Raw genomic sequence first — 72089 nt, 5'->3', positions numbered from 1 at the left:
GATCTCAAAACCTAATTTCTCATAAATGTTCATCAAAATAAAAATCATAATTTGAATCATAAATGATATATCATAATATCCAGTCAAATAATCATCATAAAACAAATCTTAAAAAGAATCCTCTAGTGCACATCCTAGTTTGGCCAACTGTACAAGTCACATAAAACCATCCCAAAATAAATATCACAAGATGCTAAAAAAACCATAAAGAAACACATAGTTTTCAGCCATATAGTTTAATTCCATGATTTTCTATGTTCAAATTGAGCCATTGAGATGTTTTTGCAATAAAGTAAGAATATACATATTTACATAAATTGTTAGGCTAATATACTTATTAAAATGAATAAGTATTTAAATGTCAAGTCTCTTTGCACATATAAAATTTCATGCAATATTATCATGTTAATAATCATAAATCATAAATGATTTAATTAGCAACATAAATATATTATTAGATGAAATATTAATATAATTTCATTTCTAAAAATATTAATTTAACTTCTATTTAAGCTCAATATTAATATTCATTTTTCTTTTAATTCATAATGCAACTAGAGATAACTCAAACTTGAAATTATAATTATAATTTAATTATTTATAATTTCTCTCATAATATTAAATATTCACAACTAGATGATTATATAGAACTTAATTCCACTATAACTCCTCTCAAAATATAATTAAATTGCAAGTATATATTTATTAACTTGTAACTTCATTTGCATTAATAAATGTATAATAATTTATATATCTCACTAAGAGTTTTGAAAATAAAAATATTAATATTAGAATCCACTTATAAGAAAATAAGTATTTTTATTTATTTAAATTTTGAAATTAATAATAAAAATGTAATTTGAAAAATTAAAATTAATAAATAGTAATAAAAAAAGTTATTTTTAAATATAAATCCAAAAATTAAATTACATTTTTATAAAATAAAAATAAATATGCAATTAATATTTTCACATTCTTTTGATATACTTAGTTTTCTATTTTTAGTATATTTTTTAGTTACAACATGCTTTTGTCTCAATTAATCTTTTGATTTTGCAACTAAATTATTTTAGATATAAGAAGAATATTTATCTTTTTTAGAAAATTCATTATAATCACACATTTCTAATGGAAAATTTAAAGTTAACACCCTAAATGTTCAATTTTTTGTTTTTTTCCAATTTTCTATAACTAAATTTTTCCTATATCATAAAGGTTTTTAAAAAATACAAACATAATGTTTTTTCTAGATTTTTTGTAGTTTTTCTTAGTCTTCATGATAAATAATTTTTCATTTTCAAAATCTACAACATAATTCTTTATCCAAAAACTGTTATAATAAATTAATAAGCATTATGCAAGCACCCATGAAGACACGAAGTAGACAACAGTTTGAATAAAATTTTACAATGGGTTTTCAAACCCTACCTCAAAACAACACCTAAAATCTAAGAAAATCTAACCGTTTGAAACTTTCAATCAATTATTTTTCTCCAATTCCAAATTTGTCTCTCCAAAACTTGTGTGTGTGAAAATGAACTACAAACCCTCTAATAAAGACTCATAATCCTAACTAGGGTTTTTATTCCCCAATTACAAAAAGCCACTAACTTTATTAAATATTACTTTAATTATTTAATCCTTTCATGCACACTTTAAAAACTTATTAATTAAAATATTTTTATTTTACTTCTCACTTTATTATTTAATGCAAACACTTCAATTATTTATTACTTAAAATAAATAAAGATAATCAAAGTGCATTATTTAAATGTAACTCTAATTAAATCAATATTAAATAAATAATTATAATAAATAATGTTTCATATTTAATATTTAAATTCTTTTTATTTAATTTTCTAATTTAGAAATTTAAATTAAATCTTTTAAATTAAACATATATACTAATTCCAAAGAATTAAATATCATCTTATTTTAATATTTTCCTTTTTTAAATCAAATAACATTTAATAATTCAAATATGAATGATTAATCCAAAAGTCATAAATAAGCTTTCTACCAAGCAAATCACAGAGTTAAAACCACATAACAGATTAAGGAAAATTGACCAAAGCAAAAGTGAAGCAACATACACAAAGAAATAATCGTAGGTTTAAAAAAGGTAGTTAGATACGAGTCCTCCTTGTAGGACAAGTATTTAGGCTATGGCTAGGATCAGATCTGATCATTATCTTCCCATTCTTATCATTAAGTTATTGTGATCTAAGGCACACTTATCCTAGAAATTCAAAGAAGTCAATGTTCAATACCTATAACCTACATAAAAGACTAGCATTTACATATGAATATATACCTAAGATAAATAGGAAATAGTAGTGAGTGGTACATCATGTAGATCCCAACTAGTAGGTGACTATGACTCTCTACCTTAACCACATTGGACATGTTAGACATAAAAGTAAGACAAACACACACACACACACACACACACACACACACACACACACACACACACACACACACACACACACACACACACACACACACACACACACACACACACACACACACACACACCATACACATGCAAGTATGGGGCAAGTAACATAGTAAATCATGAATACAAATCATGGAATGCTCAGCTATAATAATTCATCATTACAAATATAAAATAATCATCATTTCAAGATACATCATAAGACATCATCATGAAAATAGTTATATTTACTAACTAAGAATAATTAAAGAATCATTAACACATAAGTAATCATAATAATTAAATATAACTCATGAAATATAATCAACTGAGTAATCATCACTGATATATTTAATTAATCCAAGTCATGAACGAATATCATATAACTATAAATCAAATATCCCCTAAACTAACACATCCATGAAATCAGCCTAAAAGAGTTCAACAATCAAAATAGAAAAGAAAACTATGGGTGGGCACTACATATAGGTCCTATGGTTTTGCATTAAGATTTCTTTGGCATGAGGGTAAAAAAAGTATTTTTAATTTATTTTATGAAGGATCTTGCATTCTTGGAGGATTAAGCGGCTTTATGTAGATCATTTCCAATAATATCCTAGCATTTTTTAATGAAATTAAGGTTGAAATCATCGAGGATGGGTGCTTTATTTGGGTTCATCTAAAAGGCCATCATTCTAACTTCTTTGAGAGAAATAACTTTATTTAACATTTTTTTGTCTTCTTTGGTTAAGAGGTTGAGAATGGAAGACAACATCCTAGTTTGAGTTGCAAGATTAGATTGAGTTTTCTCATTGAATATTTTAGTGAAAAAGTCAACTATTTCATATGAGATCTTCTCTTGTTCTTCAAGAACCTTGTCATGTTACTATCTTTAATTTTAGAAATATAATTATTAACCCTTCTAATCTTAGTGCTATTGCAAAAATAACTAGTATTTCTATCACCCTCAAATAACCAAGTTTCCCAGATTTTTATTTCCAAAAAAAAATCTTATTTTGAAAGAACCTCTTCTAATATTGCAAGTAATTATTTTTCCTTGAAAAAAACTTTCATCATTCATGCCCTTTTTAATAATGATGTTTTTTAGATAAGCCAACTCATTTTTGATATTTTCTTTTTCTTCAAAAATATTGTTTAAGTTGTTTTTATTCCATGAGATGAGATTTACTTTTATATATTTCAATTTAGAAACAAATTTAAACATGTTAGATCCTTCCACTAAGAATTCTTCCCACCAGGTGCTAATTAACTTATAGAAATCCTTATGTTCCATCCACATGCTTTATCTGAATGGTTTTTCAGAAGTTTGTGATTTTGAGATGTTCAACTTAACTGGGAAATGATTAGATTCAATATGCTTAAGAATTTCTTCTTCCAAATCAATAATAAAGGAGGAAAGATCTTGTTTAAGAAAAAACCAATTGATTTTCTCAATAATATTACTGAAGTCTTTCCTTCTATTGGTATGTGCATGAATATACCATTTTTATGGGAACTTCAAACAGACAATTAGATATGACCCATGCACTTAAATCTTTTTGTATTTGAGAAGTAAAGTTCCTTCCTCATTTTTTCTCTAAAGAATCTAAAATTGCATTAAATTTTCCACCTAAAATTAAAGTATAATTAGGTTCCTTATTCATTAATGCACTAAGTTGGTTCCAAACCTTGATTTTGCCTTTAGTGCTAGTGGGCCCATATACATTCACTATAGTGAAGGCTAGGTTACTAAATAAGCTATTAACTTTGGCACAAATCCAAATCCTATCATTATTAATGTTTGATACCTCAACATTCCTAGGATTCCATTATAGAATTAAACCCCCTGAAGCCCCTAGATTCAAGCCAGGTGGAATTCCAAAAGATGACCCTATTTTTGAATTTGTTGTATTCTTCTTTATTTAATTTAGTTTCTTGAAGTAGGATTAAATTTGAATCAAACTTTTTCAAGCCCCTTTTCAAGATTCTTTGTTTGTTAGGGGTGTTTAGTCCCCTAATGTTCCATGTAGTTATCTTTATTAGGGGGTGGAAGCGAACTTCCCCCTTCCTACATGAAACAAATTTATAATTTTTGATTGATTGCAAACTTCCAAACTTTCTTTCTTAGTTCAAAAAGGGATTTCCTCCCTTGCTTCATTTTATATTTATTTGTTACTTTAGGATGATTAAGACCATCTATAGTAGTTGCTAAGCCTAATTCTTCTCCTTGTAATTTTTTTTTAGAATAAGATTAAGACTCAATTTCTTTGATTATATTTTCCATAAGGTTATCTTCAAATTATATATCAAATCCTCCTCCATTTCCATCAGGTTCTTAGTATTTTCTAGCATTGTGGTATCGATTTCATTTTGAGTATTATTAGGATACATTTCCTGAAGAAGACTAGCCCTATTTATGGGTCAAACCAAATTCCTCAGTCCATCCATTAACTTTATTTTGAGGAACAAATTCAGTATCCTTGTGACAAAAGTTAGTGAGAAACGGTTCCCTGTCCATTAATTGAAAATGAAAGTTATGACATGAGTTAATTTCTTTACTTACTTCGATATGAGTATCCATTAAATCCTTTATTAGATTATTTAAAATATACATATTTCTTTCTACATTCTTAATATAGTTATCAATATCCTCCATGTTCTCAAATTTGCATTGTTTATTTTTATAACTATTATCTAGAATTTGATTAACTTCCAAATCTAGAGAAGAAGGTTTTTGAACATTGGCTGAATGTGGGGTTTCTACTATTGGAGAAAATATGACTAGAGGATTTGAATTTCCTAGCTCATGATATGGTTCACTATTAATATTCCATCTAAGAAAATTCTCATAGAGGGGCGAAGAGTGTTCACTAGATCAATCTAAATCCAAATTTATTTGGGGATTCAAACCTAATTTGATTGAGGTGTCTTGAGAACTATTATCTACTTTATCTAAATTCAAGGGATTGTCCAATTAAAACCCCACTCGATCTACGAAATAAAAACCACTCATCATTTTTGCTTGTAGTAAGTGGTTTCATAAAAAAAAATTCCATTAATCTAGTACCAATGAACACAAACATAGATTTGATGTAACTATTGCAAGAAGAAGAATAAATTATAAATGGAGTTATTAGTAATTATTTTTAATGGTTTTAAGGATTCTTTTGTTGGAAATTCCACTAAAATATTTATTGAATTAGACGAGAGAAAATCTTCAGGTAATCCTCTAGAACCTCCTAACCTATTTTTGATTAAGGAAAATAGGCTTTAAAAAGGCCTTGAAACTCGAACATAAAAGAATACTTTATAGCAAATCACAAAAGGCTACAAACCAGGCCCAAAGGAAAAAAGAAAAACATCTCCCTAAAAAAAGAAACTAATAGAAATAAAGCTAGGGAGAACCAAGGCAACCCAAAAAAGGCTAGGGTGCTCAGACGATGTCTCTCAGCATTTCAGCTGCATTGATCTCTAGCTCTGACAGCTTTCCTGCTACCTCCTTCATCTTAGAAAGCTCCTACTCAGGGGCTAGGGTCCTTTTTCCTATTGTTGGATCTAGTTTTCTTCCTTGAACCTTCATCCAAAGTCATGTCCTTTAATTTGTGGGTGTCAGGGTCCTACTCCTTGCTGATGCTTTGATCGTCTGCATAGTGGATGAACTTCTTGATGTTATCATTATCCTTCTTAAGGATGCTAGAATTCTACTCAACTATACCTTGCATTTTCCTATCCATCACATGAGTTGTATTGTTAACTTTCTCCACCCTTCTATCCATGCCTTGTTCATCCTTGTTGACCCTATTCTTTAAGCTATAGGTCTCCCTTTCTAGAGTGCTCATTCTATGTTTGAGGTCAAGGATTTCATGGAAAAGCCACTTAGTGGTTTGAAAGGTTTCCACCATGGTGTTCTTCACATTGTTTAGGAAATCCATTTTTGGGTTCTCCTTAGTGATGTCACTGAGGATAACTAGAGCGAGATCAATCAACTCCTCTAGCTGGATTCTACCCTCTTCACTTTCCTTGACCTGAGGTCTAATTAGCTCCCATTTAATGCCCATATTGGCCAAAGCAAAGTCAAAGTTCCTCCACACCACCTTCCTATCCTTCCTCATGACTGAGCATCCATAGGTAGCAGTACAAAAGTCCTCATAGCCTTATTCAAGTCCTTCCCTATCAATGGGGTCCCCTTCCACCTTCTCACTCACCTCCCCCTAGTTGTCCTTGTTGTCATCCAGGGTTTTCCTTTTTTGATTCCCTAACACTGAGGCCCCCTTCTCTTTGCTTGTCAACACTTTGATAGTTATGGTCCTCTTACTCTTCTTTCATTCCTTACCTTCACCTTCCTTGATTCTCTCCTCATCCCTAACACTTTCTTCACCCATGCCCATCCCTTCAGCCTATTAACTATAACCCATGTTTGATGAAGTGTCAATGTCATGTGTAGGTGTGAGGTGCACAATATTCTCCTTACTATCAATTTTGAGGGCTTTTTCCCCCACTCCATGCTGTGATACTTAGAGTCCTTTGAATTTGTGTGCATCTCAAGGCTTTCCTCTATATTCAAAGTTGAATAAGTCTCCTCAGACTCATCAGAATCCCCTTTTATTTTCTTGCCCTCTTTCCTATGTTTGATTTGTTTACCAATAGTCCTAGCTTTGAAGTATTCATAGATTAACAACAATAGCCCCTCATGGAGTGTGGGATTTCTAGTTTTCTTTTCTTTGTACTCATTAATATTATCATTCATGGATGAGTAAAGATAGAAGGGAATATAGATTTTTGCCCCATACCTAAAATGATTGAGGAGCAAAAAATGGTAAGTGCATATTCGTTCAAACCCGGTATCCAAAGTAATGTATTTGATGATGGCATGGAGCACAAATCTCCACAATGGTTTGATAGAGCTCAGGAGATAATGGGTACCTTTCTTCACCAGTGCATTTTTCTCCTCTTGGTTCTTACTAAACTCCACCACCATTTTCCAAGAAACTTTCCATTCTCTATAAAATTTCTTCCCAATAATATCTAGGAGATGATTTCTTCCATAATAGAGAACTCAACCCCATCAATTTTAACTATGCCCTCATTCTAGTTTCTAACCATACTTTTTGTTACAGAGGGTTTCCATCCATGGAGGCATTCAATATAATTTTTTATCTCTCCTCTCCTCAGCATGTTCCACACCTTGGATCTTCTTCTCTACTTTTGGGCTTCGTCCTCTGGTTCCCTCCTATGTCTTTCCCCAACCATGGTGTTCTTCTCAGTGCAATCTCTGTAATCAATATCGAAACCCTTCAAAACTTGTAGACCTTCAACTCTCCTCATTTTCTTACACCTTCTATTTGCCTTGTGCATTTTCTTTCCACCATCTGTACTTGACATAGGTTGATGGATATTGTAGATATGGGTAGTATAAGAAATATCATACTTCCACCTCACAACTCTGCATATTCCCCAAAAATCATTGATTATTTTAATAAATCCACACATGTTATTACTAACCGTAGCTTGCAACTTACCAACTTTCATTATGGCATTTAATTATACCTAATCTACCCAGGATATGATCCCTTTGGATGACCTCATTAAACTTTGATGGGATACCATGTCCACCCGTCCACTTAGCCACCTCATTATACTTGACTACCCAATTTGCCAACCTGTCTGCCACATTGTTGGCCTCATAGTACTTATGTGCCAAATAGTTTTTTTCAAAAGTTTGCAAGTGTATCACCTATTATCTAGTATTGCAAATTGAAAACTAATCTATTAAAAGCATTCCTAATACTAAAAATGGAAAACACTTATGATAGGACTGATTGTTATCACCACAAAAGGAAGCAAACCAAAAATGGTAGGCTCCTAATGGTATAACACATGATACAAAGGATTTCTCCCTGATTAAGATATGTATGCTCCCAAGTATGCTCAAGCTTTAAGTGGATGGATGGTGTTCATGAAGGATGGACTCAAACAATGGAGTCATGGAGGTATTTCAACTTTTAAATGGTATTTTGGTAGTTTCTAAGCTCTCAAAATAGCACTATAACTTTGCATGAAAGGTGAATGATTTTTTCAAGGGAGAGGGTTCCATTTATAGGCCAAGCAGTAGAGAGATGGATGGTCAAGATGCAAAGATGATGAGATGTTGAGGGATAGTCAAGATGCACTCAAAAGGGAGCACATGGATTGTGCTTGTTTAGCACCAATAGGGAGGTGACACTTGTCACAAGGAGGATGAGTGTGAAAGGATAGGATAAGGGTTGGTCAAAGGAGTAATGAGGGAGGTTGAGTATGTAAGAGGGATGTAAGAGTCATTAAGAGAGGTGTAAGAGATACTTTGGGGATGTAAGAGGTGTGGTTGAGTTTTTTGACTTTGGCTTGTGTTAGCAAGTCTTAACCCTTGCTTAAAGTTGTGCACATTCTTAGGAGGGGGATTAGGATTAGCTTAGAAAGGGGTTAGGAGGGCAAGTAGCTTAGCTTTGATGGGATGGGTTAGTTAGGTGGCTAAGTGAGGTTAGTATGGGTGAATGGGTTAGATTAGGGGTTAGGATAGGGTTTAGGGATGCTTTTAGGATTTATATATTTTATTAAATGGTTTATTTAGTAAAATGAGGGCATGGAATTAAATTAAATAGATTTTAGGATTTATTTAATTTAATAGAGGAATAGGGATTTAATTGATAAATTGATTTTGGGTTATCATTTGATTTTATCAATTGGACTATAGTTAATTTAATTAATTAATTAACTAGGGGATGATGATTGATTAATTAAATAGTAAATACTTAATCAATAATGTCCTATGAGATCACTAAATACGATTACCTATTGATGTAATTAGATTTAGGTGTCTACATTTTGCCCCTCTTTGACATAGTGTTGGAACAACACTATTTCAAAGAAGTTCACATATAAACAATGTGAAGAAGACTTTTTGAAGCAACATGGTTGCCCCAATCTCAAGTAGAAGAGGAGAGAATGGACTGCATGATGCCCCCTCAAGAAGGTGGTAGGGAGAGAAGTTGAGGATTGACAGCTTCTTGAAAAGTACAAGAATCTAGGGTGAACAAGAGGATGGAGAGTGGCTAAGAGAGGGGGGGATGGAAGCTCATACTCTCACTATGGGAGAATGATCCAAAATAAAACTGTGTGCACAAGGATAACCAATGGTTAAGAACACTGGTGATAGGGGGAGGGATTGGCTACTTTAAAGTAAACCTAGGGAAGTGAGTTGGAAGATGGTACGGGTGGGGAGATTATGATTCTAGGATTATGATTGGTGATGACTAAGATTATGATTGATGTAGGAGCTAGGATTATGATTGATGTAGAAGCTATGACTATGATTGATGCAAGAGTTATGATTATGATTTATTTAGGAGATATTATACTATGGGATTGATAGGAAATATGATGATGATATGGATAGAACTGTGGGATCAGGATTGTAGGATGGATTGGATGTGATGCTTGTATAAGGTGAGATGCTTGGATAGGATGGGATGCTTGGATAAGATGGGATGCTTGGATAGGATGGGTTGCTTTGATAGGATGGGATGCTTTGATAGAATGGGATGCTTGGATAAGGATAGGATTTTTTGATAGGATGAGATACTTTGATAAGATTGGAGTGTGAAGTAATCCATGGAGCTTTATCATGGGGGGTGTTCCAAAGGGGAGCTCCACAATGTATGTGACCACCTAGTTTGATATAGGAATATTGGAGATATGCCAAGGTTACTAAGAACATCAAGGCCTTCATACCAATATTTCATAGGACTAACACAAAACAGACATGCAAGGATTGCTCGAGCATCATACATGAATTCCAGAGGAATTAGAGTGTAAATGATACTAGGTAACCCACAAGCAAATGATAGTTCCCAAGTGCACCATGGAACCACAACTGATCACATGTTTGTAATATGCAAGGTTCATATCTAACTAACTTACAAGTAGAAAAGAAGATGAAAAGGGCCTGATCAAAATTTTCTCTTGAATTGCCCCATTCATAGCACACCATGATATAAAAGATAATGGTGGCTATGAGGATGGAACAACCCAAATCACTTGGAAGAGATGCTTTAAGAATCAAGCTTGAAATCCTGAAAAGATGGAAGATCCACTGGGGTCAAGATCCCTATTAGTGAACTATTTAAGATTGAGATCATTTGCATATTTGGACATCAAAATATCTCTCCATTCACCTTTTTTTTGTTGAAAATTATTCCAATCTATCTCTCTTGAAGAGCTAAGTTAAACTATCTCAGCTTATGAGTCCACAACCCCCCTTGCTTCTTAGATTTGTAAATGGAATCCCATGCCACCAATGAGTATTTCTTTCTCTCATCAGTACCTAACCACATAAAGTTCCTTTGGATAGCTTCAAGGTGGTTAGCCACCTTGGAAGGAATAGAAAAAATTCTAAGAGCATAAGTAGGTGAATTTTGTAAACCATATTTAATCAGAGTCACCTTACTCGCCTGGCTCAAAGTAATACCTTTTCCAACTAGCAAGCTTCTTATTGAATCTTTCCACCAAATTATCCCAAAAGGTTTCAAGAGGTTTAAACCCCAAGGGAAGCCCTAAATAAGTGGAAGGGAGAGATCCAACCTTGCACCCTAGAATCCCTGCTATTTTTTTCTCTCTTCTTACTTAAGTGTTGAAGAAGAATGTTGAGCTCTTGTCCCAGTTAATGAGTTGTCCAGAGGCCTTGGAGTAAGTATTCATAATTTTTTTTAATAGATCTAGCATCTCTCACTAAGGACTTGATCCCCATAATAGTATAATCAACAAACTGTTGGTGAGTAAACAATATCAAAGGGCTAGAAGATAGTTTCAATGCCACTAGAGTCCCTCTGCCCCTACTAGACTTGATGAGTCTAACAAGGCCTTCCACCAAAATGATGAAGAGGAGGGGGGATAAAGGGTCTCCCTAGTGAAGACCCATGGAGGGTTTTAAAAAATTAGAGGGGGCCCCATTCACAAGAACTATGAAGGAGAGAGTGGAAACCACTTGGGATAATAGCTTCCTCACTTTAGCATTGAAGCCAAAAGAATCAAGAATACTATCCAAAAACCCCCAGTCCACCCTGTCATAAGCCTTGGAAAGATCTAGCTTGAGAATAATTTTTTCCTACTTCCCCACCTCCAAAGAATGGATAACTTCATGGACTTCCATGATGGAGTCTAGAATTTTCCTACTAGGAACAAAACCCAACTATTGGGGTGAGATGATCTCTGGAAGAAGATTGATAAGTCTATTAGCAATAACTTTTGCAAAGATCTTACAAAAAGAGTTGCAGAGACTAATAGGCTTGAAAGAACCAAAGGATTCTACTCCAATATGTTTAGGAATCAAAACCATAAAAGTAGCATTGACCTCTTTTAGAAGGTCTTTAGCACCAAAGAATTCCTGGACAACTTTAACAATATCAACTTGACTAATGTCCCCTTATAGCTAAAAGAAGAATGTGGGGAAGCCGTTAGGGCTAGGGACCTTCTCAGCCTAAAGATCAAAAATTTCCTTTCTAATTTCATCATACTTAGGTATAGCCAGTAAGGCCTAGTTCTAAGCCTTACCAATGATCTTGGGGATGGAGTTAACAACCTCATACTGGTCCTCACCATTCAAGTTGAGACCTTTCATAAGTATCGAAGAGAAATTCCTCATAGCCTCCTTTGCTATTTCATTATCTTCTTTTAAAGTATCATTACCCTTTTTTATCTCTCTATTTTTTTTTGCAACCTGATGTTTCAGAGTGGACAAGTGGAAAAATCTAGAATTTTTGTCCCCTTCCTTGAGCCATATTGATCTCGACATCTACCTCCAGAACATTTCCCCTTTCCCAACAATGTTGTGTAGTTTAGCCAAGATTTTCTTCTCAGAGTTAATAATGTTATCATCATAAGTCTAGATATTATTCTGCACCTCAGCCAAGTTCCCCATGACCCTCTCCTTATCCTAAAAAATTTTACCAATGTCTGATTTGTTCCATTTGTGAATCTCATATTTAATGAACCTAAGTTTCTTAGCAATATTATACATGGCAGTCCCATCTACCTCAATATCCTACCACTATTTGATTTTCTTATGCAACCCAAGTTGGGTCAACCACATTTTTTCAAATCTAAAGGAGAAGGCCTTCTTTCTATTAATTTTTTCTAGAGTAAGAGAAATAGGAGAGTGGTCTAAACCAAGTCTCACAAGAGCAAAGAGCTTACAGTGGAAGTTTTCTAGCCAATCCTAGCCAATTCTCCTATTGGACCAGGTGAACTTGCCTTCCCCAAAGTCCACATCTAGAAGAGCAGGATCCCTAATCAAATCAGCTAAGTGTTGTCTACTTTCAACATGAGTTGGAAGTCCTCCTAGCTTATCAGTAACTAAGAGAGGAGTGTTAAAATCCCCCATAATAATGCTTTAGTATCACCTAGATTACTAACCAAATTTAAAAAATTTATTCAAAAAATATTTTTGCTATTCTTGGTATTAGGAGCATAGAGATTCAACAAAAACCACCTCATCTGATCTTTAGAATTAAAAAAGTTCATGAGCAAATTGTTACCTTCATTAAATAAGATACTAGCCTCCAAAGAGTCCTTCCAAATGGTAAGCAAACCCCTTGAAGCCCCCTCTGAGTCTGTAGCCACATTTTTCATTCCTTTTGCAAAGGAGATCATCTCAGTCTTTTCCTTCTTCATTTTGGTTTCCTGGATTGAAAAAAACATCTAGTTTTTGGTCCCTTACCATATTTCTAACTATTTCCTTTTTGTGGGTTCCATTGAGCCCACGAATGTTCCAAGAAATAATCTGCATGCTTTAATTGAAGTGCATGATTCCTAGATGGATCTTTGCATCCCATCCATTAGATTCCTTCTTTTCTCTTCCTTTCTAATTTGGTTCTTGCATTTTCTTCCTAGGGTGTTGGATTTGTTTCCAAGATCAGCTTTCACCCTACTCCAAGTAGTAGCTAGAAAGACTAGGGAGGATCCTGACAGATATCCAAGGGGCCTCATTTACCTGCTTATAGCTATCAAAGAGAGCCTCTAACCTAGAAAGGTGCCTAGAGGTAGTAGTTGATATCCTCTCAAGGATTCTATTCACAGTTGCCAAGGAGACCCCTTTATTAGGGCTAGCATTTGATTTCTGAGAGAGGTTAATCCTACAACTCTCTAATAGGACCTACCTGAGAATCTAGAACAACAAAGATATCGATCTCCTTCCCATTGGTATCTGAAATAGAGCACTTCCCATCCATCTGAGGAGAGGGGATCCCACCCTTCTCCACCATGGGGTTAATTGATCCAGGAATAGCAGACAAGTCATTGATATTCATAGAGTGATCCAACTTCTCAAGTTCTTTGACCTCTACCAGACTATTCCTATCCTGTGTAAAATCGCTCTTATCTTTACCTTCATCTCCCCCTGGGTTCTTTACTTCTAAGGTTGTTTCCTTCCACACTTTTCTTGGTGCACCTACTTTGTTCTTACCTAGTTTTTTTTGGGCTTTACCATTCTTACCCTTCTCTTTGAAGATTGGGCAAGTCTTCGCTTTATGTCTTGCCTTTTTGCAATGGAAGTAGGAAAAATGAACATTTTCATAGTCAATCTATTAAACCCTTCTTCCCAACTAAGACTGAAATTCAATCACTTGGGGCATATCCTAACCCTAAGCCACCCCTACACATATTCTGGCATATGTGAGTCTTTTTTTGGCTACAGTAACATGATCAATTGAAAGGGGTTCTCCAAAGGATCTAGTTATTCCATCAAAAATTTCCTTATGCCAATATTTTAAGGGCAGCTCTGGCAACCTTATCCAAACTAGGGCCTGGGTGAGGAAGTCATTGTTTAGGTCAAGGTTGGAAGTCCACTTTTGAAGGACGAGAGTAGACTTACCCATCAACTAGTTTCTCACACATAGAATTTTGGAGTAGTCCTCTGAGCAAGAGAACTTGAAAGACATAAAACCTTTAGCCATGGATGTGATTTCAACCTGGCCTTTCAGCTCCCATTTGTTCCATGAAAAACTTCTAACTAGATCAATGTTTGCTCTGGGTCCAATAAATTTACCCACTAGGGTAGTCGCCATGCTCAAGATGTTGTGGTTGATAATTTTGGTGGGTACTTCCAAAGAAAAGATCTCTTGTTCCTTATTTGATTTATCAATGACTTTGGGAAAATTTGACTTACCTGAAGGTTTTACTCCAAAGAGATTCATCCACCAACTCCATGCTCCTAGGGCCCCTCCTCCTGAAGACCTAGGAAAAGGATCGAGATTATTCTTTTTGCCTAGATGTGGCTACAATTCATGTGGGTCCCCATCCTCTATAGTATTGGAATCTTTTCCATCCTTCTCCTACTCTGACCCTGCAATCTGATCGCCATTTCCCATCTTCTCCATGTTCCTGCACAGCTTCCTATTCAAATTTCCACCTTGCTCCACTCCACTCACCATCTTTTTCCAGAAACCTCTAGTGGTTAAAACCTCCTAACTTGTTACCAATATTTTCTAAAATTGATATATTCATTAATTTCATTAGAAAATGTTAAAATTATATCCACGAAAAAAATTGATTGAATGGGAAAATTTGTTGTTAATACTATATTAGTTCTCCATTGAAATTGAAAAACCTTAGTAGATATATAAAGTTGGGCCATAAAGAAGTTTCTCTTTAATTTTTTGATTTAAACATTCTATGAAAATGAATCCCTTTTCTAATTTAGTAATACATACCTCTCCATTTGAATTTTGCTAAAAAGCCAAAATGCATATTTGAAGTTAGAAATTGTACCAAATGCCCATAATGCAATAAGCCCTAAATTATGGCATTCCTCTTGTGAGGCCTCGCCCTGACCTATCCTAGCACCAAGGATACATTATTATTTTGATACTCATGCTTTGTTATGTCAGAACATTATTGGATACACTGAACATTGTTATGTTATTTTACGATGTGTGATGCTTACTTCAGTTATTTGATTTTGTCATTTAATGCTTATAAATATGTATAATGATGAAGAAAATGTATGCAACACTAACACATTTGGTTATGCAAATCGAAAGGTTAGAAATATGAGTAGAATTGGATAAACAACTATTTATTAAGAAATGGATGCTTTAATTTATATAATTCCTCTAATATGTAATTCACATTATGCATGTGGTTTTTGGACCTACTGATGTGTGCAATGAGTGTGTAGGAAAATTAGCCGAGACAACTCAATGGAAAAATGGAGCTAAATTACTTGTTAATTTTATGCTAACCTTGTATTGTAATTCTTTAAAAGGTTCTAATTTGATCTTACTACTCCCCTAACTTTTAATTGTTCCTAATAAGTCTTTAAAGGCTTAGAAACATTAAATTTAAGTACCCCTATGGGTAAGGGTATGGGTGGGGGTACTTTCCAACCCTTTAGCCTCCTAGGTTGACTCTTAGGTTCACTCAAAAACCCTATTTTAGGTTGATTTCGAAAATGGGTTGTTCTTTACTTGGGTTAGTGAAACCAAACCCCCATCTGGAGTTACTTGAAGCCTAGTGGAGTTAAGGACCATACTTAGAGGCATTTTGGGAGGAGTTTTTGTTTTGTCACCCAATCCTCTAGTTTTGGAGGAAGTCTTGAAGATTGAAGGAAGAAAGGGAAGCTCTTCACAAACCGCCATTTCCATAACTCTTTTATGAAGGTAGGATTTCTTCACTCCATGAATGGTTCTTTATGTGTGTTCATGTTCTGAATCTTGCTTGAATCATGTTGGAGACATTGTGTAGTTATGCATTTCTTGCTTGTGTATTGGGGGTGGATTTGGGAGGGATTTTATCTTGGTTTCTTTTGATGTTATTCATATGCCTTCTTGATGTTTTGTTTTTTTTTGAGAGGTTTTCATGGGGGTGTTTTTGGCAACACTCACCCTTGGATAGGGAAGAAGTGGCCATGTTGGGGAAACGGCCTTGGTTGGACCTCAATAGTGTAGAGTCTCCTCTCATGTTGAGAGGAGGGAGAAAGAGTATGGTGTATGGGCCCCTACTTGTCATCCCATACCTTTTGTTATTGAGAATTCTTGAATGTGGAAAAGAATGAAAATCCTTGTGGATATAGCCTCAAAAGGGCCTTATGAAAAAATGGAAGTTCTTGAAGTTTTAGCCCCAAAAGGGCTATGTGATGGTATGGTGATTGACTTCTCCTATTGAGAAAATCCACCTTTCCCCTATATTGGTTCATTGTTGGACCTATTGTGCAATCGGGTGGGAATGTATGTTTAATTTGCTTATCTCCTTGTGTTGTTTAACTCCATGTTGGTTCTTGTCTCTTTCATGTTTTCCCTTGATGCAATGAAGACATTTGATAAAATATTTCTTGTGAAAGCCTTGAAGAAAACTCATTGAATTGTAATATTATGTAAGTTGTAATTGAATTTGATGTAGTGGCAAAGACATCAAGTTTTCTTACTGGTTCTTTCCCGATGGAGCCTTGAACTAGGATGAATAATAGAGGAAAGAAAAGATTATGAAATTCTCCTTGCAATGCTCTCATGTGGTTCCAAACTTTGGCATATGTATGCGAGAAATTAGAATGATAGTTAATGTCTTGAATTGGGAAATTTTGAGTTTCAATTATGAGAATGAAAGGCAATGGAAGTGTTGAAGTTTCAATTCAATGTTTTGAAAATTAACATGTAATATCAATCCTACATTGTGATCACCAAGCTAGCACTTTCATTGTTAAGTTACATTAGTGATGCAATTAAATTTGATAAGAATTATTCATCACCTTTTTGAAATTTTAAATATAGGTTCATAATTCCTTGATAAGATTCATTAAGAACAAGAGCAATTGATTAAGAGGCTTTGAAATTCTTTGAATTTAAATAAAGAAGAAAGAACATACCTTGCTATGATGACTATATATAAAACATACAACCTTGCCTTTAGATTATTGAATTAACATGAACTATAGTAGAAGGAGAATTATAATCCCTTGCATCATTTTTGGCATTAGTGTGCTTGTTCATAGGAACTCTATTACCTCTAGAAATGTTCAGACTCATCTTGCACAATAGTGAACTTAGTAAGAAAGCATGCAAGCACTTGGCAAAAAAAAAAATTGGTTTTCAAATTGTGCATCTCCAAGTCTAAAAACCCTCTCTGGAAAATGTATGGAGAAGCCTTAAAATTCCCCATGTCACAAAGAATATTCCATGAAATATTCTTCTTTGACTTGCAAATTAAAAATAATTGTTAATTCTTGTAATAATATAAATTTAATAAGAATTGAATATAAAGCATCAAAATATATATATGATAATGTTTTTAAATTCAACTTCCCAACAATAAAACTTTTTGGCATTTAATTCCATAAGACTTATGATACAAGTCAAATCATATAGGAATCTCAAAATCATTTTTTATAAAACTTCCACCCACCTGTCAGCAAGTACAGGGGTCGATCCATCATGAGGGAGGGCAGGAGAATGTTTTAAACTCTCTTTTTTTTCTTATTAACCACCATCATGTCTTCTCCCCACTTTATGCTGACCTTGCTTCTTTTAAGGGGGGGCAAGTAATGTTTTAATTAAGAGGAGGGATGTACATACTCTCTCATCCCCCCATGACCTCCTCCAAACGCAAGTCTCCCCTTGCGTGACATCTTCCCCATGCGGGACAGGGGATAGGCCTGCTACGCATAGGCTTTGGACAGCGCGAGGGGTAGGCCTAGGGTGGGGTAGGTGTAGCTTGGGTTAGCGTGGGGTAGGCCTAGGGTGGGGTAGGTTCAGTAGGGTAGTGTAGGTTATATTTCCCTTTTTTTTATATGTATGTTTGATTAGTAAGTTTAATTAGTAAATTAGTTAGGTTAGTATATGATTTGGTTGAGTTAATAGATAATTCTATTAATAGTTTTAAATGAGTTTAGCATTAAATTGTTAATTAGGCTAGTAGTCAATTGCTATGTGTATCATTAGAAGGGAGTTAGTGTAAGATAGGATGACACTAAATTAGGTAGCTTAAATTTAGTTATTATCTTTTGTTTTGATTGTAATTTATCTTATATTAATAGGTAGTTTTATACATATGTGAGATTTTTAGAAAGTGGTATAATGCTTTTATGTATTTGATTAGAGTAGTAATATTGTTTTAAACATAAACACTTGAGTTTGGCTAGTTAAAGTTTAAATCTAATGTTTTAAATGATGTTAATTTAGAATGGTAACTAGTTGTTAGATGATTTTAATAGTTCAAATTTAAATGTCAGATTTGAAATTTGCATTATCTATAAATTAGTTTAACTCAGTAGCAAATCTAATTAGTGTATTCAAGATTCAAGTGTATTTGTGTTAGCATCATTGTGTTTTAATAAAGATCAGTTAGGTGGACTCTAGTATTGGCATTTTTAACGTGGACTTAAATTTATTATAGTTCAAATAAATTTTAGCCTTACTTATGGATTTAGTTGAAATAATTCCAGCCTCCAATTTCAATCGTGAACAATAGATTAATATAAATTATATCGATATGAGAACGAAGGAAATAAATTTGAAAATTAAAACATAGAAAGTATAATCGATAATATTGTTTATCTCTATGGTATGTACATTAAAGGTTAGTTGGATTTTGGATTAAAAACTTTAAACATAATTAGAATGAAGTTGAAAGAAGTTAATTAATGGCATTAAGCCTAGAGCAATTGATTAAAGTTGTAATGACGTTCAAGTTATTAATTTAGTAGTAAGGGCCTAGTTAATTAGATCATCCTTAAGGTTGTAGCAATTGATTATGATTAGTTCCATTATAGTTAAACCTTTAAAACTTTTACGACCATGTTATCTTATTTAATCTTAGTTAATCCTATGAACATTTTTTGACCCTATCATCCTAATTAGTTCAAAAAAAAAAAATTGTGTGGGTTTTTGCCCTTACTTTTTGGGCATGACACCTCTCACATTCTATCAGTTGTAGGGTAACGGATGTGGCTATCCTCCCACAAAAAAGTAAATTTATAGTTGACCAATTTTCAAAAGATCAAAAACATCATGGATTTTTTTGAAAATTCTAGCATTTGATCTTTTGATCCACATAGTTTGTAGTCGATAATAACAAAAAAAATGGAAAAGATCACTATTTTTTGTGAATCTGGAAAAAAAAAAAATTGACTTTGTTTTATCTTTGGTACATTTTTGTGGGAGATTACCCTGTACCATTGATTATTAAGTACTTTATTTCATCTTTTTTCAATTCTAGATTGGAAACCCTTTCACTCTTCATAGATCTGAACTATAGGCCTTCCTTACTCCTACTAGGTTTTGTTTTGGAACCAAGCCTTTGGAGTTTTTTGTTTTATGAAAATAGTTTTTTGACCAATCAAATGTCCTATTTTGGTTAGATTCTTGATGTCTTCCATTTTCTATTTTGGCAAGTTTATAAGATAGGTTATGTTCTATGCCCTCTAATCTCTGATTATCATTTACTGTTATTCCATTCTATTGATTCATCAGTATGTGATTTTCCTTGGCTCTTCCCATAGGTTTTACCAATACCTACTTTGCATATTTTGTTTCCTAGTACTAATTCTTCCCCTTTTGTAGATTGATGCCCTACTCCTACTCCTTCAAGAACTTTGTTTAGGTCATATCCTGCATTAACAATGACTTTTCTAGTAGTTTCATGAATTGAAAAATATGTGAAAATATTGAAACTATATAATAAGTTTGATACATTGAAAAATACTTTTTTTCTATTGGCTAACAAAAATATTATAATATTTTTAAATGCACTTAAAGATCTAATAATAATAAGGATTTAATTTGATTTATTTTTAAAAAACAATTTAATGATTTTTTAAATTATCTTAATAATAATATATATTAATATTTATTGTATAAATCTTTCTAAATGTAAGTATACAACTTATCATAATTTTTACAAAATCAAAAGTCTCTTCTTTTTATCTATTTCTTAATATTAGTTTAATACTAGAATATTTTTATAACACTTTATTATTATTTTCTTTTAGAAAATTATTAAAAAATTGTAACAATAAGTTACTTCTTATTAGCCACACAACTTATAGAACATAGGAGACACTTATTTGATATGGCTTGTTAGTCATCATGTTTGTCGTTGCACCAAAATATCAATGTGTTAGCACTTGATACAATCATATTAATTATATAATAATTAAGCCACATTGTAAATCTTAAAAGAAAATATTGACAATTGGTCAAATAAGAATCATTTTTATTTTTATTTTTAAAATAATAGAAACATTTAACAATATATATTTACTCCAATATACCAAATTGAATTACTCATGCACAAAGTAAATTACAATCCTTCTTATGTCTATTGCATCTTTCATTTTTGTGGTGTATTTTGTTGACATATATAGGTAGAATTTCATGAGTAGGTGGATGTTATGTCCAAAAGTTAGATTAAGTGACATCAACATGACTAGTTATAAGTTATTCACATGCATTTATCTTTGGTGACTAGTCAAATCACAGTGCAACTTTCCTTCTAAAAGTGTAAATATGGCAACACTCGGACAATATAGTGAAATCTAAAGCTTTTACGAGAATATATATAAAGACTGACCCTTGCAACATTATGCCAACTCATCCATAATCAAAAAATACAAAAAGAAGAAGATACACATCACCAATCAAGTTGAAAAGTCAAGACATTTCATTTAGATAACTAAAAAAGATCACATTGTTCATTACAATTTCTAATTTATAATGTTGTTTGAAAATAATATAATGCTCAAAAGTTAAATCTTAAGTCTTCATTACATCCATTCAATGAATTGTCAACATAACTAAATATGGTACAAAGGTACATTCCCAAAATTCATATACATCATAAAGAAAGAAAGAGTGATCAGCCAAAAGGCGTTAGCAACATCCAAGTGTTTGTTATCCTACTTCTGAGTGTTCTGCTTTCTTAGCCAATGAACGATGTCTCTCTACTATCTGAAATGGGGGTGTGGACTATGCACGTTTTCCATGCCAACCATAGAGTAATCACTCCCCTGGGTTTCTTCCTGACATGAAGAACTCCCCGACCTTGGCATGAGAAGGTTAGCTTCTTAGAACTAGAGAGATAGGATGGATCCAGTGAAGCTATGAAACTTACTATAAACATCCATGTGCTAAGTAGCCTAATCATAGATATATGGAAAGGAAATTAAATAACATTTTACACATCAATACATATTTAGAAGTAAAGAGAACATATTTACCCATATGTACAAATCAGCATACCTACTCTATTCCTCAAATAAAGTATGCATATCTACCCATATGCAATGTCAGAGATAATAGTATTTCTACTGAAGTAAATAAAAGATGGCTTGGCCAAATATTAAATTCACCAACATGATGCATGGAGAGTCAAAATGTAATGAATCCTACCATGCAACACTTGATAGGTTGAGAGAAGCAAAACATTATGCTACCATCCCCACCCTCCCAATGCCAAATACACCCATCCCATAAGGAAATAAAACACACTTTAAGAAGTTCACTAGCAAAGAAAAGAACATGCAAGTTTCATCCATATGTTGTAACAACAGCAAAGACTTTTTTCTTTAAAAATAGCAATAAATTACATTAAGATTACAAAGATATACTTAATAAATCTACTACATCATTTTAGCTTTAACAAAGCCCCATCATTTCCTAGTGTTTTCAATTTACTATGTTTACCCTCCAAAGCTAAAAAAAATTAGGTTGAGTTCATCAATCATTTAGATGATTGAAGTTTCCTTATGTTTTGTAGGTGAACTAATTGTTGGCCTAATAATTTAATACACAAGTTGTTTCAATCCAGAAAACTAAAAAAAAACTCATTATTCATATCTATTAAAGCATGAAAAAATAGTCCTATTGCTGAAAAGATAAATAAAATAGCATAGAACTGATCCTAGAGCATCTTATTGAGATCAAAACAAGGCCCAATCATAGATAAACATCCTGGATAAGGTAAAATGTCACTTTACAAGACATAGATAAGTAATAGACACCAAGATGAATTCTATGCTATGTTCGATGTGATTTTCTATAGCATTAAGTTTATACAGTCCATCATTGCTATCACTTAGACATAATCTTTATTTTGACCTAGCTATTGTTGCATATTTGCTAGTGTTGGCCTAATATTTCTCTGTTTAAGCTCAGACAACTTTAAAAAACACAAATCAAGTATAAAGGTTTTATAAAAAGAGTTGAAACAGGCAATTGTGTTATTCACTTGGAAAAGAATTTGATGCTCATGGCTAGAAGTAGTATAACAAGTAAATCAACCAAATATTCTTAACTAAACCTGCACACTCAACACTTTCTTCTACCACCTAATGGATAGACAAGTTAAGTACACTAAATTTGATATAATACTAATCCATTGTCTGAAAACGAGAATTTTCATTTGTTGCACCACACATGAAATCCCTCTATTGGTCAATGCAATACCTAGGCTGCTCAAGATAGCTAATAATAAGTTTGATTCAAAAATCTAAAATAAAAATAAAAGGACATTCAATGAAGGTTCTGACCATAATGTTGTACAAGGATACCCTTGAAATAATCTCACCCTAATGTCAAAATGTGTGCTTACTAATTGTATTTAACTCAAAACATTTCCATTTTCTCCTATACTTGATTATTTTAATAGTAATCTTACTTCTATGACTAGGTATGGATGCATACTACTAAAATTTTCCTTTGTCAAAAAAATATTTCAACCTCAACTCATGTAAGACAAAACAAATGATAAATCATTGTTTGCATACTAACAACAAAACTAAGTAACAAGAGATGGAACCTAAGAATATGATGACATTTGTAAGAAATGATAATGTTGAGCAAGGAACGAGAAACAATCCAAGTAAGTTAAGTGTGAAACAATGTTACCATAAGATAAGCAACTCCAAGAGCACACACCAAGATGGTTCAACAATGGAGACAAGGATTTATAAGGGGAAAGAAAAGAAAACCCCTTGTGAGTTATTATGAATGAAGGCAAATGCCTAGAGAAGAGAGAGAGAGAGTGTTGGAGCAAAAGTAGCTCAATACAATAACATCAAGAGCTTAGAGTGGTGTTGTAGTTGTGAAGAAAGAAGAAGGAGCATCTCTTATATAGAGATGAGAGAGGAGTTGCATTTTTAACTCCCATTTCTATGAATGCCACATTCATAATAGGTGTGTGCAAAGTGTCACAATCCTCTTAAGGAGGATAAACTAAATAAAGAAATAAACAAGAGTTGTCCTTACATGTGGAATAAAGGACAAACAATGACATGTCCTCCACATGTGTACAAGTGGACAAACTACATGTAGGGACCCTTGGAATATCCCAATTAAAATATATCCAAGGAAAGATTAACCTTTCTAACACCCCCCCTTAATCTTTACTTGGGGAGTTTACTTCAACGGGTTGTAAACCCAAATTTTTACAATGGAACTGAAATCTCTCTTTAGAAAGTGGTTTGGTTAAAATATCAGCCACTTGATCTTCTCCTTTACAATAAAGAAGAATAATTTGATTGTCTTCAACTTGTTCTCGAATGAAGTGATGTTGAAGTGAAATATGTTTGGTGCGGGCATGATACACTGGATTCTTTGCCAAGGCAATAGCACTTTGATTGTCACAATGTATAGGTGTAGGTAATTGTTGAGGTAGACCCAAATCATCAAGAAGTCTTTGAATCCACAAAGCTTCCTTAGCTGCATTGGTACAACCTTTGTATTCAGCTTCAGTTGAGCATAGGGAAATAGAGTGTTCCTTTTTGCTTTTCCAAGAAATTGGACCTGAACCAACAAAGAAAAAATAACCACAAGTGGATTTCCCATCATTGGGATCTCCACCTAGATCGGAATCAGTATAGCCATGTAAAATAAATTCAGAGTTTGGATCATAAAATAAGCCTATATTAATAGTTCCTTTAATATACCTTAAGATGCGTTTAGGAACTTTAAAATGAGTTTGTTGAGGTTTAGACATAAAGCGAGAAACTAATCCAACACTATAAGCAATATCAGGTCTAGTAAGAGTTAAATAATTTAAACTTCCTACTAACTGTCTATACAAAGTTTCATCAACAAAAGGAGTATTCATATCATTCATTAATTTAGTTCCTAATTCACATGGAATTGAAACATGGTTAGAGTCATTCATCTTAAATTTTTCTAAAAGATCATAAGCATACTTGCTTTGAGAAACAAAGATACCATTAGGAGTTTGAAAAATTTGCATACCTAAGAAGTAATGTAAGATACCTAAGTCGGTCATTTGAAATTTTTGTTTAAGTTGGAATTTAATATCAGAAATCAAAATGTCTAAACTAGAAGTGAGAATTAAATCATCTACATAAACAATAACAATGATAATATCATCGTTAGTATGTTTAATATACAAATTAGGATCATTTTTGCTTCTAGTAAAAGCTTGAGAAATGAAGAAAGAATTAATTTGAGAATACCATTCTCTAGGTGATTGTTTAAGACCATAAATAGATTTTTTCAATTTGCAAACTAGATTTTGACTACCTTTCTTAACAAATCCAGGAGGTTGAGCCATATAGATTTCTTCATGTAACTCACCATTTAAGAAGGCACTTTTAACATCTATTTGATGAATGGGCCAATTCATTTTAGATGCTAAAGCAAGAACTAATTTGATAGTAGGCATTTTAGCAACAGGTGCAAAGGTTTCATTATAGTCTAAGCCTTCAATTTGGGAAAAACCTCTAGCAACTAGTCTAGCTTTAAACTTACTAATTTCATTATTAGTATTCAATTTTGTTTTATATAACCATTTACATGAAACTAGATTTTTGCCAGGAGGTAATGTGACTAAGTCCCAAGTGTGATTAGCAAGTAACGAATCATATTCCTCTTGCATGGCTTTCTACCAATGAGGTTGAGAGTTAGCTTGATCAAAAGACTTAGGATCGTTAGAATTCATAATAGTAGTCATCAAAGCATAATTACAATAATTAATCCTTCTATGTTTAATTCCACCAGATTTAGAAATATAATCATCAGCTTCATTGATGAGGTTTTGAGCCCATTTAGGTTTACGTTTAGTTGTAATGGAATTATCACTAGAGGAAGAATCATGAGTAATAAAAGTATCATTAGTATCTATTTGAGTATCATGAGATGTAGGAGCAGAAATAACCGGTGGTACTTGATTAAGAAAAAGAGTAGGGTTAAGAGAAGGAGGTTGGTCCTCCACTAGCACAATTTTAGTGCCACTGAATTCTTCATCCCTTGTAGTAGAGCAATCATGAACGCCATTTTCTGCAATACAAACATCTCTAGCAACTTGAACTTTGTTAGTAGTGGAATCATAAACACGATAACCCTTAGTGTTTTCATCATAGCCAACAAACATATAAGGAGATGACTTAGCATCTAATTTATGCCTTTTCTGTTTAGGCGTATGAACATAAGCAATAGAACCAAATATCCAGAAATGATGTAAATTCGGTTTCCTACCAGACCAAGCCTCTTCTGGAGTGATAGCCTTGAGAGCTTTGGTAGGAGTCCGATTAAGAATATAAGTTGCACAAAACATGGCTTCAGCCCAAAATTTATAATTCAAATTTTTAGCATGCAACATGCTTCTAGCCATTTCAACAATGGTCCGATGCTTTCTTTCCGCTACACCATTTTGTTGTGGTGTATAAGGAATAGTAAGCTCGTGCTTAATTCCACACGATTTCAAATAAGAATGAAAAGTATTATTCACATATTCCTTCCCATTATCAGTTCTAAGAATTTTAAGTTTATACCCAGATTGCCTTTCAACATATAACTGAAATTCAATAAATATATCAAGAACTTGATCCTTGCTATGCAAAAAATAGATCCAAGTTCGTCTAGAAAAATCATCAACAAAGGTAAGTGCATACCGAGAACCTTGGATGGAGGTATTCTCCATGGGGCCCAAAAGATCACTATGGACAAGATGCAACTTATGAGTTGCTCGCCATGATTTTCCACTTGGAAAGGGCTCCCTATGCATCTTACCACTCATACAACCTATACAGGCAATCTTGGAGGGAATAATGTGAGGCAAGCCATCAACCATATTATGCTTTTGCATGAAAGTAATATAATCAGAATTTAAATGACCAACTCTTTCATGCCATAGATTGAAATCAATAGAAGTATGTAAAGAATATCGTGAACTAGCAAATTCATGGAAATTGTCATTATCCATTTTAGCATGAGCAATCACTTTGAGAGTTTGAGGATCTATAATATAACATGTATCTTTGTAGAATTCAACTTTATAGTTCTGACATAGCTGTGAAATAGAAAGTAGATTAGTTTTCAAGTCAGGTACATATAAAACATCATGCAATTTACCATTAGGAATAGTAACATCACCTAGTCCTTCAACTTTACAAGTCTGATTATTAGCTAACTGAATAGGAATGTTAGCAATATCAGGTTGTAAAGAATCAAAAATTTCTTTATGAGAAGTGACATGTTGTGATGCACCACTATCAACAATCCATTCTAAAGGTCTACAAAGATTAAAGCTACAAGTAAAAGCATGATGAGGATTAGAACTAGTCAAATGACCTTTTTTATGGTTTGAGGTTTGATGATTGCTACTAGGATTCGTAGGTTTTTTATCATTTTGTTTTTTAAAACAGTTATTGACAAGGTGACCATCTTTGCCACAATAAGAACAATGAGGTTTGGAATTGGAATGGTTCCTTTGATTATTAGTATTATGAGTATTATTAGGATGATTGGTATTATTATTATATTTGGGATGAAATTTATTGTTGGTGTTATGTGAATTAGAATTAAATTGTTTATAATTATTATTATTGGAACGAAAATTATTAGTTGAATTTCTAGACACAAATGCATGTTCAGTTGTTTTGAGAGTACCAAACTGAATTAGCTTAGCTTCTTCCTGTCTTAATAAAGTTTGAAAAATAACATAAGTTAACTGAGAAGTTAAAGTAGGAATAGCAAGCTGTGCATGAATATTAGTTATAAACTGTTGAAATTGTCTAGGAAGACATTTTTTAAGAATAAGATGGATTAAACGAATGTCCTCTAATTGAACACCTAAAGCCATAATTTGACTTTTAAGAGAATCAAATTTTAAGAGGAATTCATCCATACCTTTAAAATCTGCATACCTGAGATCTTCGAGTTGATCTTGCAAGTGTATTTTTGCGGTATTCATCGCCACTGTCATACTTGGTTTTCAAGATGGACCATGCATCATGAGCTTTAGAACAGTGAGCAATTAAGACATATAAATCTGGAATAATAGAAATACCAATTAACCCTAAAGCTTCTTCATTTTTAGCTTTCCAAGTATCTTTCTCGTCTTGAGTAGCCACTGAACCGGGCTCAAGAGAAGGGTCAGTGGCTATTTCGAAGAGATGTTTAAAACGAAAAATAAATGAGATATGAGTTTTCCAAGAATGATAATTAGAATAATTAAGTTTGATTTCTGGAATTAATGTTGACATGATTAAAAAAATTCTTCGCTTTTTTTTGAAAAAAAAAATGCCCTTAATTTGAAAATCAGATGAATTGAAAAAAATGTTGTTGAATGAGAGAAAAAAAATTTAAATTTTATTAATTGAAAAAAAATTGGTTTTTTTTTTTTTTTTTTTGTAAGATTAAGAATATTTTCTTTTAATTTTAACTATTTGTGTCAGAGAGAATTAAAAATTGATTTATTAAACAAATAAAAACATTAATATAAAACAAGTTTTATTAGTTTGAGTTAAAACAAAATTTTAAAAACATAAAAGGTGGAAAATGAGCAAAGAGGGGGAAAAATTTTTAAAAAAAATTTAAAGGGGAGCGGAGCTCGTCGGTGGCTGCCACATGGCCAAAGGAGTGGCCGAGGTTGGTGGTTAAAAAATTTTTTAAAAAACGTGGCGGTGGAGGATGCGGGTACTGCAGGCGGTGGTTGCCGCGTGGCCGGGATGCGGGCTGCGAAAAGGTTTGCGGGCGGAGTTATAGGAGCGGCGGAAGCGGTGGTTAGGGTTTATTGCGCGCAGAGTTGCTTTAGAGTTGTAGAGGTGCAGAGGGCGGCGGTTCGTAGCGGCGCAACCGGTTCGCAGTCGTGCAATCAGTTCACAGCGATGGTAGGGTGTCGCACGGTGGTTGCGCGCGGCGGCACAAGATCTGTACTGGCGGCGGTGTTTGCGCGCGGCGGCGTGAGGTCTGTGAGAGAAAATTGGCGCGCGGCGGCGCAGGGGTGGCGCGGCTGCCCAACCAAATTCAAAAATTATATTTATATAGATATTTTTTTTAATATATATATAAAAAAGAAGCTTTGCACTATTTTTATAAAAACACAATCTAGTGAAATATTTATTTTTTTAAAGAAAAATTTTTTTTATTATTTTTTTTATAAATGAAGTAAGAAAAAGTAAAGAGTTAGAAAGCTTTACTATTGTGTTTTTATAAAAAGCTTTACTAATGTAATATTTTTTGTTTTGGCGGCATGCCGTCCAAAACAAACCAAAAAAAATTGAAATTTACTAAGAAAACCCTTTGGCGGCAAGCCTTCCAAAGAGGGTTAGTAAAAAATATGAAGCTTTACAAGAAAACCCTTTGGCGGCAAGCCTTCCAAAGAGGGTTAGTAAAAAATATGAAGCTTTACAAGAAAACCCTTTGGCGGCAAGCCTTCCAAAGAGGGTTAGCAAAAAAAATATGAAGCTTGCATGCACAAGATTAGTTAAAAAGAGCTAAAATCACAACACAAACTTCTTCTCTCAATAACGTCTCCAAATAAGGTGTGCTCCAATGAATGGCAACCTTCACCACAAAACTTAAAAACAAGGATTAGATAACCAAGCTCTAATACCATGTAAGAAATGATAATGTTGAGCAAGGAATGAGAAACAATCCAAGTAAGTTAAGTGTGAAACAATGTTACCATAAGATAAGCAACTCCAAGAGCATACACCAAGATGGTTCAACAATGGAGACAAGGATTTATAAGGGGAAAGAAAAGAAAACCCCTTGTGAGTTATTATGAATGAAGGCAAATAAGGTGTGCTCCAATGAATGGCAACCTTCACCACAACACAAATGAATCACAACACAAACTTCTTCTCTCAATAACGTCTCCAAATAAGGTGTGCTCCAATGAATGGCAACCTTCACCACAAAACTTAAAAACAAGGATTAGATAACCAAGCTCTAATACCATGTAAGAAATGATAATGTTGAGCAAGGAATGAGAAACAATCCAAGTAAGTTAAGTGTGAAACAATGTTACCATAAGATAAGCAACTCCAAGAGCATACACCAAGATGGTTCAACAATGGAGACAAGGATTTATAAGGGGAAAGCAAAGAAAACCCATTGTGAGTTATTATGAATGAAGGCAAATGCCTAGAGAAGAGAGAGAGAGAGTGTTGGAGCAAAAGTAGCTCAATACAATAACATCAAGAGCTTAGAGTGGTGTTGTAGTTGTGAAGAAAGAAGAAGGAGCATCTCTTATATAGAGATGAGAGAGGAGTTGCATTTGTAACTCCCATTTCTATGAATGCCACATTCATAATAGGTGTGTGCAAAGTGTCACAATCCTCTTAAGGAGGATAAACTAAATAAAGAAGTAAACAAGAGTTGTCCTTACATGTGGAATAAAGGACAAACAATGACATGTCCTTCACATGTGTACAAGTGGACAAACTACATGTAGGGACCCTTGGAATATCCCAATTAAAATATATCCAAGGAAAGATTAACCTTTCTAACAACATTGCTTGGTCTTTTCTCCAATACTTGTGGATTTCAAAATGACCCCTCTTCCTTCTAATGTCAATTTCCTCTCCCAAATTATTTCCCTTTTTGTTAAAACAACATAGTCTTTACTCTATCAACGTGTTATTTTCCTCAACTATGGCACCCAAAACCAATTTCAAAACATTGGCACTCCCGTCCACCAGCTCCCCTATGTCCCTTGTTTATTTCCCCCCAAATTTCCTTTAATCTGCTCCTTTCCATTGAACTATTCCCTCCTTTCCCTCATCGACTTAATGTTTTTTCCTTTTTAATAGTACTCTTCTTCCTTCTCTATGCTAACTGCCATCATGGTCATTCATTGAAATCATTATTAATCAATTAATTTTCCCCCTAGAATATCCAAAACAATCTCATTTAAAATCACATCCTTCTAAGGAGTTAAGATAAAAAATTTCCTTAAAAACAATAAAATATCACTTCCAATTATTTTAAATCCTCTAAAACATAGAACTATAAGGTGCATTAATTTTCTTTTTAATCTTTAACAAGTAAGGAAGGAATATGCAACTATTTCTTATTTCATTTAAAATTCTGAATTTGTGAAATTCATTTAAAAATATGGCTACCTTACCAATTGAAATTTGTTATATTCATTTAACCATCTCTAAATAAATGCCCATTTATTTACATAGAGACTAAGAATGATAATCAAAATTAAATATATATTTTAAAAACTAAGTAGGGTGTGTTTAACTACTTAAATCCATTCATTTTTTCCCTTCTGAGAGGCTAACTCTCTCTACCTCAACCACACCCTTGCCTTTGACACCTATGGACACTCCAACACTCACATCCATCAGTCGATAATGAAACATCATATCTAAAAATCATAACTATAATTCATATGCATACATCAAAATATGAATATAAATCATGTCTACAAAGTATCATCAACATGATCATAAAACAACTTAACCATTCATTTAACATAACTTAAAAATCATTTCATAACATTAATTTCCCAAATAGTTAACATATCAAATGACAAGATTAATCTAATCCATGAATTAATCTAGCAAGTTTAATATAGTTGATCTAGTCAAATTAATAAGGTTGCTACCTAATTGCCATGTAGGTGTAAACAAAGAAGTCATATGATGAGTTGTGACATCTCTCTCCTGCAGGAAAAGGCATTGTCCCAATGTCAATCAAAATAAAAATATAATAGTGTTTAAACTAAAGTCTAGATAAATAGTAAACATGCTACTTAAAACGGATGAGGAAAAGACTACTATAAGTCATCTACATCCTCCCGAGTGGCACTATCCTTGCCAAATTGATCCCACTGGACCTTGTACTAGAGAACATCTCGATCTTGTACTTGGATGGTACACTTCTCAACAAGTTTTGTGTGTTGAACTACCACCACTCCTAGATCCTAAACCTGCAATGCATGATAGTCAAGTACATGAGATATGTTAGGGTGATATGCTTTAAGAAGAGATAAATGGAAAACATTATGAATACAGGCAAGTGCATCTGGCAAAGCAAGCCAATAAGAAACTAGGTTGATAACCTCCAACACCTCAAAAGGGACAACAAATCTCAGTGCAAGCTTTGAACTCTTGCTAAATGAGATGGAACTCTTCTATAGTCTAACTCTCAAAAAAACCTTATATCCAATTTGAAACTACCTCAAAATGTGTTTCTTGTCAACATAACTCTTTTATCGATCAATGGCTTCCTTTACCTGACTGTAGATCGAGACCATTTGATCCTCCATTTCCTTTAGCATTTTTGGGCCTACTATGATCTGGTCCTCTACCTTATCCCAACTGATAGGAGTATGACACTTACATCCATAAAGGGCTTCAAAAGGTGCCATGCCCAAGGATGAATGATAGGATTTGTTATAAAAAAACTCCACTAATGGAAGATAATCCTCCTATTTGTACTTTTGATCCATGTAGTACATCTGCAATAAATCCTCTAACACCTGATTCACCTATTCGATTTGTCCATCTATCTCTAGGTGATAGGCAGTGTTGAAGTTCAACCATGTACCCAAAGAAAAATTCAAGGTAGTCCAAAACCAAGAAGTCATACAAGTGTCCTTGTCTGAGATAATGGTTTCTGGAATACCATGTAGCCAAAATATCTCCTACACAAAATTCCTTGCCAAAATCAAAGAACCATCTTTCAGACTACTAGGAATAAAGTGGGCAACTTTAGTTAATTTATTGAATATGACCAAGATAACATCATTCTTTCATTGTGTCATGGGTAAACCCTGGAAAAAGTTCATACTGGTAACCTACTATTTATACTATGAAATCTCATGTGGGTACAAAAGTCCTACCAGATGGACATGTTCAACCTTGACATGCTAACATTCCAAACACTAGACCACATAATCTATCACATCTTGCTTGAGTCCTGGCCAAAAATATAGTGGTCTCAAATCAGCCATCATCTTATTTACCCCAGGGTGCCTTGAAAATAGAGTGCAGTGCATCTCCTCAAGAACCACCTTTGTTAACCCTTCATGGTTGGGAACATATATCCTATTCCGGTATCTAAGTAAACTATCATCATCAAAAGAATAATCCTCAAATTGTGAACCCACAGAATCCACATCCTAAACTAATTTCACCCAGTCATAATGGGTATCTATAGGAAGATACTGAAGAATGTACTCCCTCCAATGAGTTCTAGAAGTAGCAATAGAGGTGATATGTCATCTACAACTCAATGCATCCACTACTCTATTCTCCTTCCCTTTTATGTACTCAATGTCAAATTGCTAAGAAGCTTAAGCCATCACCTCTATCTAGCATTAAGATTTGGTTGAGTAAAAATGTACCTCAATCCCATGTCATCAATTTTTAACTCAAAGGGCTTTCCTAATAAGTAATGCCTCCACATCTACAAGGCATGTACTATTGCAACCAATTTAACATCATGAGGTGCATAGTTTACCTCATGTTGTTTAAGCTTCTTAGATACATAGGTGACCATCTTACCATCTTGCATAAGTACACCTCCCAGTCCATCCCCCAAAGCATCTGTCATAATCACAATATATCCATTTGGATCTAGAATCACCAAAATAGGAGTGGATGTAATCTTTTGCTTTAGAAACTAAAATTCTCTCTCACATGTTTCAATCTACTCATACCATTTTCCCTTTTGCTGCAAGTGAGTGATAGGTGTTACAATTTTTGAGAACCCTTCCACAATATTCCTATAATAACCTACCAACCCCATAAAAATTCATACCTTGCTGATGTTCTAAGGAACCAGCCACTCAATAATGGCTTTAATCTTTTTTGGATCCACTACAATACCATTTTCTAATAAGATGTGTCCCAAATAATGGATCTCCCTTCGATAAAATGAGAACTTAGAGAGTTTTCCAAAAGGTTTCTTCTCTCTAAGGCTTTACAAAACTATATGTAAGTGATGTTCATGTTCCTCCACAGTCTTAGAATATATAAAAATTTCATCAATGAAAATCTCCACAAACTTATCAAGACAATCCCGAAACACATTGTTCATTAGGTTCATGAAAGCCACAGGGGCATTCATTAGTCCAAAAGGTAAGACTATGAATTCATAATGCTTGTACCTTATTCTAAATGTTGTTTTGGATGTATCCTCCTCCTTGATCTGAAGTTGGTGATATCTAAATCTTAGATCTATGTTTGAGAAGATGGTAGCCCCTTTCATTTGATCAAACAATTCATCAATATGGGGTAAAGGATATTGATTCTTTATGGTAACCTTATTCAGCATATGGTAATCAATGCTTAGTCTTAAGGTACCATCCTTCTTTTTGACAAAGATTACATGCACTCCCCAAGGTGATACACTCAGTTTGATAAAACCCTTGTCTAAGAGTTCATGTAATTGAGTGTTTAACTCATACATCTCGGTGGAAGTCATGCAATAAGGAACCTTGGATCAAGATTCAACCCCTAGTACCAGATCAATAGAAAAATCAAACTCCCTTTTTGGAGGTACTTCTACCAAATCATCTAGAAACACATTATGTAACTCCTCTAAGATTGCATAATCCTCTAAATGAGGTGGGATTTATTCTTCCAAATTCTTAACAAGTGCCACATACAACTGACACACCTTTCTCCTTGCTTTCTTCAATTGCATAGTAGAGATGTGTCTTAGCTCAAGTGGTCTTTTGACACCATTCAGTGCCATTGAGTGCCCTATGTCCTCGTGGCATTCAATTACCTTATCCTAACAATTAACTATGGCCTTATGTTCACTTAACTAGTTAATGCCTAAGATGAAATCATAAGAACCTAAAGGAGCTACAAAAAGATTGACCTCTATTTGAAAGTTTGGAAGTTCCAACTCACTATAGAAAAGACATTGCTCTAACTCTCACTCAACCCTGTTACCATACTCTATTGTTCATGGTTTAGCCATAAAACCAGCTCTAATAGGTAATCTACTTACTACTTTAGGATCTACAAAGCATGTAGTAGCACCAATATCTACTAGAATAGAAACAGTAATACCAAAAAGTGTACCAGTCAGCTAAATAGGTGTAGCTTGAAAGTCTGTCTACTGATGATCAACTGCAACATGAATGTGATGTTGTGATGGAATTTCCTTCCTGTCAGACCACTGCAAGCATTTAGCAACAAAATGATTACCACCACAGAGAAAGCATTCAGTTCTAGGACCCCTCCTACCATCATTTTTGTTCTAATCATTCATGTTATTCCAATTCCTCCCACTTTTCTAATTTCCATTCCTATTGTTTTTATTATTTAGGTTCCTGTTACCATTCCAATTCCCTTTGTTCATGTTCTTGTCAAAACCCTCTTGGCCTTTTTCCATATTTATGATATGTTTTTTCTTCCCATTTCCCTTACACTTGTCATCCTAGTACCCCTTGTTATCTTGAAATCCTCTGTTATCTTGGAACTTCCTCTTAAAATTCTAGCTAATGGATTTAGATGAGGTCACATCCTTCAATCTTTGTTCCTACTTAAGAGCCTTATGCAATGAAAAGTCCATCATTTTAGGTCCCTACATCTTGACCTCATTATAAATCTCAAGTTTCAAACCCATCACAAATTTTTGGGTTTTGAATAGTTCATCATGTTGGTACTACAAAACATACTTCACCAAATGACAAAAGCGCTCATGATACTATGTGACATTCATGTTCCCATGAACTAGTTTATAAAATTCTATTGATTTCTTATCATAGTAGAGTTTTAGTAACCACTACTTGTGGAAATGTTGAAGAAATTCTTCCCAAGTTACCTCTCCATGCTGAAATTTCTTTTTAGTCATGACATTCTCCCAACATGTGCCTGCCTCACCCATGAGCTGAAAAGTAGCCCAAATAGCTCGAGACTTTCTGGTATATTTCCACACAAGAAAATACTTTTCCATGCTTGTAATCCATGCTTCAACATCTTCCCCAAAATCTCTACCATAAAAAATGGGTGGTGTGACCTTCGTGAGGTCCTTGCTCAAGTCAGCTGCTATTTGTACCCTATCCATGTTATTCATAGCCATTCGGTGGTTAGCTTCTACTTTTCACTCTTCCTCTGACCTCCTGAGTGCCTCAACTAATTGGTCATCCTCAAGTTTCTTCCTGCATTCCTCTTCTTGTTGGCACAAGACTTCTAAGCACTAATCCTCTTCACGCTTTCTTGCCTCCTCATCAACAAGTCTACCCCAAACATTTTGTTCCAAGGTATCTATCCTTTTTCATTGCTTTTGCAACAAGGCCCCTTATTAAGTTAGGAGTGCCACAATCTGATCCAATCTCTAATTGGGTTGATCACCTCATGGACCATTACTAGATTCACATCTATGGCTTACTCTTGTTGTCATGGTGATGATTCAAACACCTGAACATGTTTGCACGAATTAGCATAGTAGTCCAAAGGCTTAGGTTTTAAACCTTATGCTTTGATACCATATGTAAAGATTGACCCTAGCAACATTATGCCAACTCATCCATAATTGGAAAATATGGAAAGAAAAAGATACACATCACCAATGGAGTTGAAAAGTCAAGACATTTCTTTTAGATAACTAAAAAAGATCACATAATTCATTACAATTTCTAATTTACAATGCTATTTGGAAATAATATAATGCTCAAAAGTTAAATCTTAAGTCTTCATTACATCCATTCAATGAATTGTCAACATAAATGAATATGGTACAAAGGTACATTTCCAAAATTTCATATACATCATAAAGAAAGAAAGAGTGATCAGCAAAAAGGCGTTAGCAGCTTCCAAGTGTTTGTTGTCCTACTTTTCAGTGTTCTACTTTCTTAGCCAATGAATGATGTCTCTCTATTATCTAAAATGGGGGTGTGGCCCAGGAACTTTTACCACACCAACCATAGAGTAATTACTTCCTTGGGGTTCTTCTTGACATGAAGAACTCCCCAACCCTGGCATGAGAAGGTTAGCTTCCCGAAACTAGACAGATTGGATGGATCTGATGCAGCTGTGAAACTTACTAGAGACATCCATGTGCTAAGTAGCCTAATCATAGATATATGACAAGGAAATAAAATAACATTCTACACATCAACACATATGTAGAAGTAAAGAAAACATATTTACCCATATGTACAAATCAACATACCCACTCTATGCTTCAAATAAATTATGCATATCTACCCATACGCAATGTTAGAGATAACAGTATTTGTACTTAAGTAAATAAAAGATGGCTTGTCCAAGTACTAAATTTGTGAACATGACACATGGAGAGTCAAAACATAATGAATCCTACCATGTAACACTTGACAGGTTGAGAGAAGCAAAATATTATGCAACCATCCCTAATCTCCCGATGCCATATACACCCATCCCATAAGAAAATAAAACGCACTTTAAGAAGTTCATGAGTAGAGAAAAGAACATGCAAATTTCATCCATATGTTGTAACAACAACAAAGATTTTTTCTTTACAAATGACAATAAAGTACAGTAAGATAACAAAGATATACTTAATAAATCTGCTATGTCATTTCAACTTTAACAAAGCCCCATCATTTTTTAGTGTTTTTGATTTACTATGTTTAGCCTCCAAAGCTAAAAGAATTAGGTTGTGTTCATCAATCATTTAGATGATTGAAGTTTCCTTATGTTTTGTAGGTGAACCAATTGTTGGCCTAATAATCTAATGTATAGGTTGTTTCAATCCGAAAAACTTTAAAAAAACACTCACTATTCATATCTATTAAAGCATGACAAAATAAACCTCTTGCTGAAAAGATAAATAAAATAGCACAGAACTGGTCCTAGAGCATCTTATTGAGATCAAAACAAGGCCCAATCATAGATAATCATCCTAGATAAGGTAAAATGTCACTTTACAAGATGTACACATGTAATAGGCAACAGGATGAAGTCTATGCTATGTTTGATGTAATTTTCTATAGCATTAAGTTTATACAGTCCATCCATAGTCTTAATTTTGACCCAACTATCATTGCCTATTTGTTGGTGTTGGCCTGAGATTTCTTTGTTTAAGCTCACACAAATTTAAAAAAACAAATCAAGTATAAAAGTTTAATAAAAAGATTTGAAACAAGCAGCTGTGCTATTCACTTGGAAAAAATTTTGAGGCTCATGGCTGGAACTAGTATAATAAATAGATCAACCAAATATTCTTAACTAAATCTTCACACTCAACACTTTCTTCTACCACCTAATGGATAGACAAGTTAAGTATACTAAATCTGAAACAATACTAATCTATAGTATGAAAACTAGCATTTTCATTTGTTGCACCACACATGAAATCCCTCTCTTGGTCACAGCAATACCTAGGCTGCTCAAGATAGCTCACAGGAAGATTGATTTAGAAATCTAAAAGAAAAATAAAAGGGCATTCAATGAAGGTTCTGACCATAATCTTGTAAAAGGATACCCTTGAAATAATCTCACCCTAATGCCAAAATCCATACTTACTAAATGTATTTAACTCAAAACATTTCCATTTTCTCCTATACTTGATTGTTTTAATAGTAATCTTACTTCTACGGCTAGGTATGCATGCATAATACTAAAATTTGCCTTTGTCAAAAAAAAAAATTCAACCTCAACTCATATAAGACAAAACAAATGATAAATCACTGTTTGCCTACTAACAACAAAACTGAGTAACAAGAGAGGGAACCTAAGAATAGAATGATGTTGTCTGATCTTTTCTCCAATACCTACAGATTTCAAAGTGACCCCTGTTCCTTCTAACGTCAACTTCCCTTCCCAAATGATTTCCCTTTTCCTTAAAAGAATATAGTCTTTCCTACTATCAACGTGCTATTTTCCATCTATTTCCCCCCAAATTTCCTTTGATTTTCTCCTTTCTGTTGAATGATTCCCTCCTTTCCCTCATTGACTTAATGTTTTTTCCTTTTTAATAGTACTCTCCTTCCCTCTTTGTGCTAATTGCTATCATGGTCATTCATTGAAATTGTTATTAATCAATTAATTTTACCCCTATAATTTCGAAAACAATCTCATTTGAAATCACATCCTTCTAAGGAGTTAAGATAAAATTTTGACATAAAAACAATTACAATTATTTTAAATCTTCTAAAACATAGAACTATAAGGTGCATTAATTTTATTTTTAATCTTTAACAATTAAGGAATATGTAACTATTTCTTATTTCAATTAAAATTCTACATTTGTGAAATTTGTTAAAAAATATGGCTATCTTACCAATTGAAATTTGTTATATTTGTTCAACCATCTCTAAATAAATGCCAATTTATTTACATAGAGACTAAGAATGATAATCAAAATTAAGCATATATTTTAAAAACTAAGTGGTGTGTGTTTAACTGCTTAAATCCATCCATCTGTCCCCTTCTGAGAGGATAACTCTCACTACCTCAACCACACCCTCACCTTTGACACCTGCAGACACTCAAACACTCTCAAACATAAAGGAGTCAATATCTATTAGTTGATAATGAAACATCATATGTGAACATCATAACTATAATGCATACACATACATCAAAATATGAATATAAATCACGTCTACAAAGTATCGTCAACATAATCATAAAATGACTTAATAAATTGTTTAACATAACTTAAAAATTATTTAATAACATTAATTTCTCGAATAGTTAGCATATCAAATGAGAAGATTAATCTAATGCATGAAGTGATCTAGCAAGTTTAACATAGTTGACCTAGTCAAAATAACAAGGTTGCCACCTAATCGCCATGTAGGTGCAAACAAAGAAGTTTTATGATGAGTCGCGACTATATATATATATTAGCGGTTGTTGGCCATGGTTTGGAATATGGAGTGGCCATTTTGGGGTTTTGTAGCTATTTGATATGGTTTATTGTTCTTTCTTTTCAAGATTGCAAAAATGATGTGGTTGTCTCCTCTCAAGTGAAAAAGACCTTTGAAGCCCAAGAAATTAGGGGCACTACATACAAACTACTCCATGTGAATATTAGAGATGTTTATGGAATTATTGATGAGCACAACTCATGAAATTTTAGCTGATTGTGGACCAACATCCAAACAAGAAAAGTTGACTTCAACCTTATTTGAAAGGCCTGTGGCTAAATAGCTAAAGGAATGCACCTAATGTGACTATTTCTTTGATTTATTAATTAATTTAAAACTCCCAGAACCATGCTTCTGTGATTTCTAAATTAATTAATAAATCAACGAAAACATCACATCAGGTGCAAAAATTTGGCTAGGTAGACATCGCCATTTGAAAGTGAGGATCTAAAAGTTTCATCCAATGGTACAAAATCGTTCAAAGAGAATGGACTACCACTTTAAAAATCGCAATCATTCATCTAGTACTACACCCACCACAATTATTCCAAATGATGAACTGATTCCAAAATGGTCGTTGTCAAAGAAGTGATCCACAGATTTGACTTTGTAGACATGAATCATAAATATTTAAATTATTGTATGTCCCATCCCAAGTTATCATAAGGTTCCATTAATCAACGGTTGCAAATTTTTAATTTTTAATTCTATGTGGCATTTCATGTGCTCTGCTAGCGAAACCAAAGGGAAGCGCTCAATTTTTTCTCATTGATATGACATTTGTTCCACCTAGCACCTCACTTCACTGACGAGACAGACAACTTATGTACCATGTTGGATTTATTTAGAATTTTGACTAGAGGAGCACAAAAATTGATGTAATATCTACATGTTGCACATTTTAAAAGTGACCATTGGTTATAAATAAATGTGTCATCCCAAGACATATTTGTGTATTAGATGGTGTTATATTATATAATTGCATTGTCTAAAAAAATAAAATTATTGTATTAAATGTGAATGATATTAAGTCATTCTGAATTGAATTTTAAGATCATAGATGCATGTCTAATTATAAAGAGAATCATGAAATATCTCTTTCATTTAAACATTTATTCTCACAATACTAATATATATTAATAACTTTTAGAACATTCTTGTATCATATAATTATAGATTTTTTATGTTTTTAGGTATCAACAAGAGGTGATCAATTGGTAGTTCAAAGTGTGTGTGTGTGTGTGTGTGTGTGTGCACACACACACAGGCACGCTCATTATTCTCATTAACCAATGAGAAATAGACACTAACATGTTTCACCTTCATCCCAAGATTATGGGATCATTCAACTTATAAACTGACTTAACTTTGTTCACTACCAATTTCTTTGAAAGCATATTTTGTTAGGATTTTATATCAATGGTGATGTAATATGTTTTTGTTAAATTTGTTATTAATCATTTATGGAAAGAAAAATAGTAATTGTATTTACTTGTTAACTATTGTTCTTCTTTGCTAGATTTTTTATTCCTACTATTTACACTAGTTTATTCTCTTGTAGTTTATTTTCTTCCTTATTACACACTTGAGGTGTTATATAAGATTTTATGTGAGATTCTAAGTTTATATGCTAATTGTTTAGTTATTACTGTCGAGTATATATTTTAATCTTTATCACTTATTGTAAATTTCTATTACTAAGGTGCAACTTATTATTTTTCCTCCTAAATATTGTGTCCTATTATTTTTGATACTTCTAGCATTGTTTGGTTGATTCTCCTTATATCCACTTAGCCTCTTTTTTGTCTCTTTGATAGTGGAAGAACTTGTACAATGTTGACCATATTAGGAAGTTGGCTACATAATTATTCATTGTAACTTAAGCAATGATATTATAAGAGTATCATTAATTGTATTGTTAAAAATGTTCATACTTTTTTCTTAGTAATGTTTTAGGATTTTATTTATCTTAAAAAGGAGATTACATTTCATGACCTCATATATTTTTTCGTGAGGTTCATTTTGTAGATTACAATCGACAAAATAACTTAAGTTCAACCATTAGACACAAACAACGATGGGCTTACATTTTGTAGTTACATTTCCCCATAAAGAACATTTATAACTATTTCAAGAGTTCATGATCTTATAAGCCTTTGCATAGACACTGCCTTCACTTTTGAAAGATATGCATACATATAACTCACCCTATATATTTTTTAATAGAAGATTATGAGGCAAGGTTGATATATTTATCAAATGCAAGTTTTTCAAAAAACACATTTTAGTTTCAACTACTCTGAGGTTGTTCTCTAAATTAACTAGATTTTTAAAATAATAAAAAATGTGTAGATACATCGAATTCTAGAGATTTATTTCCAAGGCATCTAGGAGATTTTTTTCTCAAAGGGAAAATGAGACATGGAGAGGTAGAGACGAACAAGAATAGATAAAAGTATGAAGAGGGAGAGAAGAATATCTATAGAAAATAAATATTTGACTGATGCCCATTGCTACAATGTTGTTACATAGTATTGATGGTAATATTTTTAATTTATTTGAAAAAAATATGAAACAAATTTAAGAAAAAGATAAATATATTAAAGTTTAATTTCATTTTCTTTTATACTTTTTGTGCATGTTTTTAAATCCATTTGATATATTTTAATATTGGGTAATGTTTTTTTAAGCTATAAAGACTTATTCACACTTTTAACCACAAGAAGAACATTAGTTATTTTGACTTGAAGGGTACCTTTAGCCTAAAACTCTCATCAAAGTGAAGTTAAAACCAAGAACCAAATATTTAATTCAAGTATACTTTTCTAATGTTTTAACTACTTCTAGAGTAAAATTAAAATAAAGAATCATATAATTAATTCATGTTTACTTTTCTAATACTTTAACTACTTTTTTAAAAGTTTCTTTATACCACTAATAATTTAAATTCAATTATCTAGGAAAAAAAAATTGTTGTGTAGTTTTTCCCCATAACAAACTAGGTCCTTTAAAATTATTCAAAAGATAAAAGTGAAATTGTATTTCTTTAGTTTATGATAGTGTGCAAGCATGTTATTGGTATATAAGAAGAAGAGGAAGAAGAAGAAGGCAAGGATAACGATGACGATGATCAAGAGGAAGAAGATGAAGAGGAGGAGGAAGAGGAAGATGAGGAAGAAAAGGAAGATGAAGAAGAAGGCGTGGAAAACACCCAAGAAGAGGAAGAACAAGAAGGAGGAGGAGGAGGAGGAATCAAACAATGTAGAGAAAGAGGAGATAGAAAGAGGAAGACAAAAAGAAAGAAGATCAGGAGGAAGAAGAAAAAGAGGATGAGGGGGAGGAGGCAGAGGAAGAGGATTAGGGAGAGGAAGAGGAAGAAGAAGAAGAATAAAATGAGGAAGAAAAAGTATGAAGAGAGAGAGAGAAGGAGAATAAAAAATGGAAAGAGCAAGGTATACCGTGCTATTGTGTAGGAAGAGGAAGATAAGGAAAAAGAGGAAGAAGAAGAGGAAGAGGAAGAGGTGGAGGAAGAAGAGGAGGAGGAGGAGGAGGAGGAGGAGAAGGTGGAAAAGGAGAACATAGAAGAAGATGAGGATGATGAAGAAGAAGTAGAGGAACAAGAGGAGGGAGAAGAAGAGGGGAGGAAGAAGAGAATTCAAAATGCAAAGAGACATTATATATTATTATCAGCTAACTATTGCACCTTTGTTAGGTGAAACTACTAATGTATGTTGAGAGCAATAAAAAATAGAGTGATGAAGGGCTCAAAACTCACTTTTGGTACAATATACTCAAGTGTAATCTACCAACAATTTCAACAACAACAACAAAAATATTGATGTTGGAAAATTCCAATTCATTCACAAAGGCACAAAAAACTCATGGTTGTAAACAAAAATTAGAAATCATTATGTCCTGAACTTTCTAGTATTAGTTGCATTTATTTTATGATTACTCCCAAATGGAAAATTATATTTTTAAAACTATTGAATTTCCATTGTATTGGAATCATATATGTGATATATCCTACTATGCAACCTCTATTGAAATTTATATCCATTTCTTTGTACTTTGTCAATTTCAATGAATCATCAGTTGTATGTATACTTATTTTGAATGTTTAAAAAGAAAAAAATCACCAATGATACTTTAGTATAATGTTGATACATGTCTCTTTTTAAGATTTATAAATATAGTTTGGTTTCTCCAAAATAGTGGGGATGATGAGGAGAGAGAGATGAAGATAGAGAGATATGGAGATAGAAAGATATATTGAAAGTATATGTGTGTGTGTGTGTGGAGAGAGAGGGAGGGAGAGAGAGAGAGAGAGACAGAGAGAGAGAGAGAGAGAGAGAGAGAGAGAGTACTTTTCCTCCTCATATTTCATCTTATTGTATTCTTTTCTACAAAATATTAGAGAGAGAGAGAGATGAACAAAAGAACAAATACTTATTTGACCTTCCATATTTCTATGGCGTACCCATTGAACACTAAGGTGTGATTGCTAGTTTATTAATATAAGTTACTTCTATCTCATGATAATGTAAAGTTTACTTCCTAGATAATGGATCCTAAACAAAACTGTGTAACTACTATTGCATGATTTTTTGACTTCACCCATAAATAGGAATATTACCAAAGTCACAATGTGATGATATTATAAACCAGTGATCTTTATTAATATCAATAATAATACTGTACCTAATTCTTCTCCTTGCAGAAAATAGCTATGCACACCTAATAAATTCCTTTATGACCAACTTGTTTAGCCACTATTTGAATGTCAAAGATGATCTAATTTTTCCAATTTTTTAACCAATTATTCTTTCTTCTTCCTATAATTCTATTTCATCACAATGAAAGAACAAATATTTCATTTTCCAATCCCATTATTCATTAGGAAGCCATAAAATCTAGCAGCAAGAAGAGTGAAATGATAAAACCATAAATGAGTAAAGTACAAAAGTGGCAATCTTGATTTTGCCCAAAAATGAAGAAAAAATAGGTGAAGTAGACTTGAATAAATTTTCATTTCATTTAATATTGCAGTACTCTCTTTTTTTGAAATAAGAATTAGAATGGGAATTTTTCTAATTCCACCTATTTAGTAGAAGATCGAATTCTAGTTTTTGGGGGTAAATGGGATACAAATCGCAATTAATCTAAATTTGAATTTCAGTTTGGCTCATCTAAACAATGGATTACAAATATTTTGAATTAGTCATGTTGATTCCTATCTAGTTCTAGCAACCAAATGAGCCCTAATAAGGCTTCGGGCTATCTTAGGGGAGGAAGGTCAAGGTTGTAGGGTGCTTCCAATAGGCAAAAAGACATATATGGGAGACTATGTAAATAATTTAGCTTTTACCCTTTTTGCAATTGTAGGAGATGATTCCAATAATTATGCAATGTATTCTGAATATGTTGGATGAGTGGAATAAATTGATATTGTCAAGTGCCTCATAAGTTGAGGTGTGTAAGGAGTTCAAATATCTCATAGCAAATCTTATTTTCTACACATCATTTGGGAGTAGCTTTTTAAAGGGAAACCATATCTTTGAAATGCAAACCAAATAGATGATTCTTGTAGTTGATTTTCATAGACATTCAATTGGAGCTTCCAATTCTCACATTCCACTATGTGTTGGAAGAATTAATTCCCCTATCCCATGTCATCTATAAGTTGCAAGTAAATTGTAGTTCACTAACAAATTCAACTCAAAATCCTTATCATCAATGTTCTTTCCAAGTGAAACCAACTCAATTTTTTCCCCTTTAATTAACTTAAATGAGACACTACTTCTTGTGAGCTTATTAATTTTAGATCATATAGCTCTGTGGTGAAAGATATAATCCATACATCATCTGAATTTTGATACAAATTTTTCAAGATCTTCCATACTTGCACTCAACTTCTTTCATTTCAAACTTTTGGAAAAAGCTCTTCTAAAAGGATTACTTTAATCAAAGTTAAATTACCATATTCTCTCTCCTATCCCATTCATCATATTCTCTACTAGAATCTATTGGTCCTTTTTTCACTACCAATAGCAATATCATAACAATTTTGTAGAGTTAGAGACATATCTATTTTTGAAACCCAATCATCATAATTATTTCCATTTTAACTATGGGCATAGTAACACCAAGGGAATCCATTAATCATCTTCTCTCCTTTTTGAATGAGAAGAAAAAATTAGAACTTTTAGCACTTCAAAATAGCAAGTAAAATAAATTCTTGTCAAACTTGTATAGAAATTTATTCACAAAAAAACTTAGTGCTACTCAATCAAATTGTAGCCTGCAACAAGAGATTAGAATTTTACACCAAAAAGCATATCACTATTGAAGAATCAGATTTTCTCTGAAACAATAGTAAAAATTAAAGAAAAAATATTTAAAGAACATGTTGATAGAAAATCAATGAACTACTACAATTGTATGTCAAAAATGTGGACACACTTGTATAAACCCTTATTCTCAAAGAACCCCTTAGAGAGAATCTTGAGAAGCATCTTATAGCTTCCTATCTATGACGTGCATGTTGGAAATACAAATGGGAAATTTATACTTCTGGGGGGGGGTGGCGAATCAAAATTACTAATCTCTAACCAATAAAAGTTTTAACTTTAAAACAATGCATGCATTAACATATTGAAATAACATGTAAAGTAAATGCATTCACACTTGACACCAGATGTGATTACCCAAAAACCCTCCAATGAGAAGGTAAAATTGGGGTGGGGATGACACCCACAATTCTTCACTACTGTAGTAATAAAGTTCACCTGTTAAGGTTACATAGTTTGACCATTCTCATGATTTGCCTTGTGAAAGGTTTGTCCTGTTAAAGGCTTGCAAAGGATTGTTAGATCCCACCTTATTAAAGAATTTTAACACCCTGTTAAAAGTGTGCATAGCTAAAGGACTTTAGAACACTCACTTGGAATGTCACCTTGTTAAAGGATTTTACAATGACTGTTAAATCAACCTTAGTCCAAAGGATTTCACCCTGTTGATACAATTGTTAGAAAGTAATAGTAGAATGTTTGATCTAATACACTTAAAAATTTTCCTTGCTGATTTCATATCACAATTTTTTCCATCTTGATCCTCTTGATCTGTTATATCAATGTTGTATACCTTCTCCTCTATTCTACAAACTAATTCAGCAATCTTTTACACTTCTAAGTCACCTTGTATTCTTTCTGATCAATTCATCCCTTTCATTTCCTTCAATTCCTCACTTGCATCACTTCCTCACTCATGCTCACTCTCACTAAATTATGGGGCTTTGTTTGCTTTAAAAAGACTTTGGTGGCTTAGGGTTAGGTATGAATCTACGATTGAGATTTATTCATTTTTCCCACTCAATTCCTTCCATTTTTTTGATTGGTTGCATGTTGATCATATAGGGAATCCAAGTATATTCAATCTTATCTTCAAAGCTTTGATATCTATCTATAAGTTGGCTCAAAAATGATTTACATAGTTTTATGTGCCATCTCAAACAACTAGGTCCATTCTGTGTTACTCGGCACTTGATAATACTAATGCTTGACACTTACTATAATTATTTCTTGCTCGAAACTTGAACTTGTTTGGAATCAACTATTCACTCAACACTTGAACTTCTCAGCACATGAATGACTTAGCACTCATTGTAACTCGACATCTATACATATTATACTCGACATGTGTTACTAGTTTGGCATGAACTTAGTAAATGTCTTAAGTGTGTTGACACACAATTTTCAAAACCAATATGAGATCAAAAATCTCCCCCTTTGACATGAGTAGAAAAAACACTTAATTGTACATAACAAATCTAATTTCCTAAAGTATAATATACATACAGTTTGACATATATATATATAAGACTTCAAAATTCTCAAAATTCTATAATAGACTCATATGCCTCAAAATTTTGTGACTCACCCTAAGTTAATGTGCCCATCCAAAATTTTCTTCTCATCTCTGAGTATATTTTCTTCATGCTGATACTCCTTATCTTCAAAATTTTGTTTATACCTGATATACTCTATTTTTGCTCCTTTATTGTTTATTATCTCCCCCTTTTGGGTTTATCTCCTCCAAATTCTTATTTGACTCCCCCTTTTTAAGATTTTTACCCCTTGAATATTTCTCCCCCATTTGACATTGATGTCAAAGGGTCTATACACTAATTTCTTATTTGTCCAAGAAGTTCTTCTGGACTTCCATGATGATCTTCAAAGTAGTATCCCAGTTGTCTAATGCAACATCTAAGGACTTGATCTAGATGGTTATCTCTACTACAAGATGAACTAGACCATCCAATGTTGAAAGATTGGGATCTTTCTTTAACTCTACTTCTACATAAGCTAGTTCCTTTTGAAGTATTTCCATATGGTGGGTAAGGGAGGCTTGTATGTTAATCAACTTGGCTCTTATGTTAGCCTCTTTTGTTGTTAACATAACTAGTTGATTTTTTGTATGAAGCATTGAATGAAAGTGCTTCTCATTTTGAGTTGGATTTTGGGGCAGTTGCATTCTTAAAATCTTAAAATTCCTTTCTAGACTCAAAATTTTGTGGTTTGTCTCTTGTGTGAAGAGTGTGGGGTCACATAGTTTTGTGTACAATGAGAATATATTCTCAAGTACTTTCTTCACTTTCTTTTAGCCAACTCAACTTGTGATAGTGTTATTCTACTAGATATCTTCTCATTGACTTTTCCTTGAAATTTCCTTTCAAACCATTCCATGAGTTTTACATTGGTTTCCTGGTCTTCATTTGTCACTTGTTCAACAATTTCTAATAGTTTTTCTAATATGGGCTTTGATTCATCAGGTGTTTGCAAACTGAAAGCATCTAAAAATGTGTCTTTGATCTCTTAAAGTGCTTGCCTCTATTTATACTCCTTCCTAAGTATCTCTTAATTCTTCTTTCTCTCTAATGCTTCTCACATGATATTGATCTGCTCTAATTTTATTGTTTCATAATCATATTTTGGTATCGCTATGTTTTCATCTAATAGTGCATCACCATAGTGAAATACCTTAGCAAATTTTGTTGAGCTCGAGCCTAGTGCAAAAATCTACAATGGTATTGCATCAGTGCTCAGCCTCTAAAGGACTTTAGTAGGAGTGTCAGTTGTTGGTAAGTTTACCAATGTCTAAATGGCTTCTTGCTCCTTCTCCTTGGGTATGTCCTTGTCTTCATTAGATCTACCTTGATCAATTATGATCAATTGTGGTCCACCTTGTTTTTATGTAGTAGGTACAAAAACATTTGTCTATCATGTTTTTTCCTTTGTTGGCTTCTCTTCTTTTGCAGTATGAACTTCATCAACTTTTGTACTAGTGTCAACCTGTAGAGATTTATCCTCTATTTGTGTCAATGGTTGAGCACTAGTAGCTATAGGGATGACAATAGGTGGTTATTGTGTAGTCACATTTTCCCTTATTATGTTAGCTACATCCTTTTGCAGTTCATCCACATTGACCAATATAGGATTTTCACATAGCTTGCCTATAATGTGGATTGGTCAAGTATCTTTTTCAAATCTTCTACAGTTAATTGATTGATGTTCTAAGGTGATTTTTTAGGAACATCTTTCACTGTTATAGTCTTTGTGGTTGTATTTTTGTCATGTGGAGGGCTCATGGCTGGTAATTGTGAGTCTTCAACATTCTTCTCTACTTGTTGCTCCTCAGTTGTTGCCACCACATCTTTCTTTTGTTGTACCTCCTCCACATTAGTATCTATTTTCTTTTTTTTTATTTCTTCCTCCTTGTCCTCACCTTCTTCTTCATTATTCCTTCTCTCAAATGGATTTTCCTTTCCTACCTTTATAGTTGTCAATCCATATATTAATCTCCACATTTGTGTGGATTTCTTCACAACATCCTTAATTTTATTCTATGAAATGCTAAATGCCCTATACTTTGGCGCAAATCTGCTACCATATTTCTTATTATCTTTGGTTATTTTCCTTTTGACAATTCTGGCATCACTTGTGCCTATGTAGATTCTCTTATACAATCTCCATATTTAGGCAATAGTGCCATTTATTCTTAACAATGGTATATAAATCTTTGGGCACTGTGTTATCAAATTCAAGAGGAGTGTTCTTGAATTTTGCCATCATGGCATATACAGACTCTTCAACCATGTTTTTTTTCTTCTCTACTTAGTTTACCAAATTTAATGTTTTTCAAACTAGTCAAATATGTATTATCTCTAACATTATCAAAAAAAAAAATTAGGATTAGATTTGGGAGCATGACTTACCATTCTGAATTGGCTTGTGTCCTCTGACTCCATCTTTTCATCATATAACTCTAGTTGTGCCACATATTTTCTTCTAGGTTTCTTCTACATAGGACTATTCCACTCAGTTGCCTTAGTTTTCCCTTTGGCTTGCTCCTTTTCCTTTTGTGTAGTTGCCCTTGTAGTGCCTCTAGTTGTTGGAGTTGTAGGCTTTGTTGCACTAGGCTTTGCAGTCGTATTTGCCTTAGGTTTTGAAAATGGATATGTCTTTGCTTTTCTCTTCTTTGATTGAGGCTTGGTTGTTGCTTTCTTGGCATCATCTCCCTCAGCATCTTCTGATCCTCACCCATTCCTTGGGTCAAAGTAAGAGGTTCTTGAACTTGTACCTCTTCTTCCTCTTCTTCTTCTTCATCTTCTCCATCATTTCCTTCTCCAAACTTGGCTTTGAGTTTATTCACCATTTTATCCTTCTTCTTCAAGGTTGATGTTTTCTTTAATTTCATCTCAACCTTTGATTTGAATTCATAATAGTTACCAAAAAATTTAGCAGTTTTGTCAATTTCTTCAACAAGAAGTGCAGTGATAGTAGATGAAGCTTCACCAATGTTTACTTCATAACCTAGAGGCCTTAACCATCTAACTCTAGGTACTATAGCTTGGATGAAGGTGTATTCAATGTCTACTAGAAAAAAAATATCATTGTAATATTTCTCCACTAGGGAAATAGGAATTCTCAGCCTCTATTTCATGGACTACTTGAAGTCTTCAAAATAACTAGTCATTATTAACTCAAAATTCTCTCCCATTTTTTCAATATACTTGTTTATTTGCATAGCAATTTACCTATTGGTCTTCCATCCTACTCTACCAAAATATGAGAATTCATTTTGAACATAGAAAAATATGCATATCAATATTGAACCAAACTTACATTGAGAATTTTTAGATTTCCTTATTGCTCCTAGGTTCTCCATTATTTGCTGCAACTATGGTTCTACAAGATCATAAGTATGATCTTTCTGGACTATCTTGTAGCCTACATCAACTATTATACAAGGAACACTATTCATTTAGCTTGACTGATAGAATTTGTGTGATATGACTCTCACTATAAAATTAAGAAGTGGATCTATAATAATGTCAATAGTCATCCCTCACTTATTCCACTTGTCTCCTATATTTCTCTTAATCACCTCTTTTGAATTACTTCTCAAGGTCTTAGGCTGATCTAGGGTTGGGTATCCAGTAACCCTATGTAAAATTCTCTTTGAAAATTTGATGGGTCCACCTTCTAGCCATAGACATCCATCATGTATTCTACTTAGGACAATTTTGATCCATTCAATTTTGAAGACCATTGGAAAACCTAGGGCACAAGTTAGGCCCTTCCTCTACAATTTTTAATTCCTCATTTAACTCTTTTTTTTGCATAATCTATCATATGCTTGTCTAATTTTCATATCTCCAATCCATCCTACCTTGTAATTATAAAATTTTCTCACATCTTGAACCATAACAACTTTTGGTGGAAATGATAGATAACACACCTACTAGATCATTCTTGTATGCAACTTATGGTATGGCCCTAAAGTCTGGTTGTTTGACTTCGTTGCTCACTAAATAAAATTCAAATGGTTCCTTCTCCTTTGGATTCTTAGAATTAGAGGCCATTATGCAAGCTAGGGCTTAACAAATATGAAAATTGTGTAGCTCAGCAGGTGAAGAATACCTTTGGAATCGATGAACTGACACTTAATCTTTGCTATGATCCGTGCAAATTCTTTTTTCTTGCTTGTCAATCACTTGTTCACTCTGATCACTCTTTCTCTGTGTTCATAATGATGAAAAATATGTAAAATTTGACCTTATACCCTTTCAAAATGTAGCATTTATTACATAGTATATGTACAGTTGTAAACTTAGCTTTTATGCAATTTATGTTTCACTCAGCTTCCATTGGTTTTCCCATCACTTGGAAGCTATAAGAATTACCCTTACTCAGCACCAATAAAAATTTCCCTCACTTGGTAGCTACTACTGACTCAACTTCAACTGGCTTTAGCTAACGGCTCGGCTCACACTAGGATTTTACTCAGCAATTGAAGAGGACTTTACACACTCGGCAGTAATATGAAAACTTAAAGATTTGACCATGGAATTTCCTTACTATCTTACATCTTTCTTGATGCTAATACATCTATTTCAGTACTAACTTCTTTTGGAATTGATGTTTGATAAAACATTTTAAATATTAGTCCCACATACCTCCTTTTTGCTTAATTTGATCAGATGTGATCACTTGACCTATCAAGTGAAGTGATCCCTTCATTTGATGTGTTGCATCCATCTTTCTTTCTCCATGTTTTGTTCATATCTCCTCTGATATGTTCAACATCTACCTTGCCTTTTCCTTTGTTGAGCTTTGAGTTAGGTGTCTTTTTCCTTGTTGGGTAGTGCTTACTGATATGACCAGTCTTCAAACAGCTAAAGCATGTGGTTTGACTCAACCATTTGTTGTAGCTACCACTAAAGTGTGTTCTTATGCAATTTTCAAGGATGTTTCCATACTCTTGACAATAATGATAGCTATGTCTTGTATTATAATTCCAATTATAGGATTTTTCATAGCCTCTTCCCTTTTTTGGCTTATTTGATGACCATGTGGACTTGGATCTGCATTCAAAGGCTATGTGTCCAAACTTTTGACAATTGTAGCAATGTCCTTCAAATTTTGGTACATGCATGGTTCTAGTTATGCATTTATGTGCCTAATGACCTTTTTTGTTGCACTTGTGACAATGAGTCATGTTCTTGGGCTTAGCATTTTGACTAGCATTCTTGTTCCTACAAACAATAGTTGTATGTCCTTTCTTACCACAATGATGACATGTAGGCTTAGAATTCTTACCTTTAGTATTTCTTTCCTCAGCAACTTTGGATGATTCTCCTTCTTTAGTGCTTATGTAGCCCAATCCTGATGTGTCTTTACTGGATCTAGGGGATTTTAGTAGTTGCTCAAAGTACTTGATGGCTTCATTTGGTTTGTTGAAACTTTTAGCAAACTCCTTTTCTCTTTCCAGGTCATTCTACAGTTGTTCATTCTACAACTTTAATGTAGTTATCTCAATGTCCTTGACATTCAATTCATGATGAGCATTCATCATTTGGCTTAGGGTGTCCAATTGCATGTTTGAGATCTTGGATAGCTCTACTAATTTTTCTTCCAATCTGTTTGCCAAAATTCTTTTGTCTTCTTCAATCACAACATTGTCTTCTATAGCTTTCGTCTTTTGTTCAGTCACCTCACATAGTTATATAGCTTGTGATTCTTGGTCCAACTTGAAATTTATGATCTCCTTAGCTTGTGCTCTATTCTTTTCCATGAGATCTACTATTATTGCATCGAATTTGTAGGAATTACCATTTGCAACTAACTTTTTGGTGTTAATCTCTTTGTATTATGTGTCATTTTCTGCCATAGCAATCTCTTTCCTTCTCTTCAGTGAACTTCTCAAGGCATCTCTAGCTTCATTTAGCTATTGTAGTAAGAGATGTATTTCAATCTCTTGATTTTCAATGGTCTTTCCCAACTTGTAAACTTCCATTTCAAGATCTTTTCTCCAAGCTATAAGGCTCCTAATGAGAAATTGTCTCCGATACCAATTATTGGAAATACAAATGGGAAATGTATACTTCTGGGAGGGGGGTGAATTAGAAGTACTTATCTCTAACCAATAAAACTTCTAACTTTAAAACAATGCATGCATTAACATATTGAAATAACATGTAAAGTAAATGCATTCACACTTGACACCAGATATGATTACCAAGAAACCCTCCAATGAGAATGTAAAACTGGGGTGGGGATGACACCCACAATTCTTCACTACTATAGTAATAGAGTGCACTTGTTAAGGTTACATAGTTTGACCATTCTCATGATCTACCCTATGAAAGGCCTACTCTGTTAAAGGCTTACAAAGGATTGTTAGATCCTACCATGTTAAAGGATTTTAACACCTTATTAAAAGTGTTCTTGGCTAAAGGACTTTAGAACACTCACTTGGAATGTCACCCTATTAAAGGATTTTATAATGATTGTTAAATCAAGCTTAGTCCAAAGGATTTCACCCTACTAATACAGTTGTTAGAAATTAATAGTAGAATGTTTGATCTAATACACATACAACTTTGCCTTGCTGATTTTAGATTGCAATTATATCCATCTTGATCCTCTTGATCTTTTATATCAACATTGTATAGTCACTCCTCTATTTTGCAAACTGATTCTACAATCCTTTCACACTTCTAAGTCACCTTGTATACTTTCTGATCAATTCACCCCTTTCATTTCCTTCAATTCTTCACTCACATCACTTCCTCACACATATGCATTCACTCATGCCCACTCTCACTAAATTATGGGGCTTTGTCTCATTTTAAAAAAAAATGGTGGCTTAGGGTTAGGTATAAATCTATGATTGAGATTGATTCATTTTTCCCACTCAATTCCTTTCATTCTTCTTATTGGTTACATGTTGATCACATAGGGATTCCAAATAGATTCAATCTTATCTCCAAATATTTGAGATCTATCCATAAGTTGGCTTAAAAATGGTTTACATAGTTGTTTGTGCCATTACAAACAACTAGGTCCATTCTGTGTTACTCAACACTTGATAATACTGATGCTTGACACTTACTATAATTCTATCTTTCTCGACACTTGAACTTTCTCGGCATCAACTGTTCACTTGGCACTTGAACTACTCAGCACATGAGTGACTTGGCACTCATTGCAACTTGGCATCTATACATATTATACTTGGCATGTGTTACTAGTTTGGCATGAACTTAGTAAATGTCTTAAGTGTGTTGCCACTCAATTATCAAAACCAATCTGAGATCAACAATGCGATAGCTATGACATGGTAGATCTCAAATAAACCTAGCTTAAGAAACCCCTTGCAAGGTGGACCATAGAATGGAAGATTCAAAGAGAGAAAGGCGAGAATTCCAATATCCAAGAATCTAAAGTATAATACAAATGCAAGTTATACTAAATGAGATGCAAGGTAACAAAGGGTTACAAGATCCACCTAAATAAGCTATGTGATCTAAGTTAAAGCATTTAAAGGAAACTAAGCTAAAAAACACGCCATAATGCAAGCAGAATGAACACTAGCTAAGAATGGAAACTGTAAAAATGCTCCAAGTGCTCAAAAATCTATAACAAAACCTATAACATAACAATAGCATGAGAGTGTAAGTTTGAGAGAATGAGGGAAGAGCCTCCTTTTAAAGATAAATGGATGATTGATATTAAGAGCCAAAAGAGGCATAATCAAGGGTGGAGAATGTATGTTGGGTGATCCATGTGCACAAGCATCTCACCTAAGAATGATCAATGGTGGTGTTTAAGAGGAAAAAGATGTGTGGATGAGAATAAAGATTCTACCCACCTTGGAAAGTGTGCACCTCATGTGAGACAAAAAAGCCTCTCTTTTTGTTTTTAAATTAGGAATAATGCTTTTCATGTGAGCACTTAAATTAAGTGGGATTTTGGGGATTTTATTTAATTAAAAGAGAGCAAATTCTTTCAATTAAATAAAAGACTTAGCATAAAGTGATCAAACCATAGGTTATAATTAATTAAATAACAATGTGGTGATTTGATAAAAAATAAGCAATGGATAAATTAAGGAAAAAAGATATAAAGAGGGATAATAGTCTAGATTACCATTTTTGGGTTATTACATTTGCCTATCTTTAACTAATATTTGATCGATCTAGGAACACATTAGGTCAAAGAATGAAGAAGCCAAGTTGATAGAGAAATATGACTCCAAAGAAAAAAAACACAAAGAGATAACCAATCCTAAATGTGCAGTCGATAAGCATAGGGATTGAACATTAGGAGAATAGATCCAGAGAAAATGGAAAGGTCAAGCATAAGCTCTAGAGATATAGTTCAATCAAGACAAAATGGAAAGGTCAAGCATATGCTCATAATAGAATCAATAGTCATAGAAGAATCAATATACAATAGAGAAAAGAAATGATAGCATACTCTTTGCCCCTTGGGATCCAAATCAAAATTATGTAGATGGGTGTTGGAGACTACAATTGGAATAATTGTTATGTTGTCACTAATGTCAAATATATGGGTGAGACAATTTTCTATCTAATCTAAATGTCATATAAATTTTATTGATGAAGATGATTTGAGAAGGTGATCATAAAAAAAGCATCTAGAGGAAAGGTTGAGTTATAAAGAGGAAACTATAAATGGACATTTGATTCAAGACACTAATGTTCAAGTCTCGCAAGTGTGAGAAAAGATAGATCAAATGTCTAGACTTGACCAAGTAACAATGTCAAAGACCAAGGAATTTTGATGGATATACCAAGTGACACTAGTGTCAACCAAGCTACAATAAGTGTCGAGAAAATTCAGTGTTGACCGAGCATCAATATCGACTGAGTGATAGTGTTGATGTCGAGCAAGAAGTTTTATAGTGACCAAGTAACCCAGTGATGATGACCAAGTGTTAGAACTTAGTCAAAAAACTAAATCAAAAGTCTCTTCTTTTTATCTATTTCTTAATATATCAAATGTCTAGACTTGACCAAGTAACAAAGTCAAAGACTAAGGAATTTTGATGGATATACCAAGTGACACTAGTGTCAACTGAGCTATAATAAGTGTCAAGAAAATTTAGTGTTGACTGAGCATGAATATCGACTGAGTGATAGTATTGATGTCAAGCAAGAAGTTTTATAGAGACCAAGTAACCCAATGATGATGACCAAGTTTTAGAACTTAATTAGTCAAAAAACTAAATCAAAAGTCTCTTCTTTTTATCTATTTCTTAATATTAGTTTAATACTAGAATATTTTTATAACACTTTATTACTTTTTTCTTCCAAAAAATTATTAAAACATTGTGATAATAAGTGACTTCTTATTAGCCACAAAACTTATAGAAATATGTGATCAAGCTCTAATATGGCTTGTTAGCCATCGTGTTTATTGTTGCACCAAAAGATCAAAATAACATGTTATCACTTGATACAACCATACAACTTATATAACAATTAAGCCACATCGTAAATTTTAAAGTAAAATATTGAGAATTAGTCAAACAACTAAATCAAATCATAATCATATTATTTTTTATTTATTAAAATAATAGAAACATTTAACAATATCTATTTACTCCAATATACCAAATTGAATTAATCATGCACAAAATAAATTACAATCCTTCTTATGTTTATTGCATCTTTCATTTTTGTGTTGTAATTTGTCGACATGTATATGTAGATTATCATGAGTAGGTGGATATTGTGTCCAAAACTTGGATTAAGAGACATCAACATGATTAGTTATAAGTTATTCACATGCATTTTTCTTTGATGACCAATCCATTTACAGTGCCACTTTCCTTCTACAACTATAAACATGGCAACACTTGGATAACATAGAGAAATATGAAGCTTTTAGGAGAATTTTATATATATATTTATATATATATATATATATATTTATATATATATATATATATATATGTGTGTGTGTGTGTGTGTGTGTGTGTGTGTGTGTGTGTGTGTGTGTATGTGTATGTGTATGTGTATGTGTATGTATGTATGTATGTATATGTATATGTATATATATGTATATGTATATGTATACATGTATACATATACATATATATATATATATGTATACATATATACATATACATATATATATACATATATCTATATATATATATATATACATATATATATGTATACATGTATACATATACATATACATATATATATACATATGTATACATATATATATATATGTATATATATATGTATACATGTATGTATATATGTATATATGTATGTATATATACATATATATATGTATATGTATATGTATACATGTATACATATATATATATATATGTATATATGTATGTATACAAATACATGTATGTATATATACATACATGTATCTATATATATACATACATGTATGTGTATATATACATGTATGTATATAGATACATGTATATATATAGATATGTATATATATGTATATATACATATATACATATGTGTATATATATTTATCTATATATATAATATGCATATATATGTATATGTATACATATAATATGCATATACATATTGATGGGGACACAACCCAAACACAGAATGGACACAACGGAAAAAGGGAAATTGTATTAACTGTGAAAATAAGCTAGTACATTCAGTACAGAGAAAATAGACTTCAAAACATGCCCTAAGGGCTTACAATAACATAAATCTGGAGATAATTTCTCCTTTTAGTACCTCCTCTCAAACTCCACTCCGAACTACCTTTTACAATGCCAGAAATGTCCTTAAATAGACCTCGGAGGGTTAACGACTAGGAATACATTCTAGAAAGTGCTAGTAGGCATCCACCAACCAAATAGAAGGCTCCAGAAGCTGTGTTAGAAGTCGATGCAAATCTAGAAGAATCTAGAAATGGTAACTGAACTTTCAGGAGGCATAACTTTTGAACCGTAGCTTCGATTGACGAACCGTTTACATTTTCGGAAAGCTCTTGAAGCACTCTATAGCCCTATGTATAGGCTTTGCTCATCTCCCATTTTTTGACCCTTTTTGAGGTGATTTAATGCCCCTAACCTGACTTTGAAGCATTCATAGGAGGTCTCCAAAACCTGAAAAACTGCGATAACTTTCAAACCGTGGGGCCTTTTGACCTGATTCTTTTTCTAGAATGCTCTAAATTACAATTACATTCATCTGGCCAATTTACACCTCCTAGTTCACAAAAATGATGGCTCAATTACATACTCCTATTTTTTTGGCAATTACACGTATCCCAAGGTGTTCAAATACTCCATTTTAGAACACTAATAGTGGAACTGTGAGAGTTGGAACCTGTATTTGACCCAAATGGGTATCTAGAAATGAAAACACATGAAACAAAAACTAAGTCTAAGTACATTTTTTTTGGGTGACACAGGATTGCCCTTATACCTCTGGATGCTCCTGCATTAGACACCCAGGGTAGATTGAAAAGTAACCCTGTCACTTTATGAATGGTAGAGGAAATCCCAAATGGGAAACCTCAGCTGCTGAAATCCAAGTTGAGTCCTCGATCGGCCGTCCTTTCCACTTGACCAAGTACTCTTCATACTGCCTGTTTCTGGTACTTCTACCCACACGATGATCTAGAATGTCTTCTATCTCCTCCTTCTTAGAAGTAGGAATTGGACATTGCTCTAACACCAGCTCCCCATCTGCACCATCATCATGATACTCTGTTAAGTCTGCAATGTTGAAAATAGGAGAAATGTGAAAACCATCTGGTAGCTCCACCTCATATGCATTTCCTGAGTCATGTTTCTTCAAAATTTTGCAAGGGCCAAATTTCTTCATTTTCAGCTTGTTGTAAGTACTTGCTGGAAATCTTTCTTTTCATAAGTGCACCATGACTAGATCCCCTACTTGGAATTCCTTATGTCTTCTCCTTTGATTAGCCCTAGCTTTATACTCTTGATTCATCTTGGTAATGTGTTCTTGAACCTCCTCATGTAGACAATTGATATGTTCAGCAAATTCTTCAGCTTCAGGACTTGTCCTTTCCCCGTGCTCTATCTTCCTCAATTCTGCTGCAGTCCTTGGGTTACTTCCATATACAATTTGGAATGGTGATTTTCTAGTACTCCTATTTATAGAGTTATTGTAAGCAAACTCTGCTTGTGGTAGAATCAAATCCCATCCCTTGGGCTTGTCCCCAACTAAACATCTTAGCAAATTTCCCAAACTTCTGTTTACCACTTCTGTTTGGCCGTCAGTCTATTGGTGATGTGTGGAACTAAATTTCAAGTTTGTTCTCAACTTTTTCCACAATGTCCTCCAAAAATACCCCACAAATTTAGTATCTCTGTCAGAAACTATACTCCTTGGAAGACCATGTAGTCTTACCACCTCTCTGAAAAACAAGTCTGCAATATGGACAGCATCATGAGTCTTGTGGCATGGAATGAAATGTGCCATTTTGGAGAACCTATCAACCACCAAATATACTGAGTCATTACCCCTTTGTGTCCTTGTCAATCCAAGAACAAAATCCATACTTATGTCCTCCCATGGCCTTGATGGAACAGGCAATGGCTAATATAGCCTAGTATTGTGACTAAATCCCTTGGCAACATGACAAAGTTGGCAACTCTGTATAAACTTCTTTACTTCTTGTGAAATCTGAGGCCAAAAATAATGTTCTCTAAGAATCGCAATGGTCTTATCTCAACCAAAATGTCCTGCCATCCCTCCGCTATGTTTCTCCTTAATTATATTTTCTCTTATGGAACTCCTTAGAATGCACAATTGACTACCCTTGAACAACATGCCATCCTAAATCAAATAGTCTAACCACTTGGTTCTATCTACAACAACAGGCTCTTTACAAGCTTTCCATGCTTCAAAAAAATCAAGATCCTCAGGGTAAAAATTCTTGAGTTCATCAAACCCAACTACTTCAACCTGCATTACTGTAAGCAACAACTGTCTCCTACTTAGTGCATCTGCAACCCTGTTAGATTTTCCACTTCTATGCTTCAACACAAATGTATAACTCTACCCACTTCATATGCCTCTGATTCAATTTACCTTGGCTTTTTAGGTACTGTAATTCCTGATGATCAGTATACAAAACAAATTCCTTTGGCAATAAATAATGCCTCCATTTTTTTAAGGCCTAAACTATTGTGTAGAACTCTTGATCATAAACAGAATACTTCTTCTTTGCATCATTCAATTTTTCACTAAAATATGCAATAGGCTTACCTTCTTGTCTTAATATAGCCCCAATAGCACCGCCACTATCATCACAATCCACCTGGAACACCTTTCTAAAATCTGGAAGTGCCAACACAGGTTGTTCTGTCACCTTCTTTATCAGCAATTCAAAACTTCTCGCAGCTGCTACAGTCCATTTGAACTCTTTTCTATCCCCTCTTATTGTGTCAGTTAGGGGTGCACATATGCCACTAAAATTCTTAATAAACTTCTTGTAAAAACTAACCAGACCATGAAATGATCTTACCTCAGTAGCAGACCTTGGAGTAGGCCATTCCAAGATGGCTTTTACCTTCTCTGGATCCATTTTGAGACCTTCAGGTGATATAACAAACCCCAAATAGACTAACTCCCTTTTTGCAAAGATACACTTCTTCAAATTAATTAACAATTTCTCTTCCCTTAACCTTTCAAGGACACTATGAATATGCAATAAATGTTCTTCCAAAGTCTTGCTGAAAATTAAAATATCATCCAAATAAACAATAACAAATTTTCCCAAGAACTTCTTAAGTACCTCATTCATAAGCCGCATGAAGGTGCTTGGGGCATTTGTCAATCCAAAGGGCATGACTAACCACTCATAAAGACCCTCATTGGTCTTTAGGGCTATTTTCCACTCATCTCCTTCTCATATTCGTATCTGATGATAGCCACTCTTGAGATCTATCCTTGTGAAATACTGAGCTCCACTCAAGCAATCCATAAGATCATCCATCCTTGGCAAAGGAAACCGATACTTGATGGTTATCCTATTTATAGCTCAAGAATCTATACACATCCTCCACTCTCCATCCTTCTTTGGTGCGAGTACTACAGGTACGAAACATGGACTTAGGCTCTCCCAAATTAAGTCCTTCCTCAACAACTCTTGAACTTGTCTGTTTAGCTCCTCTATTTTAGTAGGAGTCATCCTATGAGTAGCCTTTTTAGGCAAACTAGCTCCTTGAATCAGATCTATCTGATGATTGATTTGCCTTACTGGTGGCAATCCTTATGGAACATTATCAGAGATAATATCTCCAAACTCACCTAGTAAATTTGATACTTCAAGTGGTATTTCACTACTACCTTCTTTTTCTTTCCTAGGAATCAAAGCATAGCACATACACTTATGTTTCATTTCATCTAAAAACTTTCTTCCATCAACAAGACAAATCCTAGCACTGCTACATACCTTTTCACCTTCCTTTTTCATGGGCTTTAGTTTGTGGCAAACTCCATCCTTTGTTAGAGAGTATGTGTTTGCATGACCATCATGTACTGCGTGTCTATCAAACTGCCATGGTCTACCCAACAATAGATGGCACACATCCATTGGAATAACATCATAGAAAACTTCATCATGGTAACTCCCAATTTTGAATTTCACGAGACATTGTTCACTTACCAAGACCTTATGATCATCTTTTACCCAAGCAATCTGATAGGGTTGGGAATGTCTCTCCCTCTTGAGCTTCATCTTAGAGACCATCTCTTCTGATACCAAGTTATCAGTGCTACCACCATCAATGATCACGTCACAACATTTATCCTCACACTTGCATCTGGTATGGAACAAACTCCTCCTTTGTCCTGGTTCAATCTCACCACTTAGTAGGACCCTTTCATTCACCAAGGTCTCTCCTCTTTCTGCATCCTCTAAATGTGATGACTGTGCATCCTCATCCACATGAGCAACCCTAGGTTGACCCTCAGCTCTCCTATCGGTCCTTCCTTGTCGTTGAGGGCACTCAAAGGCATGATGACCTTCTTCATTACAATGGAAACAAGTACCACGAAAGCCTCCTCTTCCTTGTCCACGTCCTCTACCTCTTCCTCTCTGATTTCCAAAGTCTTGGTCATGGGAGTGGTTGAAACCCTCATTCCTCTGGTTCCTGTTAGTACCCACATCTTCATTTTTCTTTTGGGTTTCATTTCGACCTCTAGATGACCTACCACTTTCCCTTCCTCCTTGACCATGCCCTCTTTGTCTCCCTTCAAACCTCTTATTCAGCTTCTCTTCAACTTGTAGGGCAAACTAGTATGCCTCTTCAATGTTGGTCATTCTTACCAGACTTAATTCCTCCTAGATGCTAGGTCGCAACCCACTGATATAACAAGAAACCTTCTCCTTATTTGCTTATGCATGCCCTGCTCTAATCAAAAGCTGATAAAACTCCTTTGTATATTCTTGGACTAATCTTCCTGCTTGCTTTAGCCCATGCATCTTCTTAAACAAATCAAACTCATAGTCCATAAGAATGAACTGCTTCTTCAATTTGTCCACCATGCGATCCCACCTTGTGATCTTCTCCTTTCCTCTTCTGTTTCTTTCCAATTGAACCTCTTGCCACCAAATTTTGGCATGGCCTTTTAGTTTTTCCTTTGCAAACTTAACCCTATCTAGGTCCCTAATATCCTCATACTCAAAGTATTCTTCCAATTCATTGATCCAGTCGATCAACTCATCTGGTTTCAGATTTCCTGAAAATACAACCACATTAATTGTAGGTCTTTTCCCAAATTTAGTAATGGCCCTAAAAAGCCTTTCCTCTGCTTGATTCAGAACTTCCCTATCAAATTCCCCTTCAAGTCCAATTTCTTCTTCTTCATTGTCATCCTCACTATCGTCACCTGTAGCAACATTTGTTCCTCTATGGAGCTCCTCCTGCAATGCTTGTACCTACCTTTGGAGGGCTCTAACCTCCTCAGGATTAATAGCTCTGGCCCTTCCACCATGCTTTCTTCATGGAGGAATTTTCTTAACTCAAACCCACAACCACATAGTCTTGGTGCAAACTGCCTCACAGTCGGTGCTCTATCTACACACTCAGGAAAACCTGCTCTGATACCACTTGATGGGGACACAACCCAAACACAGAATGGACACAACACGAAAAGGGAAATTCTATTAACTATGAAAATAAGCTAGTACATTCAGTACAAAGAAAATAGACTTCAAAACATTCCCTAAGGGCTTACAATAACATAAATCTAGAGATAATTTCTCCTTTCAATACCTCCTCTCAAACTCCACTCCGAACTGCCTTTTACGATGCTAGAAATGTCCTTAAATAGACCCCAAAGGGTTAAGGACTAGGAATACATTCTAGAAAGTGCTAGTAGGCATCCACTGATCAAATAGAAGGCTCCAGAAGCTACGTTAGAAGTCGACGCAAATCTAGAAGAATCCAGAAATGATAATCGAACTTCCGGGAGGCATAACTTTTGAACCGTAGCTTCGATTGACGAACCGTTTATATTTTCGAAAAGCTCTTGAAGCACTCTATAGCCCTATGGACATGGTTCACTCATCCCCCATTTTTTGACCCTTTTTGAAGTCATTTAATGCCCCTAACCTGACTTTGAAGCATTCTTAGGAGGTCTCCAAAACTCGAAAAACTGTGATAACTTTCAAACCGTGGGGCCTTTTGACCTGATTCTTTTTCTAGAATGCTCTAAATTACAATTATATTCATCTATCCAATTTACACCTCCTAGTTCACCAAAATGATGGCTCAATTACATACTTCTATTTTTTTGACAATTACACATATCCCAAGGTGTTCAAATACTCCATCCTAGAACACTGATAGTGGAACTATGAGAGTTGGAACCTTTATTTGACCCAAATGGGTATCCAAAAATTTTACACATGAAACAGAAACTAAGTCTAAGTACATTTTTTTTTGGGTGACACAGGATTGCCCTTATACCTCTAGATGCTCCTGCATCACACACACACATATACGTATGTATATATGTATCTATGTATATACATATATACATATGTATATATACATATATACATATGTACATATACATATATACATATCTATATATAGATATGTATATATGTATATGTACATATGTATATATATAGATATGTATATATGTATATACATATATACATATATACATACGTATATGTGTGTGTGTGTGTGTATTAGTGGTTGTTGGCCACGGTTTGGAATATGGAGTGGCCATTTTGGGGTTTGGTAGCTTTTTGTGTTGGTTTTGTGTTCTTGCTTTTCAATATTGCAAAAATGATGTGGTGGTATCCTCTCCAATTGTAAAAGTCCTTTGAAACCCAAGAAGTTAGGGGCCCTCCATACAAACTACTCCATGTGAATATTAGAGATGTTTCTAGAATGATTGATCTCTAAAACCATGCATGTATTCTCACATGAGATTCTCCTTTGAGTACAATCACATATGCATCAATGGACCAAACCTATGGTACACATTGCATTTTGCATGTTTTAAGTATTTCATAGTTTAATAACCATATTACTAATTTAGTATCATTTGATTATTTTTCTAGGGTGGTGTTTGTACTTACAATAGTGGATTCCTTAAGGGGGGATTCAAGATTCTAAAGATTCTATCGATTAGTAAGCTTGTAATATGTGATATAAGTAAGGATTTCATTTATTGGTTTGGGCCAAAAGCTAGGTTGGTTGGTCCACACCTTGAGCTTTCCAAGGACATTTTTTCCACTAAACTTGGCAACTACCCAAAGCCTGATGGTAATGCCCTTTCAAGAAAATCGATCAAACAAGGACTTGTGGGATTGAAGGGTGAGAAATGAGCTCAACATAGTAAAATTATCAATCCTCCTTTCCATATGCATCCCTTGAAGGCAAGAGCACTAAATGTCTATATTTATGTTCTAAATTAGGTCCAAAATGATATAATTTAGTTCTCACCAATTGCATAAACTTAAATCTAATTTAGATATCAATCATATAAAATTTCCCAATTGATGATTTTGAACCAACATTCAAATAAGAAAAGTTGACTTTTAACTAGTTTTGGGGTCTATTCAGTTGGATTAAGCCACTGATGCCCTATTTTGGTTTTGGGCTTGGCGTTTTTAATGGAGGACTTTAATGATCTAATTTAGGATTGTGAGCCTTAGTGATTCTTAGGTCAAATCTCTTTAAATAACAATAGAAGATTAAGATTGAGTGATATCTATTCTATCAAATTTGTTTAGAGTATTACCATTTATTTTGATGTCAAATCAAGAGTTGATTGCGATAGACTCATTAATAACTCACCACTTTACTAAAAACCAAAGATCTATAACCATCATGCCCTATTTTTACATACCTTCAAAGCTATTTGGTTGCTGGAATTTATTATTCTCTTTTTGTTATTTTGAATATGCTATTCCAAGCCCGATATATGAACCTAGAATTTAATTAGGGAAGATCTTTATTTCTACAACTAAAATTGGAATTAGAATATCCCTCCACCCTTGCATCAGTCACACAGATCAACTTATTCAATACATGCCCACAATATTTTTCATGAGACATGAAGTCTTGAACCAAAATTCATGTATGTTAAACTTGGCATCACAAGTATCATTTGGTATACTCTTCAAATATCATAGCTACCATTCTGATAGCTCCTATTTTCACTAAGCATAATTTTCAATTTTTTTTCTTCTGAAAATACTAAGTTGTTGTGGTTGCTAGGGTTGTAAATTTTGTTTTCTATCTGCAAAGGAAACCCTAGCCTATCTTTCCCTAATTTGATTATTTTTCATTATTATCCCAAGTGTGAAATTTAGTGCCCTAGGGTTTTGATTTTATCCCACATTACAAAAATCTTCATAAAATCATAATCTAAGCCCTAACCCTAGGTTATATTTGAGCTAGAAATCTTTTTGAAATAATGTATATTTTTGGGAACCTTTGAAAGACCTTTTACTTTGGTTCATAAATCTCCCAAGATATTTCTTACCATTTGATCTTTTTAAGATCTATGGTAGTCATCTTGTCACTATAAAAACTTGTGTTCATTTTACTACATGTGACATAGTAACCTCTAGGGCCCAATTCAGTTTTGACAAGGTTTTAGCATGCTTTGCCTATGCCATTAGATCTCTTCAAAATCTATGGTAGGTGCCAAGTTGTTATTAGAATTTGCAAGGTGGACCTAGTTAGTTCTTAAGCATGGTTTCGAAGGTAAATCACCTGCACCATCAGATCTTTCAAGGATCAAAAGTGGTCACTATGTCGCCACTAGGAGTTACAATATTTTTAGTGGTCATGAAATGGCGACCTCCTAAAAAAAGGAGAAGCACAGCAGGCTAAAATTGAATATAGTGCCACAAGCTTTGTATGTCATTAATGAGCCTTGCAAATATTATATAATGTTAGATGTGCCAGATGTAGTAAAGAGTGTAACATGGAAAGAACATGTATTACTTCATGATGTCAAATTTCTTCAAAAAATATGGTGGTTGCTATGTCACCACCAAGAATTATAAGAACTTCACCGATTGTAACATAGCAACCTCCTGTGAAAGGAAAAACACAGTAGGACCTATTTACAAAAAATAGCACCAAAAGTGTTAAATGTTATAAATAACCATGCTAGCATGTCAAGTTAGTCTGATGTCACATGCCACTAGGATTTGTACTTAGAAGAAGATGTTGTGTGATTAGGAGGCCCAAAGGGAAGATGTAAGATGCTACACCAATGGGGTCAGTCGCATGGTCGGAGAGGCTTAAAATTTGAATTATGATGTTATGAAAAATGAACTAGTTGACGGGGCCCATTATTGGGAGATTGTAAGGGAATAATTTTATAGGTAAGACAATAAGATTGGCATAAGGACAAAGGAGGAAATTCTAAGAGATAAGATGATACGATGAAATTTCAAAAATTAAAATATTTCAAATGGTAATGGTAAACCATATTCTGACAAGTGTTATTCAGTGATAGGGTGAGGAATGAAAAGTAAAAATTTAGAGATATTCAACATGCAAATGTTGAAAGGATTATAAATTGGATAATATTATATAGTTTCGACTATATAGTTTTATTTTTCATTTTATGCTTTTTTCTTGACTTGGGGCCTAAAAAATCAAATGGACCCTAGAGGCATGATTTATATCCAAAATATGCAGTATGATATACTATCATAACTAAGAGAAGATGTTCTTTTTATTTATAGAATCAAATTTTACACATGTCTCAAGCAGCAGAAGCTACATGTAGATTTGTGATCCCAGGGGCTCCTTAGTGCAAGTGTAGATTTGAAGTATTCAGCTTGAGATTAAATCAAATATGGAAAAAATTTCATAATATTTGATTTTATTAATTATAAATGTAGAATTGAATGAAAGTGGGTAGTTGGAAGTAATGAATGTTTTTCACAATAAAATTAGAAGTGACAAACCAAAATCAGATTTGATGTTACAACATAGTTTTTTATGTGTATCTAATATATTCCTCAAAGGATATTTTGCAAATTGTTTCAAGGGAGATATTTCAAATATTTCAGCAATAACATTTATTTCAAGAAAGAACATATTTCAATAGTAATTGATGAGATTTGATTGCCAGCAGATGAAGAAGATTAGTTTCTACAAGCATTAGGAAGAAGAAGTTTTAGCATGACACTTGTCAAAATTAGATTTCATATCCATGAGACTTCTTCTCTTCTTCTCTATATATCTCTCCTCTATTCTCTTTGTAAGGGTTCCAATCTTGAGATTTCTCTCAAGATTGTGAGATTAAGGTTTCAGTTTTGGGATTTTTTTTCATTATAGTGTGACCACTCTAGTTGAAATCTTTTCCCATTACTGTGATCCCATTTTCTCAACATATTTCTCTACTATGAACAATAGTATTGTAGTTCCCTTGAAGTAAATAGATTGCACAGTCATTTTTTGTGTATATTCTGAGTTTTGCCATATATTTGATGTATTGGTTTCAAGGAGATTAATACAGAGCATCATTTTCTTAGTTTCATTCTAATTCTCGTCTCCTTCCTCTATTTTTTGCAATGTTTTTTGTTTAAAAAAAAAGAGCTTAAACCCATTCGCAATCCCTTAAGGTTGTATGTCTAGATAGGTTTGCTATTGGAACAAAGAGCCAAGTAAATGCTTATTTACCTTGACAAGGTTGTAGGTTTCACCAGGAGGATATTATAGTAAGTAGAAAGAGCTTTTATGAAGATAGATGTCTATTTACAAGGTGAATGGATAGATCAAATACTTGAATATATGAGTATATCTTAGGTATCCATGTGTATTTTTTGACTTAGCTTATGCCTAATAGATAAGGGACTGATCAACTAGGAGATTGCATGTTTTTTCTGTTGTATACATGTGTTGTGTTGATTTTCAACATCATTAATCAATTTCTTTTCTCTTTAAATGTTGAAGAACTAAAATGAGTTATCCTCACTCAGCTTGTGGATTTCATAGAGTTACAATTTGCTACTACATATCTTTGTTATTGCATAAGTTTAGGAGAAATAAGGGTTGTATCTATTATCTAGATTCAATTGTATGCCTTTACATTTGTACCATATAAAGAATCTAAGGTCCACACACCTAGGTCTTGCAGAGCCTAAAGAAGAAGAAGGAGAGTTAAACAACCTTATAGTTGACCCAGATTGGGAGTCAAGTGCATCCATCACAAGAATTTGCTAGCCTTAGATTTATTGGTCTGGTTTCTTGGTTATTTTTAAATCTATTAAATCGGGAGCCAACAAAATGGTGACTCGCTAGGGAGTATTAAATCTAAAAGGTGATTTAATACAATTAGAAGAAAGGCATGTGCAAAGCTTGTTATTAGCAACAAGGTCATGCTGAAGTTTCATGCCTCCCAGTGATGGTTTATCCATGACAGTAGTAGCTTTAAAGGTTGAATGAAAATTGTATTATCATTAGTGATTCCATCATCAATTAGTTCAGCCTATGAGTTGTTTTCAAAGTGTTGTAGTGTTTAGAGTCAAGAATGAGCAACATGCTTTGTTCTCTATTTTCATGATTATAAATCTATGGTTTGATGATCTATATTTCTCCTACCATTAAAAGTCCAGTTTAGATTTTGTTAAGTGATAAATCTTGTTTTATATTCTCACTTTTGTGAGTGACAACTTTCTCTCTATACCAGTATATCCTAATTGATTTCATGTTTTAATTTTGAAGGACTTTTAGTTGTATGGATAGATCTAAAGCTCTTGTTAGTTTCTTGGAAAAGAAGTGTTTCTTGGTTAAAGTTCAGTGTTGTTACCTCTACTATTATAAGAAATCTCAATAGTGAAAGTGAATTACAGCTATGATTTATTTATCCTCTTAAAGGAGGTGGTGGCTCTAGAATATTTTGATCAGTGTGTGAAAGAGTACCAGTTCACACATATGCCATAATCAGTAGAGGAAATTTTTTACATTAGCACTAAAGGTATTTTACTATTCATGAGTCCCATTTTCATGAAAATTAAATGTTAAAAATTAGTACCTCTATTCAATAATTTTTAGCACTAGAGACAGAGGTGAAGTTTTTATTTTAAAATGGAATCAGCCATTAGGTCTGAGGTTAGTTTACTGAGTTCTAAAATTTTGGAAACTATGGCTATTAATATTATTATGTTGAATAAGATAATCCACAATATGATTGTTAGTATAGTCAAAGAGGAAATGGGAAGTATTCAAGGTCTAAATGTTGAACAAGTTTATATCAAGTTTGAATTAGTAATCAGTATGATGCTTTTTCATTCTAGACTAAAGGAATCCTCCCTACCTAGTGTTTTCCTAGATATTCTAGTGTCTGATTCAGTTAATTGGCCACCACCAATAAGGTTACAAGAGATTTTACAAGCTGAAGCATTCATTAAGAAGATGGAAAGTGATAATTATAGAGTTCATGTTATGTCTTCTAATGATGATAATACATGTGCTTAAAGTCAAGGTAATGATGAATATAAAGAATCCATAAATGATGATAATCTATGTTCTGAGTGTGAAGAGATGGATTCAACTTTTAATGAATTAGAGGATTGTAACCAACATAAAGAAGATGAATATGAAATTGAAAATGAGTCTTGTGACAGTGAATATGAGAGTGAAGAAGTTTGTAATAGTAGTAGAGGTAATGATTCCTATGATGAAAATGAGTGTAGTGATGTTGTTGATGTTTCAAATTTTGCTACTAATGTTGCTATTGCTATGAGTTCTTCGTGTCATCTAGATAATAATCACAGCCAGGAGAAGATTTGTGAGGAAGTCTTCTTGAGCCTTGATGAGATTTCAGATTTTTTGGCTCATGATTTTGAGAAATATGTAAGTACCTCTAAGGATGTTTGGATTTTCCCTCATAGTGTTTCTTAATTTAGTCAAGTCACTTCCCCAATGTTTGATGTGGAAAAAGTTACAAAACCTAAAAAATCTTTACCAAACTTTGGAGGTGCATATGACAGTACCTCAAGTGTATGTGCACATGATAACTTGTTAGATCTAGGGGATGTCATTGAAGGGAAGTTTTCTACTATCTCAGTTTTCTCTCATGTTGATGATTGCACTACAATAAGTTTTGATGCTTCAGGAGATGAAGAGGAAAATAGTGAAAGTTGTATTGTTGATTCTGATTTTCCTTTTTATACTGACAAATCATGTAATCATTAGTCGGATGGTAAGTTTACAAAGTTCAAGGTTCCCTCTAATAGATTGTTATATGAAGACAATGATTGTGATCAGCAAGTTTTGGATCAACATTTTCAGAACAGTTTTTCAAATTTGGTAACTAATCAGTTTTTTTAGTCTGGAGAGTTTTTAGTGAGTGGTAAATCTAATTTAATGAGTAATATAACTACAAAGAGGCAGGGATTAGATTTTATGTACCCTTCACACCTGGATACACAAGGTGAGTTGCATTTTCTTGACATATGCAATTTGGTGAATAAAGTGGAATATGATTACTTTGTGTTTCCTCTTGATAACATGCATCTATCATATGTTCATGATGGTTCTCAGTTTGGTTTTTATATTCAAAGGCATGTTGATATGCAATTCCATAGTAAGCAAGAAGAAGAAAGTGATTCAAGTTTTTATATGTACTATAAGAATGATTTTATTTCACCTAATCTACTAATGAGAAGATCTAATGTGTATGGTGAAATTGATGGAAATGGTATTTATAGCTTACCTCCAAAAGATGTAAATGAGAATCATTTGTTTGACAGAGGTAACAAGTTTTGAAGTTTTCAGTGGCTCGAGGCCACCAACTTGTACAATTAGAATAGATTTTCCTGATTTCAATAAGTTATTCGAAGAAATTTTTTGGGAGTGGTCTTCTTCCTCCAAAGATCTAAATCCTTGCCATGCCCGCAAGGGGCATGCATCCCCAGATAGAGCCACTGATAGCTCCTATTTTCACTAAGCATAATTTTCAAATTTTATGGTGAAAATACTAAATTGTTGTGGTTGCTAGGGTTGTATATTTTGTTTTCTATTTGTAGAGGAAACCCTAGCATGTTTTGCGCTATTTTGATTATTTTCCATTGTTATCCCAAGCATGAAACTTAGTGCCCTAGGGTTTTGATTTTATCCCATAGTGCAAAAATTTTCATAAAATAATAATCTGAGCCCTAACCCTAGGTTATATTTGACCAGGAAATCTTTTTGAAAAATTGTATATTTTTTAGAACCTTTGAAAAACCTTTTA

This window comes from Cupressus sempervirens, chromosome 10, assembly GCF_028749045.1.
Source record: "Cupressus sempervirens isolate cs-2001-9-10 chromosome 10, ASM2874904v1, whole genome shotgun sequence".
Taxonomy (NCBI): domain Eukaryota; kingdom Viridiplantae; phylum Streptophyta; class Pinopsida; order Cupressales; family Cupressaceae; genus Cupressus; species Cupressus sempervirens.
The sequence above is the reverse complement of the archived record's forward strand: the minus strand, read 5'-3'. Positions refer to the sequence as shown.